General features: G+C 35.1%; 4 protein-coding genes across 4 annotated transcripts; 2 read left to right on the plus strand and 2 right to left on the minus strand.

Moving 5' to 3' along the window:
- The first annotated feature begins 21440 nt into the window (after nt 1-21440).
- On the plus strand, nt 21441-29737 carry LOC123917662 (ABC transporter G family member 15-like). Its single transcript, XM_045969439.1, has 9 exons — nt 21441-21760; nt 25076-25155; nt 25506-25967; nt 27208-27327; nt 27684-27815; nt 27947-28231; nt 28372-28644; nt 28735-28842; nt 29282-29737. Exons 1-9 carry the CDS (start codon nt 21523-21525, stop codon nt 29636-29638), a joined length of 2055 nt encoding a protein of 684 aa, XP_045825395.1. The 5' UTR covers nt 21441-21522; the 3' UTR covers nt 29639-29737.
- Nucleotides 29738-30300: 563 nt separating this feature from the next.
- LOC123917663 (protein TRAUCO) lies at nt 30301-34793 on the minus strand. Its single transcript, XM_045969440.1, has 2 exons — nt 33569-34793; nt 30301-31148 (listed from the first exon to the last, which is right to left on the minus strand). The coding sequence occupies exons 1-2, from the start codon at nt 34650-34652 to the stop codon at nt 30586-30588; spliced, it is 1647 nt and encodes a 548-aa protein (XP_045825396.1). The 5' UTR covers nt 34653-34793; the 3' UTR covers nt 30301-30585.
- Nucleotides 34794-35485: 692 nt separating this feature from the next.
- LOC123917664 (NAD(H) kinase 1) lies at nt 35486-42805 on the plus strand. The gene is made up of 11 exons (XM_045969441.1): nt 35486-35904; nt 36435-36585; nt 36709-36828; nt 37488-37675; nt 38141-38254; nt 38421-38515; nt 39062-39168; nt 40297-40370; nt 40979-41057; nt 41150-41457; nt 42155-42805. The coding sequence occupies exons 1-11, from the start codon at nt 35872-35874 to the stop codon at nt 42467-42469; spliced, it is 1584 nt and encodes a 527-aa protein (XP_045825397.1). The 5' UTR covers nt 35486-35871; the 3' UTR covers nt 42470-42805.
- An 11225-nt stretch (nt 42806-54030) lies between these two features.
- Nucleotides 54031-58232, minus strand: LOC123917665 (protein RETICULATA-RELATED 4, chloroplastic-like). Its single transcript, XM_045969442.1, has 8 exons — nt 57502-58232; nt 56686-56754; nt 55890-56021; nt 55730-55783; nt 55590-55634; nt 54942-55081; nt 54518-54643; nt 54031-54431 (listed from the first exon to the last, which is right to left on the minus strand). The coding sequence occupies exons 1-8, from the start codon at nt 58075-58077 to the stop codon at nt 54395-54397; spliced, it is 1179 nt and encodes a 392-aa protein (XP_045825398.1). The 5' UTR covers nt 58078-58232; the 3' UTR covers nt 54031-54394.
- Between the last annotated feature and the right edge of the window lie 13857 nt (nt 58233-72089).

Below are 72089 nucleotides of genomic sequence, written 5' to 3' on the forward strand. Positions count from 1 at the left end.
GAATCATCAACAACTAAAAAGACATACATCTTTCGACCAAGGTTTTCTGTAACACCCTAACCCATACTACCCTTAAAAACGTAATTTTAAAAACTTTTCAACAAGTGTAAAGGCAGAGTGCCACGCGGTAATTATAACACAAGCATACACACAGAGCGTCATGAAATTTAACATGAAAAGCAACAGCGGATTCAATCACACCAAGCATGCATATATATACATATATATATACATAAGCCATATTCATCCATAAGGATGTCACTTATACAAGAACTAGCATATCAAAAAGGTAACACCGATATACGATGAAATCCAAGCGTAATCCCCGACTCGATGTTACATTACCAGAGAATTTACTATTTACAAACTCTAACCAAAAGCTAGTACTAAGAGGAGTAATCTATGCTAAGTCTCCTCACCAAAAGGTACTTCAACACCACGCTAAAACAGCAGTCTAATCGTCGGCATAATCCTCAGCCTGAATATCTGAACCCCCAAAGGTCCAGCAAATAACACAAAGCAGAGAGTTAGAAAACATAACCGCATATCATACGAGTATAAGAAAGGTCTTACACTTTCGAACTACATCATACATATTCTAACTCACGTCAAAACATCGCACTAAACAATTATCAATTAATAAAGTTCAACACAATTCAACCAAATAAATGTCACATACCATTTATCAAATATATGCGCATTTACCCTAAGGTATCTAATGCCAATTAATTCACTGTCATGTCATCCCTAGACATAACTAAATGCATGTGGTACCAAGGTGTCTCACCAACGGTGGACCAAGAACAGTTTTATATCTTGCTGGATATGTCGGAACTTACCGAACCATCTTATCTCCCTTGGATAAGCCAACACAGTTTTATATCCTGTTGGATAGCAACTCCGGACTCATGGATTCATCTAATCCGATCCTCGGCTTCATTATGGACACATAATCCATTTTCGTTATTGGAACCCAAGTTTCCAATGTTCACATACAATCATGAATGCATGTATGTATACACATATCAACCATATGATATTCTCTAGCTCGAAGCTACTCTTTTATGAATGCGGGAACACAAATCCTAACACATTCACTTAACATTGCAAATTAATGCCAAAACATCACATTGCTCATTTTAAGCTACAGCTTATTGCATACACGTTTATCAATCATATAACGATTAACAATAAGCATTAACAGTATCAACATGTATCAACAATCATGTAAGGATACCCTTAAACCATGTTACAAGTGCCTAATCACACTTACAAACATCAACAAAAATTGCTGTCACAGAGGCCTTCGCTAAGCGAAGCCTTAGCGAGACATAGCGAACCTCACCAGGAAGTCACCTGCTCATGGCGAGCATTGGCGAGCTTCAGCGAACATGTTCGCTACAGCGAACTCCTGGTCGCTTAGCGAACTATACCAGAAAAATATCTGTTCTTGAGTTTCAATAAGGCGGTTTAACCTTGAATCAACTCAAAAATTCATTCAAACATGTTATAAATTCTTATAAACAGCTATTTCAAGCATATATGGTATCAAGGAACATTAATCATCCCTTCCAAACATCTAAATACCTCAAACAATCAAAATCATGCCAATTTCTTGGGTTTTAAGCAACTTTCATAAACTTTTTCAACATGATCCAAACACATGCATATTTTCATGAAATCAAGCTAGTGATTAACACATGCAAAGTGATGATGAAGAACATCACACTCACATACAAAAGCTTAACCAAAAGTCTAAAAGAAATTGAGTGGGAGAGTTCGGGAATGGAGACATAGACAATCTCCCCTCTCCTTGCCACTCAAGAATCATGAATTCTAATCTCTTACCTTAAGCAAAGATGATGATCCAAGCCTTTCCTCTCCTCTCTTGCTCGTGATTGTAACACCCAAACCCATTATTTATATTTTTCTACCTTTAGTAAAATCTTTTTCAAAATACGCAACGGAAAATCACATTTAATTTATTGAATATCGGTTCGAGTATTACACTCCTCTATCAAAATAATACTAATGTAATTAATTAGTAAAAACAATGTTTATACAAAATAATCATTTATCAAAATGTATAGTTTTACAATTAAATATCGAAAGTCATAAAGACCCTATAGTCTAAATACAACCCTTTCCCGTGTCACAATCAGAGCAGAGCTTCACCGACGACTCGACATCGAATACTACAAAACCTGTAAATCTGGACCCCCAACGGTCCAGCACATAACACATAAAAGAGAGTTAGACAACATACTCAAAATATAAGTGTAAGTAAATGGTACTTAAACACTTCTTCATAAAAACATGCATAATCATACATTATACATATACATCACCATCATTCATGCATATTCATATATCATGCATATACTTCATTTATCACATAATCAATCATTCACAAAATACACCAAACATATAGTTTCACGTCGTCTCGGACAATACCAAAACATCCACAAATATCACATAACTCAGTTACAAATAGGAATATACATAAAGTTCCTAATGTAATCTAACACCACAAATACATTGTTCAGATTATGGTCATGACGGACCCTGCGTTGTTCATTTTATAGTCATGACGGACTCTGCTCCTCACATACGGATTAACAATCAACAATTACCAAGTATGTGTCAAACATCATTTATCATAAAATGCACACATAATCCCTAATGCAATCTAATGCTTCACATTAATGCTATGTCCTCTAGACACCTCTAATGCATGTGGTACCATCGTCTTTATTAGAGTATCTCACCTCTAATATTCGTCTTTATCGAACAAATATAGTTCGATATCCGTCTTTATTGGACAAGCCAATATACAACAACAATTCATGAATGCATGTATATGTTTTTCATGAATTCACTCACAATCATTTTAATTAGCATTAAGCTCGTCATTTATAAATGTGGAATACTATCCAACATTCCGTCTTTAATATACGTCTTTATCGAATAACATAATTCGATATCCTTCTTTATTAAGTTGATTAACACCTTAATATACTTCTTTTGACATTTAAACAAACATCATCAACACAATCATATTCCACAACAATTCATCAACAAGCAATCAATCATGGTTACAAACACTTAATTGCATGCTAGGATACTTCAAATCCATGTTACAAGTGCCTAATTGCACTTAAAACAACTATCAAAAAGTTGCTGTCACAGTGCTGTTCGCTAAGCGAAGCTGTAGCGAAGGCTTAGCGAAGCTGTTCGCTAAGCGAAGGCTTAGCGAAGCTCACCAGAGGATCACCTGCTCGTGGCGAAGCTGTAGCGAAGCTGTGGCGAGCTGTTCGCCACACATTCGCTAAGCGAAGGCCTAGCGAACGCCTCCTGTCAGGACAGTTCAAAACCTGCGTTTTCCACACCAATTCACCCAAAAATCCCATTTTTCATGTTATAAACCCCAAATAAGTTCATATTCAAGTATAACAAGCATATCTAAACACTAAAGGACAGTTCATTTCTCAGATCTACATCATAAACATCGAAAAAGTAAAGATTAAACACTTTTTCATCAAAACACTCAAGAACACTAAGTTCTTGAGTTTAATCTTTCATACAACTCGTTTTTACCATTAGATTCGTTCATACATCATGATAAGAGCATGTTAAACATGTTATGAACCTTAGAATCGATTTCCATTAAGAAAATCCATCCAAACTAAAACGAAAATGGGGTGGAGGAAGTTCGGGTGAGGAGAAATCGACATTCTCCCCTTCCTCGAGTCACCCACGAATATGAAATCTACTCTCTTACCTGGATTCGAAGAAAACACGACGAAGATCTCGAATCCCTAGCTCTCCCTTTGCCCTAGCTCCCAAGCTCTCCTCTTCCTCTCTCAAGAGCACAAGAACAAAAGAGAAAAATGAATTTCTCTCTTCCTCCCATGGCCATATGGCGCCTCCCACACACACACAAGGCCCATTGGGCCTCAAGCCCAATTGGCTTGGCCCAATAACGCGTTAACTCGCTCTACTCGCCTAATAACTAAAGTACTCGATAAATAACTCTAGTTATTAACTTAATTAAAATGCCACGTTAAATAAAATATTTTAACACATAAAAATAATAATACGAAAATTGGGTCGTTACAGTGATTCTCCTAGCCAAAACCCTAGCTTAGCTTTGCTCTTGCTCTTACTCACTCAAAGCTCAAAGAAAATGAATTGTGATACTATTCATGTGTTTGACTTGCTACTTATACTACTTCTATTGTCATGAACCAAGCCCAATTGGCTTAGGCCCATTGCCTCTCACGCCCATAAGCCCAAAACAAGTGTTCTCGCGTCTAATAACTTACGTTCGGCTAAATAATTATTCGTCGCTCACTAAAATAATAAAAGCCAATTAATAAATAAAATAACATTTAATAAAATATACGAATACGAAAAATGGGTCGTTACAATCCTACCCCCCTTAAAAGAATTTCGCCCTCGAAATTACCTAGAAACAGATCGGGATAAGAATCTCTCATCTTGCTTTCCAGCTCCCACGTTGCATTCTCACCAGCCGGTCCTCCCCACACGACTTTCACGGATGCAATCTCTTTGTTTCTCAACCTCTTCACTTCTCTTCCTTCGATTCTCAAAGGCACAGTCTCGATGGTCAAGTCATCCCTCACTTGAACATCGTCCGATTCAATCACGTGTGTCGGATCAGACACATACTTGCGCAACTGTGATACATGAAAAACATCGTGCAAATTCGCCAATGATGGCGGTAATGCAATCCTATACGCAACTTTCCCAACTCGCTTCAAAATCTCAAACGGTCCAATAAACCTCGACGTCAACTTCCTTGACTTCAACGCACGTCCTACTCCAGTAGTCGATTTAACTCGTAGGAATACATGATCCCCTTCTTGGAATTCAATGTCCTTCCTCCTCTTATCTTGATAACTCTTCTGTCGACTCTGAGACGCTTTCATCTTCTCACGAATCATCCGAATCTTCTCTGTTGTCTCTTGTACAATCTCTGGTCCAAGAATTGCACCTTCTCCAGTTTCATACCAACACAGAGGTGTCCTACACCTTCTCCCATACAAAGCCTCAAACGGTGCCATCCCGATACTAGAATGGTAACTGTTGTTGTATGTAAACTCTACCAACGGCAAACAAGAATCCCAATTCACGTTTTGCTCCAAAACACAAGCCCTCAACAAATCCTCTAAGGATTGTATCGTCCTCTCCGACTGACCATCTGTCTGAGGATGATAAGCTGAACTTAACCTCAACTTCGTTCCTAAAGCTTTTTGCAAGCTTTCCCAAAATCTGGAAGTAAATCTCGGATCTCTATCCGAAATAATACTTGTTGGAATACCATGTAGCTTCACAATCTGCTCCACATAAATCTCGGCCAACTTAGGCACCAAAGTACCTTTCCTGATAGCAATGAAGTGAGCACACTTCGTCAGACGATCTACCACTACCCAAATCACCTCGTTACCTTTCTTGGTCTTCGGTAAACCTCCCACAAAATCCATTGCAATGCTATCCCATTTCCATTCGGGTATAAACATTGGTTGCAACAAACCAAACGGCTTCTGATGCTCAATCTTCGATTTCTGACAAGTTAAGCATGAATAAACGAATTCAGAAATTTGCCTCTTCATTCCCGGCCACCAAAATAACTTCCTCAAATCCTGATACATCTTGGTTACTCCAGGATGAATACTCAAACCACTTCTGTGACCTTCTTCCATGATCATTCTTTAATATCTTCGAGAAAAGGATTCGTCAATCTTAACATTCCAAGCTTCACACTTGAAGAAGTAACCTCACACACAAGACTCAAGTCTCGGAATTCTTCAATCAACTCTAACTCTCTCACCATCAATGATGACATATGCAAAGTTTTCCTACTTAATGCATCGGCCACTACATTGGCTTTTCCGGGGTGATAACTCAATTCAAAATCGTAGTCCTTTAAGAATTCGAGCCATCTTCGTTGCCTCATATTCAACTCCTTCTGGTCGAATAAGTACTTCAGACTCTTGTGATCACTGAAAACTTCAAACCTCGATCCATACAAGTAGTGTCTCCACACTTTCAAAGCAAACACCACTGCGGCTAATTCCAAATCATGCGTTGGATAGTTCCTCTCGTGAACCTTCAGTTGCCTTGAAGCATATGCTACCACATTACCCCCTTGCATAAGCACTCCGCCAAGTCCTAACTTCGAAGCATCGCAATACACGACGAACGACTCTTTGGCATCGGGTAAAATCAACACGGGTGCAGTAGTCAATCTTCTCTTGAGCTCTTGGAAGCTCTTCTCACAAATACCATCCCAAACAAACGCTTGATCTTTCCTTGTCAACTTGGTTAACGGTAACGCCAACTTCGAAAAACCTTCGATGAATCTTCTATAATAACCGGCTTAACCAAGGAAACTTCTAATCTCTGAAACAGATTCCGGCGTTCCCCACTGTGACACAACGTCAACCTTCGCAGGATCTACCGCGATTCCTCCACTTGAAATTATATGCCCTAGGAAACTCACCTCTTTCATCCAAAATTCACACTTCGACAACTTGGCATACAACTTCTTCTCCTTCAAGACTTGCAAAACAATCCTCAAGTGCTCTTCGTGCTCTTCCTCGGATTTTGAGTAAATCAAAATGTCGTCGATGAACACCACCACGAATCTATCCAAAAATGAATGGAAAATTCGGTTCATATACTCCATGAAAACTCCGGGTGCATTGGTCACACCAAACGGCATAACTGAATACTCGTAGTGCCCATACCTCGTCCTGAATGCAGTCTTAGGTATGTCTTCCGTCTTCACTCTAATCTGATGGTATCCAGATCTCAAATCTATCTTACTAAACACGCAAGCTCCAACTAGTTGATCCATCAAATCATCTATCCTCGGAAGTGGATATTTATTCTTGATCGTCACTTTGTTCAACTGACGATAGTCTATACATAATCTCATGCTTCCATCTTTCTTCTTTACAAGCAATACTGGCGCTCCCCATGGCGAAACACTCGGTCGAACAAACCTCTTCTCAAGCAGCTCTTCAAGTTGCTTCTTCAACTCATTCAACTCTGACGCTGACATTCGATACGGCGCCATCGATATCGGGCTAGTTCCAGGTACTAGGTCGATAGAAAACTCTACCTCTCGCTTTGGAGGCACGTCAGATATATCATCCGGAAACACATCTGGGAATTCACAAACGATCGGTAACTCCTCTATCTTAACTCCTCCTTCGAGTTTCAATGATGCAAACATCATGAACATCTCGGCATGTTCTTTCAACGCTTCCGATACTTCCTTCCCGCTCATCAAATGCAAGTTCTCCTCCGGCTTCGGAAAAACAACGGCCTTCTCTCGACAGTTGATATGAATTCGGTTGAAGATTAACCAATTCATACCAAAAATTACATCCATACCACTAAGTGGAATACACACTAAATCCATACCAAAGTGCTTATCAAAAATGGTTACGGGGCAGTTACGACATACTCGTCGAGTAATCACTGAACCATTAGCAGGAGTTTCTATTTCCATCCTACCCGTCATATCCGTTAAAGGAATACTAAGACGCTTCACACAATCCAAAGAAATAAAAGAATGCGTCGCTCCCGTATCTATAATCGCAATTAAAGGAGTGTCATAGATGAAACACGTACCTCTAATGAGATTGTCCTCAAGGCTAGCATCCTCTCCACTCAAAGCAAACACCTTGCCCATCACCTTCTTGGGCTTCTTACAAGTCAGACTCTTGTGGCCTTCATCTCCACAGTTGAAACACACCACTTTTCCTCTACAAACCTCGGTCTTGTGGCCCAGCTTTCCACAATTCTTACACCTATCTCCCTTCTTCGGGCAATCATAAGACATATGACCCCGTTCTCCACAGTTGTAACAATTCCCATTCACCGGCTTCTTACCACCACTTGTATTCCCCTTACCGCGGTTGTCATAAGGTTTTCCGCGCTCTTGTCCTTTCCCTTTTCGGTCGTTCGCAGCTTTGTAGTAGTTCACCTTTGCCCTACCATCTTCATCACAGATCCTACTCTTGTTCACAAGGGTCGCAAAATCCCTTATCTGTGAAAATCCAATCATATGCTTAATGTCTGGACGTAGACCACTTTCAAACTTCACGCACTTGTCGTTCTCTGCTTCCAAAGTGTTGTAATGCGGACTAAACGCACACAAAGTCTCGAACTTGACGGCATAGTCAGCTACCGTCATATTTCCCTGTTTCAACTCCATGAATTCCACCACTTTCTTGTTCTTCACATCAACAGGAAAATACTTAACCAAAAATTCTCTTTTAAACATTGCCCATGGTATAGCCATACCACCGGGTCCTAGCCTCAACTTGGCGTTCTTCCACCACACGTTCGCTTCCTCGCGCAACACATATGTTCCAAGGGTTGTCTTCCCTTCCTCGGAACAATCCATTGCTTCGAAAATTATCTCAAGTTCCTCCAGCCACTTGTGAGCTCCATCCGGGTTGTAACCTCCGGTAAATGTTGGCGGTTTCTGCTTCATGAACCTTTCCAACCTCATCTCTACCTCTCTTCCAGGTTGATGATCTCTAACCACTATGTTGGTGAGTGCGGCCAAAGCCTCCGCAATCTGGGCATTCGTTCTCGCAGCAGCCATGATTCCTGAACGAATCACAACTAGACGTTAGAAAGTACTAACAGTGTTCCCTACACATGCTCATACGGGGAAAAGAAAAGTCCTAATTGGTTCACACGAACCGACCTGCTCTGATACCACTATTGTAACACCCTAACCCATACTACCCTTAAAAACGTAATTTTAAAAACTTTTCAACAAGTGTAAAGGCAGAGTGCCACGCGGTAATTATAACACAAGCATACACACAGAGCGTCATGAAATTTAACATGAAAAGCAACAGCGGATTCAATCACACCAAGCATGCATATATATACATATATATATATATACATAAGCCATATTCATCCCTAAGGATGTCACTTATACAAGAACTAGCATATCAAAAAGGTAACACCGATATACGATGAAATCCAAGCGTAATCCCCGACTCGATGTTACATTACCAGAGCATTTACTATTTACAAACTCTAACCAAAAGCTAGTACTAAGAGGAGTAATCTATGCTAAGTCTCCTCACCAAAAGGTACTTCAACACCACGCTAAAACAGCAGTCTAATCGTCGGCACAATCCTCAGCCTGAATATCTGAACCCCCAAAGGTCCAGCAAATAACACAAAGCAGAGAGTTAGAAAACATAACCGCATATCATACGAGTATAAGAAAGGTCTTACACTTTCGAACTACATCATACATATTCTAACTCACGTCAAAACATCGCACTAAACAATTATCAATTAATAAAGTTCAACACAATTCAACCAAATAAATGTCACATACCATTTATCAAATATATGCGCATTTACCCTAAGGTATCTAATGCCAATTAATTCACTGTCATGTCATCCCTAGACATAACTAAATGCATGTGGTACCAAGGTGTCTCACCAACGGTGGACCAAGAACAGTTTTATATCTTGCTGGATATGTCGGAACTTACCGAACCATCTTATCTCCCTTGGATAAGCCAACACAGTTTTATATCCTGTTGGATAGCAACTCCGGACTCATGGATTCATCTAATCCGATCCTCGGCTTCATTATGGACACATAATCCATTTTCGTTATTGGAACCCAAGTTTTCAATGTTCACATACAATCATGAATGCATGTATGTATACACATATCAACCATATGATATTCTCTAGCTCGAAGCTACTCTTTTATGAATGCGGGAACACAAATCCTAACACATTCACTTAACATTGCAAATTAATGCCAAAACATCACATTGCTCATTTTAAGCTACAACTTATTGCATACACGTTTATCAATCATATAACGATTAACAATAAGCATTAACAGTATCAACATGTATCAACAATCATGTAAGGATACCCTTAAACCATGTTACAAGTGCCTAATCACACTTACAAACATCAACAAAAATTGCTGTCACAGAGGCCTTCGCTAAGCGAAGCCTTAGCGAGACATAGCGAACCTCACCAGGAAGTCACCTGCTCATGGCGAGCATTGGCGAGCTTCAGCGAACATGTTCGCTACAGCGAACTCCTGGTCGCTTAGCGAACTATACCAGAAAAATATCTGTTCTTGAGTTTCAATAAGGCGGTTTAACCTTGAATCAACTCAAAAATTCATTCAAACATGTTATAAATTCTTATAAACAGCTATTTCAAGCATATATGGTATCAAGGAACATTAATCATCCCTTCCAAACATCTAAATACCTCAAACAATCAAAATCATGCCAATTTCTTGGGTTTTAAGCAACTTTCATAAACTTTTTCAACATGATCCAAACACATGCATATTTTCATGAAATCAAGCTAGTGATTAACACATGCAAAGTGATGATGAAGAACATCACACTCACATACAAAAGCTTAACCAAAAGTCTAAAAGAAATTGAGTGGGAGAGTTCGGGAATGGAGACATAGACAATCTCCCCTCTCCTTGCCACTCAAGAATCATGAATTCTAATCTCTTACCTTAAGCAAAGATGATGATCCAAGCCTTTCCTCTCCTCTCTTGCTCGTGATTCTCCTAGCCAAAACCCTAGCTTAGCTTTGCTCTTGCTCTTACTCACTCAAAGCTCAAAGAAAATGAATTGTGATACTATTCATGTGTTTGACTTGCTACTTATACTACTTCTATTGTCATGAACCAAGCCCAATTGGCTTAGGCCCATTGCCTCTCACGCCCATAAGCCCAAAACAAGTGTTCTCGCGTCTAATAACTTACGTTCGGCTAAATAATTATTCGTCGCTCACTAAAATAATAAAAGCCAATTAATAAATAAAATAACATTTAATAAAATATACGAATACGAAAAATGGGTCGTTACATTTTCAACTTGCATAGGTCTCATCAAATCAGCAATCATCTCTTTTCTGGTCATGAACCCAGAAGTTTTCGTGCCAGATGTTGCAACATTATGTGAGACATTTGTCCCTTCAACTAGTCTATAGTGCAATGTGAGAGGAGATTCCCTCTTACATATAACATCAGAGCTGATCAAAATACTTTGATGCTGATCAAGAATAATACTACAAAGAATAGTGGGAAATGTTGTTGGCATCTTCACAGCCAAAGACTTAGCATGCTTAGCAGTTTGATAAAAAATATAAGAGTCAAAATCCCATTTGGTCTTGGTACCAATAATGTAGATAAAGTTACTCAAACCTTTACCATTGTCAGATAACTCTACCTTTGCTTCAGGTTCTTCACTCCTGCCCAAAGACTTATTAATCACAGCAGGTGAAAATTTAACACATCAACCCATGTCAAAAACCTTCATGAATTATTTGCTCAAAGGATCATCACAATCTTCATTTTCCTGCCTTCAAGAGCTCTACTAGACTCAGTAAAGTCAATTATCATTTGCTGCCTAGTGAGAGCACCAGCCTTTTGCTGGACAGATGTACCTACACTTGGTACAACATTTGTCTCAGGGATAGTTTCCTTGAGAGTTTTACCAACACAATCACTTGTGGCCTTAGTGGAAGCACCAAAGTCACAATTAACAACAACAGGGGGACACAAGAGGATCAACCACCAGTAGTTGATCAACCTTCAATACCAGATCATCCACACATGTTTGAACAACACTCTAACCCTTTTACTTAACAAGGACACATCTTGATCACTGTCCTGGCAGAACCACACTCTATATCATGACCTTTTTAATAAGCAAGATGTCATGCTTAATAGGTGTGAGGTCACTCATAAACTCCAAAACTTATTAGTTTGCTTAAAAGCTTGACTAAGATTCTGATTATCAGCCCTTTTCTGGAGTGACGTGCAGTAGATAACCAAAGATAATTATCAGACCTCAGTATCTGACAATATTTTGCTGCCCTTTCATCCACTACTAGTAGAATAAATAGTCATGTATTGCCAGAGCATACTATTAAAACAAGATCAGAACCTTCACATTCTGATTCACATAGTCAGAAACGCCACTTCTGACCATACAACTTGAGCACTCCCATGCACAATCCCAAGCACCTTTCATGCCCAACTATCATCCAACACGATTCTGCATAATCTGCAGGTCAGATGTACCAACATCTGGGAGCACATCAGTAATAAGATATCCTTTATCAAAGCCACTAGAGGTTGGCTTGTAGGATTGAAAGCAAAAATAAATTGCTCACAACTTCCTTCAGATCTCTCTTCAACAAACTCATATATGAGTGCCTTTATGAGTGGACTTGAGATCACCCTCAAGTATCGTTGGCATCTCCAACAAGTTAGTTGAACCTCTCTAGAGGAGAACAAAGTATTGCACACTCAAAACCACCAAGAGTTTTCCCATCATATATGTATGCAGCGGAATTCAAACCAGAAAACTCCTCAACAAACTTCAAGCACATCATAATGACCTTTGCACAAACTCCACACTCCAGGTGCAATAGGTTAACATAGGTTTGAAAATAAATCAAACCATATAGCAGCTCAACACCAAAGCTACACACCATGCCATGAATAGTCCATCCTCCACTTCTAGGGACCATTCAAACAAATATGAACATCTCCGAGTCCAAACAACTTTTCTATATTCCTTACTTGTTCATAACCAGAAAGTATCTTCCCTAGGATCTCACCCAGATATAGAACAAGATGCCTGCTCTGATACCAATTGAAATTCTGGTACACAGTAGACAAGTGTTGTCCATGATGTGCAGACACTTGTCGTAACACTTGTCTTAGCAGTAAGAACAATAAAACAGAGCATTAAAAACATATACTGAAAAGCATAAACGACACACATAATTGTTAACCCAGTTCAGCCTAATAGCCTAATCTGGGGGATACCAATCTAGGAGGAAATTCACTATCAGCAGTATTAATTCAGAGCTAAACTCCCTCGTTTACAACTCCTCACTTAATCCCTACCCAATGACACTTCTACCTAGGAACTCCTAGATATGAGACCCCGTCTCACTCCCCTCAACCTTACAACCAGTAAGGATTTCAATAACAACAGAATGGAGACACTCTCCTTGACAAAGATGAAGACACACTTCAATGACATTAACACCTAGCTAATGACTAAGTTCACAATTTGGAGTTGCTTAAAAGCTTCCTCCAAGTACAATTCTCAACTCATTACCTACAGGTTTCTGAATGAGGAAATAGTGACCATCTCACAACCCGAGTGGTTCACTTTACACCAACTCTCCTAGAGAGTGGCTTAAAGACACGAAACCCTTAAAAGACTACATCTTTGATATTCTATTTTAGCTTCAAGTTTCGGTGTATAAAATAGGGTTAGCAGCACCCTTTAAATAGCAGAGCCTCGTGGGCTTTTCATAATGCTTCAGCTCCAATAAATCTTCTAGATGCAAAATATATATTTTTACCAAATCTTTCTTTGCATCAAATATTCCTCCCATAAATATATTTGTTGTAAATATATTTTAAAATTAAATCTTCTAATCTTCTTGAAGCACAAAGATTTATTTGAAATAAATCTTTTATATTTTCTGCAGCAATCTTCACCAGATATATTTTTTAAACAAATATTATATTTTCTAAAAGTTATTTTATTCCTTTAGAAAATAGAATTAGGGTTCGGCTGCCTTCTGAAACACATTGATCACGTGCGCCTTGTTGTATAAGTCACCACGAAATAATTCTTCAATCAAATCTTCGAAAGATTGAATAGAAAATAAAAACGCTAGCTGGCGCGAACAATCAGACATACAAGTGTTGTTACATCTGTCTCAACACTTGGTGTACGCACATATGTCTCAACACTTGGCTAAAAGATGTTTTTGCAAAATGTAGCCAACATACAAAAACCCAACAAAATCCATAACCAAAACTATGATGGAGTCTGTTAATATGGTGATAGATGACACAGGAGGTGACAAGACAACATATGTGGCAGATGATGCTATAACATCTGACTTGCAGAATGACCTGCAAGATGATGAACCTGTTACTGTGAAGGAACCATAAACTAATACTGAAGTTCCTTTTTTTTGGACCAACCAAAAAATCCAAAGAAAGGTCCATCCATCAGAATTCAAAAGAATCATCCTATGGATCTAATTATTGGTAATCTTGATCAAGGAATAGCTACTAGAAGAGCTAATGATGTTATCTATAATTCTTGTTTTGTCTCAAAGGTTGAACCCAAGAATGTGAAAGAAGCTCTTACTGATGAGTACTAGATTAATGCAGTTCAAGAGGAATGATGTATGGAATTTAGTCCCTGTACCACAAAATGCTAATGTAATTGGTACCAAATGAGTTTACAAGAACAAGTCTGATGAAAAAGGCACTATTACCAAAAACAAAGTCAGACTTGCTGCACAAGGGTACACTTGAAGGAGTAGATTTTGATGAGACTTTTGCTCCTATTGCTCGTATTGAATCCATAAGATTGCTACTGGGGTTGCATGTATTCTGAAATTCAAGCTGTTTCAAATGGAAGTGAAGAATGCTTTCCTCAATGGGTACTTAAATGAGGAAGTTTATGTTGAGCATCCTAAAGGTTTTGTGGATCCTAGTGTTCCTAATCACGTCTACAAATTGAAGAAAGCTCTATATGGATTAAAGGCTGACTGAGTTTCTTATTAGTCAAGGATACAGGAATGGAGGTAATGACGGAAGAATGTCAAGCAAGATGGTACAATATTGTGTGCAGAAAATACAGTTAGAATTTGAGATGAGTATTGTTGGTGAATTGACTTACTCTCTTGGACTCCAAGTAAGACAGGTGTAGGATACTATTTTTTTCTCAAAGCAAATATGCAAGGAACATTGTGAAGAAATTTGATATGGAATGTGCAACTTACAAAAGAACATCAGCAACAACACATTTGAAGCTTACAAAAAATGAAAAGGGGATTGATATTGATCAAAGTCCATATAGAAGTATGATTGGTAGCTTATTATATCTCACTGCAAGCAGACCTAACATTGCTTTTGCAGTTGGTGTTTGTACTAGATATCAAGCTGCTCCAAAGATGAGTCATCTGACTCAAGTAAAGAGGATTCTCAAATATATAAGTGGAACTTGTGATTATGGTATAATGTACTCTCATGGTGAAGACTCTATGCTAGTGGGCTATTGTGATGCTGATTGGGCAGGTAGTGCTGATGATAGAAAAAAGCACTTCTGGAGGTTGTTTCTTCCTTGGAAATAAATTGATTTCATAGTTTAGCAAGAAACAAAATAGTGTATCTCTACTGCTGAAGCAGAGTATATTGCAGCTAGAAGTGGTTGTTCTCAATTACTATGGATGAAACTAATGTTGAAGGAGTATAATGATGAGCAAGTAGTTATGACATTATACTGTGACAACCTTAGCACAATGATGAAACAGAGTCTGTGTACTGTGTCTGTGGTATGGTTGTATTTGCTGAAAAAGAAGTTGTGGATGTGGAGGATCTTGACTCTCTATATCACGAATTGGAAAGAAGCTTGGATAAAAATTCATGAAGTTCTGTGATAATGTCTTAAATAAGAAGTTCAGGAAGGTATTTGTAAGGAGTAGGTGTGAAACTTTCTGCAGCCGAGATCAACAAGTGTTTGGATGAGAGTAATTATCTGAATGGTGTGCATACAAGAACTTCAAAAGCATTTAAACTTGCAGCATATGACATGATCATAATCATACAGTCATAGAAATATGAATGATTCATCGTGCTTAGTCATAGTCATAGAAATATAGATGACTTTTATGCTTAGGATCACAGTAATAGAAATATGGGTGATTTGGGTCACAGTCATAGCAATATGGGTGACTTAGTTAGTTACAATCATAGAAATATGGGTAACTTGTACATGCTTAATTATGAATGAACCATTAAGCCTTGACCTCTCTGATTGGATGTTTCCGTGATCAAAAGGCTATGGATTGCTGGAACCAATATATGGATTGTAAGACTGTCTCAAACATTGAATCCATCTATCAAGTCAAAATTAAAGAACACTTGAAAATTTGAAGACTGAAGAAATTGAAGACACGAGAGTCTGAAGGAAAGGAACACAGTGAGTCAAGCTTCTCTGAAGAAGTCTGATCAAAGACTTGTAGGTGATACATATGTTGCTTGTTTGTTGGTACCTCTGATACTCCAGGTTTTCTATGCTACTGACTTTATTTGTCAGAATTTTGGGCTAAAAAGGGGGAGTAATATGACTTCTCTGATCCGTGTGCATGATGTGAAGACAGATGCTGTAGCATCTGGCTTATGTAGTAGTAGTAGTAGTAGTGGCTTATGTAGTAGTAGTAGTAGTAGTAGTGTGTGTGAGTACTACTATGAATTAAGGGGGGAGTGAAGTATGAACTAAGGGGGAGTGTGAATGCATGAAGTAAGGGGGAGTAGAATTTATTTTTCTGCTACTCTTAGCATATGCATATTCTATGTGTGGAATCTACTTTTCCAAGATATGAAGATTGCTCTAAATGAAGGAGTTTATTTCTCCTTATATCTGAATCCACTATGTGAGAGTTTATTTCTCTCAAGTTGTACTACATGAGGCAAGTTGTGTTTCCATCCGCTGTTGCATGCCTCTGATATTACCTGCTCGTTAGTTCTCTTAGAAATAACGTTGCAAAGGTTTTGCTTTTCTTCTTAGCTGTGTGTTCAAGTTGACTTGAAGGAAAGTATTCTCTGTATCTCTCCGTAAAAGTTGGTCTAAGATTGTTTTAGCCAAAATTTGCCAAAGGGGGAGATTGTTGGGGTTTTTGAATGTTGGTTACAATTTTGCAAAAACATCATAAGCCAACTGCTGTACCCAGATGCCGTAGAATGCCTGTACAGCATGTGTCTCCAGAAACAGAACGCATATACTCTGTTTTCATATCTTTTGAAGATTTGATTTACAAATATGATTGTGCTTATCCAGCAAGCTAAAACGCGCTTTCTACTGAAAGATATTAAAAAGACGGTTTGTTTTATTTGTTACAAAAATATATTTCAATATTTTTGTTTCAAATCTTTTAAGATTAAAGAATTATTTTTTTGGAGTGAATCTTTATGGAAGAAATAGTTGAAGAATATCTTGTGAGCTGGTCATCGCTTTTTCCAGCTGTCAAACAAAAGATTTCCTAGTTTGATTTGTTCCTCAAGTTTCTCAAGTTTGTTATAAAAGATTAAGGAATCAAAAAAATATTTGATTTGTGTGCTTCAAGGAGGTTGTTGCAAAAATATAATTATGGACAACAAAAATATTTGAGGAAAATATTTTTGTAAGATTTGATTTTAATATATATCCACTGAAGGTTTCTTGGAAACAAAAATATTTGAGGAAAATATTTTTGTGGAAGATTTGTTTTTAATAAAGGTTTCTTGGAGAAGAAGAATATTGATTAAAGCCCACAAAGCACTCCCTATATAAGGATGATTCAAGACCTTGTTTTATCACTCGAAACTGGAATCAAAATAGAATATCAAAGATGTAGTCTTTTAGGGTTTCGTGTCTTTGTAAAGCCTTGTGCTTTACTTTGTATACCTCTCTGGGTGCTGCCCCTGATTATCAACGTACAGAGATGGTTTGTTGTATATTGACTGAAGCCGTGATTGTCAAAGTGTCAATTAGGGTTTAGTCTATTCATTATTATTTGTGAGCCTTTCTTGTGTCTCATCGATGCAAGCTTAGGACTGGGTTTATTGACTTGTAATTGTGAACTTCTCCTAAGCTTTGAAGTACGGAGTTAGTTTGTTTTTTATTTGTGATTTACTCAAGAGCTTTTAAGCGAGAGTAGAATCTAGTTTTATTGGAGTGTGACTCCTTGCAGATTGTTGTTGATTGAAAACACAGGTTGTGTGATTGAGAGGAAGTGAGAGGGGTCTCATATCTAGGAGTTCCTAGGTAGAAGTTAGCACGGGTAGTGGTTAAGTGAGAAGTTGTAAACGGGAGAGTTTAGCTCTGAATTAACACTATTATAGTGGATTTTCTTCCTGGATTGGTATCCCCCAGATTAGGTGACGTTGCACCGAACTGGGTTAACAAATAACCGGTGTTATTTACGTTCTGCACTTTATTTAACTTGTCTATTGTTTTCTGTACTGGTACAAGATGCTGTAGCATCTGTCACAACATCTGTCCGCCAGCCTGCCGGAATTTCACACAGTCTATATTAGTATTCTTTAGGCTTAATTAGTAAAATGGTCCCTTAAAGACATTTTTGGTTTCATATTGGTCCCTTAAAGAAAAAAAGGTCCAAATAGGTCCCTTAAAGAAAAAAAAGTCTGAATAGGTCCCTTAAAGACATATCCGTTAATCAGTTTGGTCCTATTTAGACCTCTTTTTAGGGACCAAACTGATTAACGGAGATGTCTTTAAGGGACCTATTCGGACTTTTTTTTCTTTAAGGGACCTATTTGGACCTTTTTCTTTTTAAGGGACCAATCTGAAACCAAAAATGTCTTTAAGGGACCATTTTATTAATTAAGCCTATTCTTTATGTTTGTTTAAGTTAGTACTCTTTTATATATATATATATATATATATATATATATATATATATATATATATATATATATATATATATATATATATTAAAAGTAATGGAAAATACATGGAAAATTGTTAAGTACATATATAATTTTTTTTTTGACAAAGCATATACAATGTAGGAGTATAAATAATGTTATGTGTAACTTGTACCAAAAAAAGATAATGTTATGTACTATAACTTGGGTTATGCGATAAGATTCTTTCTTGGGGGATGGAAACTAGTAGGGAGGTGCATTTATACAATCTTAAAAACCAAATGCAACATATACTACCAATAGCATTTAAACAAACTTGTAGAAACATGACACGACGAAGCCAAACTTATTTTGAGAAACACAATCATCTCACATGAACATGGCAATGGGTTTTGATCAACCATTGCCCAATGAATGAGATTAACTATAGTACTAAGTTAAGGTCCCCACATTGAAGAGGAAATCTTGTACTACTATTGTTTGTTATATGACAAGACAGTTGGAGTTAGTAATGATGAGTAAATACAATTTCCATGTTAAGTAACATATCCTAGAGGCCAATGAATTCAATATCTCTAACGTGAGTGACAAAAAAACGTACAAATATGGAAAGGACATTGAAAGACGTGAGAGACTATTTATGTACGTACATGTGGAAGCTTAAGACTAAACGGTGTGAAAATTGGAACATGGAAATTGGAATAACTCAAGAAGGGAAACGTTAGGGTGACACCTTAACACAAGTAGATTTATTGGTTAGGTGAGAAGAGTTACTCATCAAACTCTTTTCATTTTCTTTATCGAGTAGTTTAATGACTAGTAATTTCACCTTAAAGTCGAATGAATGAAGTGTCCAAGGTTCGAATCCCGACTTTTACATATATAATGCAATGTTTCTACCAATTGAGTTAAGCTCACGGAACCACTATAATCATCTTCATTCCACTGAACGGAAAGCACATCTACTTGCCAAATAGAACCAATGAATTAATAATCTACGAATTAATTTTGAGTTTGGTCGGATACCCTAAAAAATTTCCTCCAATAATATAGTATTAGGTTTTCTTGTAGTGTGAAGCCTCGAAGGATTTTTACTCTCGCAACGCATTATGTGGTTTTGGACTAATAAAGTACATTAATTATTTGCTTTATGTTGTGATGTTTACTGATTGTATGTCTTCAAAACATACTATAATTTGTTTTATATTACAAGAGATTGAGTACCCCTTTGTGCTCCTTTTATAATATATTGTTTGCTTATAAAAAAAAAAAAAACTGATTTACGCTTTGAATTTTTCACCTCAAATATATATAAAATATTGATCTTATATCTACAAATGTTTGTGTCTGCAAATATATGCATGAAATTAGAAGGAAGAGAACTCGACTGGCAGCCAAAATGTCAATTTGATTCATAATATCAAGTGTTTGATGCATAATTTTGGATCGTTATTTGTATCGGTTCGGTTTGTGGTTGATGTTCTCGATCTTTGTTTATCTAATATTTTCAAATTTATTGAAATTGACAGGTTTTAAGGATTGTGATTTGTTGTGGGTGTTGTTATTATCCGTATCAGTCACATGATTGATTTCAGACTGTTTGGCTCGAAAGAGTCATTATTACTTGTCGTTTGTTATAGGGAGTTATTAACGGTACATGGACGTTAATTTCTGTGTCAGTGGTCGTTTCATTTGCCCGCTTTTCAACATTTTTAGGGATAATTTTAGATTACCTAATTTTGGATTTTCTTAAGTTTTTTTTTTTCCTTCTCTTTGTTTTCTTTTATTTTTTCTTATCCCCTAACTTATTTTTCCTTTATATATACATATATGAGCACTTGACAAAGGATTAAATTTTACTCCATCTGATCCTAATTATAAGAGAAGATTCACATTTTAGATACATTGAAAATTTAATGTATCTAGTCAATATAATAGTCTAGATACATCAAACTTTAAATGTGTCTAAAAAGTGATTTCTTTCTTATAATTAGGACTAGAGGGAGTACAAGAGATGCATTTATTATGTTTTTTATTCTCTCCATTCGGAAAATATCTTTATGGTGATTTATAAATTCAATCAAGTTATGGTAAAAAAAAAACTTTTAAATCTGAGAGAAGGCTCCAACTCAACCAGAAAGAAAGGAGAAAGAGCTGAACCAACCGAAGCAGAGCTGGACAGGGAAAACTATCCACCTCTTCTATCTAGTCCAGCATAGGGAGGGTTCCACCCTCTACTCATATAAAGAGCAAAGAGATGACCCGGGGTCTTACTAGAGAATCAGATCCACAATGAGTTTTTGGCCTTATCCACAACTCCTCAATCAAGAAGGGCTTTTCAGAGAAAATTACATCATTGAGAGAAAACTCAAATAAAATCTATACACACACAATTTCACCAACAAATTCATTTTATCATTTTTTTTTCTTATTTATAAAAATTATATTTTATAAATCCAATTAATTTTGAATTGAATTTTTTACAATTTATTCAACTTGGGTTACGTCTTTCACCAATTCGAGCTCATATCACTGAACAACGGTATTAATATTTTTCTATAGTTGGTTACTATTGGAGGACCATAACAATAACTACAACTATCATACCTTAACAATTAAGATGAACACTCTGAAAAATATCTTATTTGAATATGAATTGATATTCTGTTAAGATGAATAATTCTAATATATAGTTACCAAAATTAATGATTATTAATTTCTGAATTTATCAGAATTATTCATTCCAACAGATACTAATACATATCTAAGTAAGATGTATATCGAAGAATTCAGGAGTAATTATTACATAGGACCAAACTAAGTGGTGACCCATTTTACATAGTGTGCTTCATGTACATGTGTTGTGTGTATATAAGCTAGCTAGGTACCTATTTTGGCTACACCAAGCAAAATGTTTTCTCTTTGATTCCAACCAATTAATTAAAAACCTTAAATTTTTTTGTGTTTGTTAGAGGAAATTAATGGAGATAGAGCAAAACATAGATAATGATGTTGGGAAGAATGAAATGATGAAAGGTGTTTCAAAAAGAGGGATGCATCTAGTGTGGGAAGATTTGAGTGTTGTAATTCCAAATTTTGGGAATGGACACACAAAGAGATTGCTTAACGGTTTGAATGGATATGCTGAACCAAACAGAATCATGGCTGTTATGGGTCCATCTGGCTCTGGAAAATCTACTCTTCTTGATGCTTTGGCAGGTTTCTTTCTTTTACTTCACTTCACTTCATCATCCTCATATCTCTATATTACAAATACTTTTACTTTACATAATACTTAAATTTGTTGAGTTTCTGAGTCATACAAAATATTTATGCCTAAGGGTGACTCACACTATGAGTTTTTTTTTTCCAACCTATCAATTTTCTTGCGTGCCTTACAAAATTATCAAAATACCTCATGTCCACTACTTAAGTAGTAGATTTATCCGCTACTTAAGTAGTGAATGTTATAAAAAAATGAGAATTTAAAAAAAAAATCTATTTTACACATCCACTACTTAAGCAGCGGAGAAATAAAATAGAAAATTAGTAGAGCCCGTGAGAAAGTAATAGGGTTGAAAAAAATGTCTCTCACACTATTATATCCTTATTGCTTTGAGGGATTATGGGCTTCAAAATCAAACTATTTCGCTGAGTAAATGTATTTTTGTTTTCCTCTTTGGCTGAACAAAGGTACGCAAATTCATGGGATAGAGTTTAAATTTCATGGGAAACATCACTGGTACCAATTATTAATAATAATTTTTTTAAAACAAAAAACAATGAAAAGCAACACGAAGGTGGAAATACTGCATGTTTGACTCTATGGTAAGGTTGTCAGAACCGGTGAGCTTACTGGATCAAGGTTCAATTGGTTGGACCAGAGTTTATATGTATGATGCTTGTCTAATATGGAGATATTACATTTGCAATACACTATTAGTCTCACATTGTTAGTTTCACAAAAATTTGAGAGGTAACTTTATTATAAATAAATTGTGTAAGGTGTTGTTGAAATGTACAGCAAAGCAAAATATTTACAAATGCTTGTGGGATCAAGTGTTCTCTCATTTAATAATGAGATGAATGCTTCCCAATGCAAGTGTTCATCGGTTTGACCCGGTTCTTCGCCGGTTCGACCGGTTTTTTACCGGTTCGTTGCTGCCCATTTTTAGGCCAAATCGAACTGCACACATGGCCGGTTCATGGTCCGATCGGCCGGTCCGGTCCACTTCTGACAACCTTGCTCTATGGTGAAAAAAATTAATTTTAAATGGATTGATTTTGTAAAACTATTTTAATTAAAAATGAGTTAGATGTAAAACAGTTTATCTTTGATTACATTTATGGGAAATTTAATGGAATAATAAAATTTATGTGTAAAACTCATGTTTGGACTCAAAGGTTGTGTTTAATTTGCAAAACAATAAATATTAAACAGAACAATATGCATGATAGAATAAGATAGTATATGACAGGACAAAATTATATTGAAGAGAGATAAAAAAAATATTTTATATTTAAAATTAAAATGAATATTTTCGTATTTTTTATAATTATACTGTGGATAAAAAATATTAAATGCACCCAAAAATGTGGAAATTCTAACTTAAAGTTAGAATCATTTATAGAAACAAATTAATTCTACTCGAGAGCAATTAAACATATAAAAATCAATTTTTAAAGCTCCAAACTGGAACTAAAACATAGATCAAATATATATACTACATGATCTTTGCATTTTTTTTTTTGCGACACCTAATAAATCACATTAAAATTTTGATTAGTTCAATTGAATTAATAGTAAATTTAAATCACGTTCAAAATTATATAATAGTGATTAATTAGTTAAGTTCTTACCAAAATCAAAGATTAATTAGTTAAGTTAACTACAACCACATTCTTATTGTCAAAAAAAAAAAAAAAAACTACAATGTAATTATCCTAATTTTGTAGGTGTAAAAAAAGTTGTTTAATAACGTTTGAGAACTTTCCAAAAAGATTAAGAGAGAACTGAGGACATACTTTCCAAAAAAAGTTGGTTCTTGATCTGTAAATGTGGAACTGAGGACATACTTATCTAAAAAGATTAAGAGAGATAGTCACAAATTTAGAAGAAGAAAGAAGGAGTGAATAAAGGGAAGGAGAAGATGTATCTTCCAAACAGAGCCTATGGATTTCACATGGTAAAAAATGAATTAGAAGAAAACTCATAACTTATAAGATTGAAATATATAAAGTACGTGCTAAATTTGTCCGTATAACTATAAGGTTGAAATGTTTAATGTTGTAGACTTATGGATTGTCGTCATTTTCAAAGGTTAAAATGGTGAGCACATGAAACCATTAAATTGCAACTACATTATTCTTCAATTATTTTATTTTTTTCTTCAAAGAGTGGAGCAAAATCTCGGTACTTTTTAAGATAAATTTAAAATAGCCAAAATTAGCCGAGTATTATCTCTAATATAGAGAGCGACATATATCTCTGTTTATTTATTTCAAGCTAGGAATAAATGAAAAGAATTTGTGCCTTCATAAACATTTATACCAAACTATTATAAAATAAAAAAACATTTATACCAAACCCAACAAACAAGACCCACTCACTCTACTGTGGGTGTCGTGTTGGGTCTCGATGGGTTAGGAAGATTGGAAGTCCTCTTGTTGTTTTGTCCTACATGTGGTTGATTCTTGTCTTTCTCTTCCTGAGTGCCTTTGAGGGGTTCTAGTTTGTTTGATTATTGTAAAATATACTTCTTGTACTTCTCTTTGTTTTTTGAACATTCTCTTTATACTTTTTTTTTGTTTTTTATATTAATACATAATATATTTACCATTAAAAAAAAAAAACTCTCCTCGGCCATTAATGTTAGAAAAATACTAACATGCATCATTGCCCTAAACAAATTGTGCATTCAAACTTTTATATTAACTACCTTAGTAACTACCTTAACATGTGCCAAATAGCGCATATTAGTGTATCCTTATTTTCATCTATAAATTAGTGGAGTGTTCAAGATTTTGTCTTAATTTTACTGTTCATAAAAAAAAAATGAGTTCGAAATTTGTTTGATAGGTAAATAAAGTCTAACTAAAGATTATTACAATTAAGATTTATATTCTTTTAAATGATTCATCTTTAATAAAAGTTCATCAACCAACTTAAATTCAATATTCGACTAACTTCTTTGTCATATATGGACTTAAGTTACAAAAAATAAATAAATCATTGTGCTTAGGATTAGGACAATATATGAAAAATCATTTTAGTGTTGTCCAAAAGGAGCAAAGTGCTTGTAATTAAATATGTTTGAATGTGTGATATAAAAGAAATTGGTAGGTAGAGATTGCTCAATAATATGAAATCTTGGATCATAAAACCTTGCTATAAACATTTGGGTAGTCAACAAATTGAATTTGTTAACTAAATTAGTTGATAATATATTATTGAGATTTCATATGAACAAATTACCAATATTATGGATTTTAATTTCAACATTAGATATATAATTTGGATTTCTTGCATTGCAGGTAGACTCTCTGGAAATGTTATCATGTCTGGAAAAGTGCTTTTAAATGGAAAGAAAAGACGATTAGACTATGGGGGTGTAGTAAGTAATTAACTAACATCATATATACATTTATCCACTTTTACCGATCTATTTTTTAATTACTCTTTATTACTCTATTTCAAAATAAGTGTCACTTTTTTTTTCTTCTAATTTCACACCTCTAAATTAATATCGACTGCACCACTTTCAAATTATTATATTCTACTATGCTCCCTCTATAACATTTTCTAAGTTGTATAATTAATGTATCTGAATTTCAGATATATTAATTATACAATGAATCTAAAAATGTGAAATTTACTTATAAAATATCACGGAAAGTGTAAGTTTATAATGTAACAATGTCCTATAATAATTTTTATTTATTTATATCATGAAACACTATATAGGCTTATGTAACACAAGAAGACATATTGTTGGGAACACTGACAGTTAAAGAGACAATATCATATTCAGCAAATTTAAGGCTTCCATCTAGCATGACAAAAGAAGAGGTAAATGACATTGTAGAGGGAACAATTATGGAAATGGGTCTTCAAGATTGTGCGAATAGACTTATAGGAAATTGGCACTTAAGAGGTATAAGTGGTGGAGAAAAGAAAAGATTAAGCATAGCACTTGAAATCTTAACAAGACCTTCTCTTTTGTTCCTTGATGAACCTACAAGTGGTTTGGATAGTGCCTCAGCATATTTTGTTGCTCAAACTTTGAGAAACATAGCTCATGATGGAAAAACTGTTATTTCTTCTATTCACCAACCAAGTAGTGAGGTTTTTGCATTATTTGACGATCTCTTTCTACTTTCTGGAGGACAAATAATTTACTTTGGACCAGCTGATAAAGCAGTTGAGGTACATTTAAATATATATATATTAGTACTATTAATTCATTATTCATTATACACTTCCAACTATTTTACTAATAAATAAAGATAACATGTACAGAAAAAATATTAAATGTCCTGTTGATATTCTAAAGTGACAAATAATATTTGACTATTAACATTTTAAACGTGACACGATATATGAAATATTCATTTATTTATTTATGTGTTAATGTTATACATTCAGGGATGATGCATTCCATACTCTAGATTTGGGATTTGAATAATATGATCATGTGGGAATTTCACATGGGGGGGGTGTGTGTCAAGTGCCTAGATCATTTCTCTTCCGACCCCCTCATTTCTTTTCTACTTCCTGCCTTTTCATTTTTATTATTGGGGGTACTGCGGTTTATACAAACCGAAGGAATTTGACATGCTGATAAATTTCGGTAACCACTTACCAAAATCTGGGACATTTTGGTTCGCAGTACCGAAATAATTATTTCGGTAAACTTCTACCGAAAATGACCTAATTCCAACAACCCAATGAAATTTTCGATAACAACGTACCAAAATCTAGGATATTTCGGTTCGCAGGTACCGAACAAGCTGACATTCGGTTTCTGTGTACCGAAAATGCTAATGTTCGGTTCGCAGTTACCGAAATGGTCTAATATTTGACTTCGGTGAATATAAACCGAAGTTTTTTGGCAAAAAGTTTTCAAACCGCAAGGGGCAAAATGAAATTTTTAGAGGTATAAAAGAAATATGGGGTCGGGAGAGAAATGATCTTAAAATTAATTAATTTGTGAACCCCATTTTTTTGACAAAAATTTGTGAGCCCCATTTAAAACACATGCTAGTGGGTTTTAATAGATAGACATATACCCCTCATGTGAAATTCTATACATGCAGATACATAAAATACGTATAATGATGATGTTGATGAATGACTTGATCACTTCATACAACCAGTAAACACTAGTATCTAGATTGCATGAAATTAAATTTTAACAAAAGTTAATTGAAGATTAAATTTTCAAAAATTGCTCTAGTTTTTTTCCACATGTAGACGTAGTGACAAACACCACCTAAAATTTAGACACACAATCGTAAGGTTTCAAATTCAATCATGAGTAAAGAAGATATTAAGTCTAACAATATCGTCATTGTGAGTTGAGTTAGATCACCGCTATAGTTTTATATATACAAATTGTTGTTTTTCTTCTATAATAACAAAACATTGTATTTGGCATGTTATGCAGTTCTTTGGCAAAGCAGGATTTCCATGTCCAAGTAGAAGAAACCCTTCTGATCATTTCCTCCGTTGTATTAATTCAGACTTCGACACTGTCACAACTACTATGGCCTCCCGGAGTACACATGTACGTAACAGTTTCTTTTATTTACTCACTAATGTTAGGAATCAAAATGAGTTTGACAAAATCACGGTGACACTATAATTTTGTTGAAACTCTAAAGTGTAACTTTTGTCAAAATTACGATAGCTGACAACAATACTGTCAAACTCACGATGATTCCAAACAAGCACTTCATCATTGTCATTATCACCTATAATGATATTTGAATTTCAAAACTCAGTTACGTTTAAGATCATTCAAATTTCAAAATAAAATCAGAACATACCTATAATACTTGTCCCTTAACAACATCATTTCCTTTCAAATCTGTTTGTCTTTCACTACCTCTGACTCTATTAATTTAATTCCTTTTAATGCAGGAACCAAAAACACTAGCACCATCAATAATGAACTTACCAACAGCAGCAATCAAAGCAATACTCATCGAGAAATACCGTTGGTCAGAATATGCAATTTGTGCAAGAGCAAGAATCAAAGAAATCTCAAACTTTGTAAGTATCCCTTAACTTACTCAGAGGATGTTGTAATGTAGTTTACTCTTAGAGCTAGCCATTTAGGCATTCTCGAAAAGAATGAACATTTTATATGAAAATATAAAGCGATGAAATCATTTTAATTACAGGAAGGACATGATTATGAAAGTAAAATCAAGAGCCAAGCAAAATGGTGGAAGCAATTATCAACTTTGACACATAGATCTTTTGTGAACATGTCTAGAGATATAGGGTACTATTGGATAAGGTTAACAATCTATGTCACCTTATCTTTGTCTGTCGGAACAATCTTTTTTGACGTTGGATCAAGTTATAGATCAATTTTCGCAAGAGGAGCTTGTGGCGCCTTTATATCAGGTTTCATGACATTCATGTCCATAGGAGGCTTCCCATCATTCATAGAAGAAATGAAGGTATCAAATCAAATGTTGTGCTGAGCACTGATGTAGTTGTTTCTAACACTTAATGACGAAATTAAAGACATTTTTTTCTGTTTCTAATTTTCTTCTGTAATTTTTCTGATAGTATTCGGATTTTCATTACACTTATGCAGGTCTTCTACAAAGAAAGGCTCAATGGATATTATGGAATTGCAGTCTACATTCTGTCAAATTTTCTCTCTTCATTTCCTTTTGTAGCAGTAATGTCATTTGCTACCGGGACTATAACATATTATATGGTTAAATTTCGCCCCGGGTTTTCACATCTTCTGTATATCTGTTTGGATCTTTTGGGCTGTATCGCGGTTGTGGAGACCTCAATGATGATTATAGCTGCATTGGTTCCCAACTTTCTTATGGGATTGATAATTGGAGCAGGATATATTGTGAGTATACCATAAACCTAGATATTTTTCATTAGCTATTCAAGATCATTAGTTAATTATGGCTGCTAATTGAAAGATATATGCATGCAGGGTCTTATGATGATGACTGCTGGCTATTTTCGGCAGATCTACGATCTTCCTAAATTCTTCTGGCGTTACCCTATTTCATACATCAATTACGGCGCATGGGGATTGCAGGTAAATTCAGGAGTATCAACATTCTCAAACATGTACAATATAAGAAAAGAAAATCTAAAGCACATGATCAAAACGACATCAAATGATAACCAGTGTTGTCAATCGTGGATTACAAAAAATAGCAGTTTGTTCAAATTTCGCTACGTTACAGTGCTATTTGTTCTAAACAGCTTATAGTGGAACAATAGCTAGCAATTTATTAAAACTCACCTATGCTATAAGCCTATAACTACTATTAGACAACACTTATGAGTCGATGACAACCAAAGGTATCACATTGCGAACACTTCAATTAAGAACTTATTTAACAAGTATTTATGATATACAGTAACATATAAGTGTTTATGCAAAAATAGTATCTAATATTTCTATAAACTCTTCTAAACACTAAACACTTACATAGTTGCATGTTAATTTCAATTGCGTGTTTTTGATACAGGGAGCATTCAAGAATGACTTGATAGGAATGGAGTTTGATCCTATGATACCTGGTGGTCCAAAACTTAAAGGAGAAATAATCCTCACAACAATGCTTGGAATGAAAGTTGATTATTCAAAATGGTGGGATCTAGCTATGGTCATCTTCATCCTCATGTTGCTTAGAGTTATTTTCTTTTTCATTCTAAAATTTAAGGAGAGAGCTGTACCTTTTCTTCACAGTATTTACACAAAGCAAACACTGGAACGTATCAAGAAGCGGCCTTCGTTCAGGAAAACACCATCATTCGCTTCAAAGAGACACCAACCACTGCATCCATTGTCTTCTCAAGAGGGTCTCAACTCTCCAAGTTATTAGAATTCCATTGTTTCCTGATACAAATACACAAGATTCACACACCATATATACCTCAATACCATATTATTATTATTATTATTATTATTATTATTATTATTATTATTATTATTATTATTATTATTATTATTATTATTATTATTATTATTATTATTATTATTATTATTATTATTACTACTTTTATTATATATTTGGAAATACTGTTTTTGTTTTATTATATATATTATTATAGTTTGTATGAATAAATTATAAGAAACAGGATAATTAATGCTGTTTTTACTTACAGTTCATAAGAATAAGGGTGTGATTTTCCTAAATCTTAACAACACTATATATGTCATCCACTCCATCCATGCTAAGAAGGGAAAACACTAATGAAAATTTTAAGAACATATTTATTGTTTTTAACTTTTTACTATTTTTCATATACATTTTTCTTTAAATCTAATTATTAATAAAAAGTAATACACTTTTTCAAACTATTCATGTCATTAATTTTTTTGCATATTTTTCCAATAGCAACCACAGTGTTCCTGTTATTATGCATCTAACAGTCACCACCTTGCAATTTTTATATCAAGGCAACTGTTGCATTCCCCTGATCCTACTAATTATACCATATGAACTAGCTTGATAATTTTTTTGTGAAGTTGTCAAACAAATGATTCATGCATTTGTAACTTTCATACAATGGATGGCAAAAATATCCAGAAGATCAATGCCAAAGAAACTACAAAATATCTGACTAGACCCTTGAAAATTATAAGAGTTATCCATGGATTTTAAGAGTATTAAGAATTCACTCCTTCATAAGTTTACACAACTAACCTAGTCATCTGTGAATCAATTTAATATTTAATATATCAACTAAAATTGCAGCAAAATGTGAATGAACCCATCCATCTGTGCAGCAAATATATTAGGCAAAAAAACTGTAGCCCATATTACTTCTACGATTTCATCTCTTCCGACTCTTCATTTGATTGCTTCTCTTCCAAATCTTCATTTGGTTTCTTCTCATTCGGCTCTTCATTTGGTTTCTTCTCATTCAGCTCTTCATTTGGTTTCTTTTCAATTGGCTCTTCATTTGGTTTCTTCTCATTCAGCTCTTCATTTGGTTTTTTCTCATTCGGCTCTTCATTTGGTTTATTCTCATTCGACTCTCCATTTGATTTCTTCTCATTTGATTCAACATTTGATTTCTTCTCATTCAACTCTCCATTTGATTTTTTCTCATTCAATTCTCCATTTGATTTATTCGCATTCAACTCCCCATTTTCAACTCGATTGTCAAAACCATGATGAGGAACTTCAATCATTGGCTTGGGAATTGGCCGTTCATTGAAATCCTGAGGAAAACAATCAAAGTCTGGACCAAAGTTGAACTTTACTGTGCAGTTTGGTGCATTAGGAAGAGTATACATTGAAGCAGCAGGATAGTAACGACCACCAAAGAGGTCCTTGAAAGCCACACCTTGGCATACACCGTTTTTAAAGAAAGACATTTCACTTCCTGCACAAAGAGTTGAATATTTGAAACCAAGTGAATTTTCATTTCAGTCAAAATACAACCTACATCAAAGGAAATTCAACAGTTGTCCTATAAGCAAGGGATATAGCTGTTCAATGGCCGTAATTGTATGTCTATAAGCAAGTGAGTAGCATTTCAATTGAAAAGGTTTGGAGTTTTCAGAGGGATTATGAAAATAGTTAATTTTATGTCTCTATAAATTGTTTTCAGCTTATTCTCACAAGCTTTTCAAAACAAGTTAAGTCACTTAAGGAAGCAGTTCATATACAGTTCATGCAGAATTTTCTCTTGTTTATTTTTCAATTATAGAAACATGTACATACATAAGCAATTGAATGACTAAGCTAAGCGCTTAATTAAGTTGTGTACCTAAAAGCACCCTATATATATATATGACTAATAATGGGCTCTGACAATTTCCCATGCTATTGAGGCTCCCATCCCAAGTAATTAATGACAATCACCCCCTAATTTCCAATTAGTGAATATTCGGATATTCAGATTAAGGAATTCAAATTGCTATGTACCCTAAGACTAAGACAGAAATGTGTCAGCAGCATTGTATTTAGTGGGTTTATTGTCTGACAACTCTAACCACCAGGCAAAAATTATTTGGAGGCTTAGATATCTCACTTATCAAAAAATGTCATACACGCAACTAGGCCGATCAATATACTTAGAGCATTGATCAATGAAATAACACAGCATTCAGTAACTTCAAAATATTATCATTTTTGTGTCAAAAAAAAAAAATAGTATCATTTTAAAAACTATTGAAAAACGAAAAAAGAGTTCTCAAATGACATCCTCAGCAGAACCATGGATCTGGCGTCTACTTGAACGGATGTGCGGGATACATATGAGAATTTCTTCATCTTCCAATTGTGCCCTCACCCCCAATACGATTGACCAGTTTTAGATGGTGTTTTCATAATTCTACCCAGTTTTGCTAAATAGCTTTTGAACAAAAAAAGAAAACCTTGTGGCCACACTATCTCATCTCTTGCAAGTTTCTAGGATGCAGGGGGTTGAATCTTTTTGACACAGTCTCTCATCTTTTGTCTCAAGTCTTGTTTATGTCTTTCTGTTCTCTCTATCTCTCCTGTTTTCTCTCTGGATAATGTAATCTCTGTTTTATCAAATTTCAGACATTGTTTCTGGGTGCAAAAACAAGTTTTTATTATGTTTATTGTTCTTCATATAAGTTGTAAACATCTTTTTATTTGTGTTCTGCATTCATTGTGGATTTTTCGTCTGATAGAACTTCAGAATATTCAGTCTCTACAAGGCCAAGATACATAATATGATGTAGGCACGAGATATGATGGTATAGGGGAAACCTTGAAAAAACAAGAGACGGCACATCCTAGATTCATTAAATATTAGGAAAGCAACTCAGCAGATTCTCTGTCAAGAAAGGAACTTGGGACAGCGAAATAAGAACACAGTAACTCAGATAAAAAACATAAACCAGCAAATGTGCAAGACAATAGAGCATGAAAGGAACTTAGGACTTGTTGCAATGAGAACACACGGAAATTCGGCAAGAAGTATGTACAAACCAGAGAAAAAATGGCCCAGCAGATGCATGCAATTGTTGGTGAAGAGTAGGTCTACTTTGTTATGTGATTTGTGGGTGGGAGGGGAATATATGAGGGATAAAATTACCTAAGGTACTACAGACACTATTCAATCGGCCCTCTCATAAAAAACGGTCACTTTTCATCAGCAGTCAATATATACAATAAAGCAGTTACAAAATACACCTTTTTGTATATTTTCAGTGTAGAACAGGACAAGCTGAATTCAAGGAACAGAACATAAGTTTTGTCCATACATGAATTGTGTCTGGGTCATAGCCATATCCTTAATTGGTGAGTCTATCGGGAAATATTTTCAGTAAAAAACATTAAAAAGTAACTGGTATTATTTCGAGATGAGTACAGAATGTTTGCTCGAACAAGTGTTGGTGGTGTTGGTTTAGATACGTGTCAGTGACACATCGACATGTTCCCCATTATTTTTTAAGTATATGGAGTTCAACTTCAAAGGGTTTCACCAACCTTAGAGTTTAGATGTATGTACACAAGGTATTCCATAACCAAGTTCACTATCAAGGAGCTAAAAACTGTCAGTTTCTCAATCCAAGCCTTCACCCTCCCCACCCCTAAAATAACGAACAATCAATTTGGCCCTCAGATAATAAACTAGCAAAAACAAAATATCAGTATCTAACATCTAGCCTTCTACACTCTACTCTAAAGTTAAATAATACTAATCACAAGGTAACAAATCAATCAATCAAACATAACCTATATCCATAGTATTAAAAATTCTAACAATCAAGATATAAAGCAGCAAAGCAAAAGCATAGAAACAAATTATTAGAGTTGAAAACTAACCAGGCACAACTTTGGGTGGATCTTCCTTAGCATCTTGCGAATAAACATACCGTTGTCCTTTATACCAAACCAAATTCTGATTTTTTGGTGCATACTTATCCCCATCAGGCAAATTAATATAAAACCCAATAACATCACCTACTCGATAACCTTCAACACCATATTTTTCCCTCAAAGCCTTATGAATCTTACTACCATCAATATCCCTATACCCAAAACTATTCCCATCATACCCAACAGGTGCCTGCAAATCACCCTTCTCCATCGTCCAACCCAACCGCGTATGTCCACTCTCCCCTAACCTCACAACCTTTACCTCAAAGTACCAAGCTCCTTCAACCACCCCTCTTGTTGCCCTAACCATTCTATAACCCTTTGTGCTACCTGCACTCAACCTATCCTCACTCAACTCCACTTTCTCAGCTTTGTATACCTTCGATAAACATATCTTCATATCCGGTGTATCGTCACTTTTATCCGGAAACCTCTGCACAGGAGTTATCAGAACACTATCTTCACCACCATTTGTATGGCTAGTGCTATTGTTATTATTATTGTTATTGTTGTTTTTGCTTTTCTTTTTCCCTTTCTTCGATTTAGTTGCCCACACATTATTATTCTTTTTCTTAGTTTTCTTAGCTGTTCCGTTGGTCGGCGTCATTGTTGTTGAAATTCTCGCAGCAGCATTGTCTATCCCGTTGTTGTCCTCCGGCAATATCATCGGTTCATCCTTAACAGCAGTCAGAGATGACAACTGCTTCTGCTTCTTCGGAATCGGTTCTTCTTCGTCTTCATCACCTTCTTCTCTGCTACGCTTCGGTGAATTCTTCTGTTCCGCAGAGCCGTTTGATGCGGCTTCGTCAGAGGAGGGACCGTCGGAGGGATCAGCCTCCGATTTGCCGTCGTTTTGGTGTTCAGTAGGAGTATCGGAAGGTGTGCTGGTAGTAACCGGAGGCACGTCTGTTGATTCCATTTCGGTAACGGCGGAGACAGCGAGTTGATCGGCGGCGGTTGTGATGGCGGATTGAAGGTTTTCTTCTTCGTCTTCTTCTTCGTCTTTGTATGTTGCTTGAAGTGTATCCATTGAAATTAGGGTTTTGAGTGCAAAGGTATTATCGGAGAGAGATTTTCAATCTGAAAAAAGGTTCCGATGAGAGAAGAAGAAAGAGTGAATAGAACAAAAATGAGAGAGGATTTGAGAGGGGGTGAAAAATTGGATTGGATTGGGTATTTATTTTTAAGGCCCAAATAGCTAATAATAAGCCCAATATATGTATTTTGTGAGAACAATAACAAGACACTCCTATTAGCACCTCACTTTGTGTCAATATTAATACACATTCCTATAGAGTGTTTTAATACTTTTTTCAAAATAATCTTATTTAAATTTATTTTTTGTAAAGTAATGAATTCATTTTTTTAATACAAAAAAAAATGTTTATTTTTGAAATTTGAACAGATTTCATTTGAGAAAGCGCTTACAAATTTAGAATTTGATTTGTTTATTTTTTAATTTATTAGAGTGGGATACAATAGTCCACAAATTCTAGCTCAACCGTCACAAATGTTGAAATTGCTACTATCGGACGTCATGGTCGGGGTTAGATCACCGGTCCTCTATTTTGTGTGTGTGAGTTTCCAATAACTTATGATTTCGTCTATGTACCAAAAAAAATTAAAATATTATAACAAAATGATGGTTTTCACATAGATTAAAATTTTATTTTGTAATTTTTATTTTATTTCGTTGTCACATCTTTGTGCGGTGTTTATATTCTCGTCTTATTACGGTGTTCGTTTGATTGAATTGACAGATCAAACTCGGTCGACTAGTTGATCAGCTACTGTTTTGTTTTGTTGCGGTGTTCTGCATATGTTGATATATGAAAATTTAGTTATATGATTTGTTCTCGATCTAATATTCCAAAATTATCGAGGTACTAGTTTTATTCAAGAGTATTTTTGAGGAACTGGGAAAAAAAAAAAAGTCAGTGGAGAAGAGAAAAAGTGAAAATCCCCCGGTGTATGTATGTGGCTTGTTCCTTCCATGATTCCAGCCATATTTTGTACTACTAGTTACAATAATAATGCTGAAAGCAACGTGTTCTTTGACTTGTCTCTGTGAGAACAGAATAATTAATTAATTAATTAATTAATGATAAAAAGAAACATTGAAATATAGTATATTTCAAGGTCAATAACTCCCTCCCTCCCCCCCAAACAAGAATTGGTTTGGTGGTAGGTAGTAGTAGTAGTATAAGACCATAAATTCCACTTCGATCCAATTCTCAATCCTCTCTTCCATGGCTCCTCACAAGCTCAATTCCAATCCCTCGGTAATTCTCTTTGCTTCATTTCTTCTCTGTTTATTCTTTTACTATTTCCTGCTACGCTTTTTCCCTTTCTTATTATTAGGTTTTCTTAATTCATCACCTGTTATAGCATAATTCAATTTCTGTTTCAAATTTTACTTTCATTCTCTTACTGCTTATAGGATCAGTTTCAGTTAGAATTAGAATTAGAATTAGAATGGACTCCTAAGACTCACTGTGTTACTTAATAGTTTTTTTAACTGTTACATATTAATTAATTTACTGTTTTCACAGGTTTGATGAATTCACAATACTCTATCCGTTTTGTATTATTAGCAAAATTTACTTTGTTGGTTGAATAATTGTTGATGTATCTGGTCTAAATTGATGTATCTGGTCTGTCTATAGACCAGATACATTAATTATTCATTCAATGAAGCTAAAAAATGAATTTTGCTTACAATACGTAACCGAGGGAGTATGTTGGTATAATTAGGTTATTTGTCAGGTTAGAGGTTTGTTTCTTGGTTTTTCTGATTTTCTTCATGGAACAGGGAAATTCGAGTGTGTCATCGTGTTCGCAGTCTGAAAATGGTTTTATAAGTTCATTTTCTCTATTTCCTGAGAAAGCAGTGCAAGAGCTTCTTCAATCGCCGATCCAGGGGTCTGATGATCATCTTATAGAGTTCTCTGAAGCTTTAAGAAGTATGAAAATGATCATATTTTGTTGTAATTATTAATAATATCAACTGCAACAAAATATGTGATCTTTGATTGATACAGAGATCTTTGTATCTTTATTTTGTATTGAAACTCTCCTTCTTCTAGCCGTCGCGAAGGCCCTCAGGAAAGTTGCTGAAGGAAAAGCTTCTGCTCAAGCTGAGGCTGCTGAATGGAAACGTAAATTTGAGTTGGAGAGGACAAGGAATCTACAGTTGGAAGACAAAGGTTCTATAATAATTGAATTACTATTACTACTAGTTCATGATTGCTTCTGTATTTTGGTACTTTTTGATCATGCAACGGTTGAAATTGTGGGAAAATCGGAAAAATGTTCATCTGATTTTTACTTAACTGCAACCTGAATCTTTGTTTGCCGAACAATTTACATCTTTTGATTGCTTCTGCTTATTCATTTCAATTATTTATAATTTCCGTTACTTTTGATTTTATGTTTTTTATTTTGTACTAATCCAAAATTGCTTGTAGGTGTTTTATTATCGTCTGTAATTTCTGTTTAATTCAATGCAACTTTTGTCGACTAGTGGTTAGAATTCAAGTTCTTGTAGTTGTTGTATTTTATCGTTTTGCGATCTATTCTCTCAAAGTGATTTTCTGGCTTCATTTATTATTTTTTGATAAATATTTGAAACATTAAAGTCTTTCGTTTCTTCTAAATAAGGAGTGTTTCATTTGTCACCTTTTTTCTGATGTTTGTGCTTTTTTCCCTTGAATTTTCCGAGTATTCACATGTACATGACAACATCTTGTCATTTAGAATACATCTATCATATATGCTTTCCATCTAAACTGCTACTTTATTTTCTGTCTTTATGTCAACATTTGGAGTTTATAACTTTTGTTCCCTGCTTGTTTTTACTATACAGGGAAATCATGCCTTGAGCATCAGGCCGATCTTGATGATGTGAAGTCAAATAACCTCGCCAAACAACCCACATTATATAACGATGAAGCTAATGGGCAGTCTGAAGAATGTTGTTCAAGGAATGGCATTTGTTCCCATGAGGTTCTTAGGGATGGGAAACCCGATTCTGATACCAAGATGGTCAGAAAGGTATTTTATAAACTCCTGATTGAAGCAAAATAAATATGTTATTATGATCATTTTGTTGCAGCAGAATTTCCTATTGATTCTCTGAAATATTTATCTTCGATGTACATTTGTATCTACACATCTATAGCCATTTTATTGATGTTTCTTGCACCCAAACATCGGTAAGGCTGAATAGATCACTCTTCAGAGCAGCACAATCTGTTGGTGTTGAGCCTTATGGCATTAAATACAAACGAGCGCTATAAGAAGATAACTGAAAATGGTATTACTGGTAAAATATTATAATAATTACTATTGAATTTTATGTATCGCTTTCCAATGCAAGTACTGTCGTGTTTTGAGGAATTTGTCCTACCAAAATTTAATCGATACCCTCATGGTAATTAGCTATATTTGTTGTGATTCGTTGATAACGTTATAATTACCAATTCAACGTTACTATAACTGATTTATTTTTTGAGGCAGGCTTCTTTTAAACTTCAATGGTACTGCAAAGGTGAGAAAAGTGATCAGCACAAACATGACATTGTCTCTTTTGAAAGAGGAAATATAACCACAGCAGAGCGCAGTAGTAAGCAGGTATCTTTTTTATTATTAAGGAGGATTTTACTTTATTGCTTCAAAAATTATTTTGCAATTCATAAGCGTGCACGCCTCTTCTTAAAGCTTGTCCTCGTGATAGCGTTTTATTTTCCTTTTATTTTATGTATATGTGTTCTAATTTGACATGTCATCTTTATTTCAGATCTCTTTGAAATGGGAGTCATGCCCACAGACGGTGCTCATATTGACCAAACCAAATTCAGTTTCAGTTCAAATTCTGTGTGCTGAAATGATTAGGTGTGTATCTCAATAAATTGTTTGTTATTAATGTCATATCTTCCAAAGTCAAGTTTTCTTCGTTTTACTATAATATGATGCTGACTTGGCCTTAGACTGTTTCAAAATAATGGAAGATCTTTTTGTGTAACAGAATTTAGATAAGAGAGCTCACAGGATATTTTAATTCAACTTCCAACTGTTGCAGCTCTAATTCATCTTTCTTGCTTAGTTGTTGTTAGAAAGGCTTGGAGATCTCTTGCTTAATATACAAGCCAAGAGCAATCTGTGCTTTGAGATTGTAATTCATTCCGTATAAAGTTGGTGTAGGAGACTGAAAATTGTTTCATTTCAAGTTTTACATTTTATGCTTGTTCAAAAAAAAAATTTACATTTTATTAAACTTCTTATCATTTAATATTTACATCTATCCTCAGCCTTTGTATCCTTCCATGTAATTGTCTTTGGTATGAATCTATAACATGTTATATAACATGAAATTATTCATTTTTAGTATACCTTTTCGGTGCATGACTGACCTTAGTTAAATGGTATTATCATTACCAGATGGTTGAGACAGCATAAGAAACTTCAGATATATGTGGAACCACGTGTGAAGGTGGATCTTTTGTCGGAGTCATCATACTTTAATTTCATAGACACATGGAGTGATGGTAAGCAATCAAATATTTGGTGTCACAAAAGAATACTCACTTGATGTAGTTCACAAAAATGCACAGCTTTTGCATCAATTTTATTGTTGGAAGTATACTAGAGTTTTTTTTTTCTCTAGTACTATGTTTGTGGATCCATTGCATATGATAACCTTGTGTAGGTATATACTCTATGAATAGAAATCTTATGAAAATAAGCAAACAGTAAATGGCCAAAGATAGTGTAGTGTCACTTCTTCTATTGACTCCTTGTTTAAGATTATATCATTTGTGAAAAATCATGCATTAAAGCACTAGCTCTTGGGGGTTCCCAATATATATCAATACCAAAGTAATAGTCAACATTTGACGCGAGCCTTGTCTGGCTGTTGTTTCTCCAACATTTGTATCCTTTATAATTTGATGTGAAGTGTTTCCCTCTCTAGAGCCTCCATGAGACAAAGCTTCTATTGTCACCCTATGGTAGTTTTTTTGTAAATCATTTAGATCATGTGCAAGTATTGTATGTCCTTATATATATCTTCCTACCTCTATGATTGAGCATCCTGATGTAAATCTTGGTTGTTCTCTGATATACAGAACTCTTGTCTTAGTCTTAATAATTCATTAGTTGACTATTCGTTTGTTGCTTTTCAAAGAAAATCTTTTCAGTTTCTTACTTCCATTAGCTAAATCTTGTTTCTGATTTATTAAAAAACCCCGTGAAATATATAGTAAGAATTTTCCTGAAGGTTATTACGAGCCTAATGAAACCTAGAGTGCCATACCTTCTATAGGTTTCAAATTCATGGCAGGCTATTTTGGCAAGCCATCATCCAAATATAAATACTCGAAAATGATGTTTCTTTATTGTCACTATAGTTTGGCAGTTTTTCTATAATGTTGTGTGCTTGTGTACACCAAGAGTTTAGCTGATTATTGAGTGGCCCAAATCAATAATATTCTTGAGGAAAATAATATGTTGTATTACATGCTTCTTGTCTGTTAAGATAATGAACTTCACTGTGTGCATAATGCAATATCTTGTATTATCTTTTTGGTTAACTATCTGATTATAGTAGTTGTGTTGTGTACTTATATTATTCTCAAAATTGTAATTGTCTATGAGCATCAATTTTTTGCTTGTAGATAAGGAAATTTTGAAGCTGCACACTAAAGTTGACCTTGTGATAACTCTTGGTGGAGATGGGACTGTCCTATGGGTATGTGAAATTGTTTTCAAATAAAGTTTCCTATTGAAGGTCGATAGTCTAACTTCGTGAAACTTGTTAACGTTGTCACAAGGAAATTGCATACTAGTGCACAACAAGTAACTCTTTCAGATTTCCGTTATTTATCCATACCACTTATGATGGTTATGCATTTTTGAACTTCTGATTTGTTTTACTGTTTACAGCATATACTGCTAAATACTTTATTTAGCGTCAATGATTCTATGTATTGAGATATATATGTGGTAGGTGAGATACCATGTCAAAGAAAGTTCGAATTATGCATATACTTAATGTATCAAACAGAATTTTTAACTATTTATTCAAACTAATAGTTTGTTAATAAGTAAAAACTGCTTTCTTTCATTTTAGAGTTTAAAATTTAATTAACATTTTTGATTTTGGGTTTTCATCCTTTTTAATTTCTGGAACTTAAATTTCCATGATGTTGGACCAAAGGATGAGCCCACCATCCTGTTAAAGAATTTGGTTACTAAGTCTACTATAATAATATTTGTACATTACTTATCCTAATCTGTGTTGAATATTACATTGTTTTGTGATATTGAATATTAATTTATCGCATTCCAAATGTGCAGGCAGCATCTATGTTCAAAGGGCCGGTGCCTCCTATTGTCCCCTTTTCTCTAGGGTCTCTTGGATTTATGACTCCTTTCTGTATCCTTCAACTTTGCGATAATGTATATTATCTATTTTTATTAATATCTGTTTTCACTTCTAATTGGAATATGAACTTAACCTTCCTTCAGATAGTGAAAATTACAAAGAATGCCTTGAATCTGTTTTAAAGGGCCCCATTAGTATTACATTACGACATCGTTTGCTATGTCATGTTGTACGAGATGCAGCTAAAAATGAATTTGAAACTGAAGAACCTATACTTGTTCTAAATGAGGTTACTATTGATCGTGGTATATCATCTTACCTCACTAATTTGGAATGTTACTGTGACAACTCCTTTGTCACATGTGTGCAAGGGGATGGATTAATCTTATCTACAACATCGGGCAGTACTGCATATTCTTTGGCAGCTGGAGGATCAATGGTCCATCCTCAGGTACTTTCTTGCAGAGCTTCTTATTCTTATGCATATATTACAGAATTTAATTGATTTTTTTCTTTCTTCTAATTGACAATGAATGTCTCACTCAGTAAGTTTTAATATCTACAATGTTGTTGGATTACTTTTGTAATTCAGGTTTTTTCGGGAAGCATTTGTTTTGTTGTTTACATGCTATGTTTCTCATTCTTTTTACCTCTTGCTACTGGATGATACCTGTGATCATATACTTCTTTACGCACATAAGATTTTACAAGGGAAATTTTCGACACACTTTCTAGTGAAGTTACTTTTTTATCCAAAAATAGATAATGAATGTAGCATTCAGCTTTATCCAAATATTCCAAAATGCATAACAATTGTTGTATGGAGTATGGAGTATAAATTTCAGGTATTTGAAAGAAAATTTTGGATTATGAAGTTTATTGACTGGGATCGCCATGAAAGTTGCAATCTCAGCTTATTTTCCATAATTTGCAATCTGATTAATAGATATTATTTGCCACTTCATTAGACAAGAATCTTCACTCAGTCTCTTATTGATGGCTGTATGTTTGTTCAAGCGTCATAGAAATATATTTTATGATGTTACATTCACTTTAATCTGACAGTGTCAATGTCAAAATTCAGTTTATTCCATGTTCTATCAATATGCTATGCACCTCCATTTGAAACTCGGTCTTGAAATCTGCAGGTTCCAGGCATTTTGTTTACACCAATTTGCCCACATTCCCTATCTTTTAGGCCATTGATATTACCGGAGCATGTGACTTTAAGGGTACAAGTACCATTCAATAGCAGAAGCCCTGCATGGGCATCATTTGATGGCAAAGACAGGAAGCAGTTAGCACCAGGAGATGCATTGGTCTGCAGCATGGCACCCTGGCCTGTTCCTACAGCTTGTCTGGTTGATTCTACTAACGACTTCTTGCGTAGTATTCACGAGGGTCTTCATTGGAATTTGAGAAAGACACAGTCATCTGATGGTCCTCGAGAATCTTTCCCGTGACAATCTCATTGTCTTTCTTTTTTATTGGCAAAACTATACTTGGAAATTGACGTGTCATTTGTCAAGATATACAAATCGGGGTGTTGTAGAAACTATAGAAGCAACTATAAACTGGGTGTACTTGTCTTCATTGTATGATTAGCTACTTCACTTGTAGTAGTAATAATAACTTGTTAGTTATTACATAGCTAATTTCCTTCGATGATGACGAAGTTGTAGAGATTGAGTCGTGATATATCATGTTACTGTTGTTGACAAGAGAATTGTAACTTAAAACTGTTGAATCCATTGATTCACATTTAAAATAAACTTAAATGAGTATTTTCTTTATCTCTACTAGTTCTTTGTCCCAAGTTTACTTTTAAAAGAAAATTAATTGCAGTCCATATTGTAGATCTATGATCTTTTTTTTTTGACAGATCTATGATCTTTTATTTATTTAAAAATGTTAAAAGATTAAATTGTTAAATTGAAGATTAAATAGTTAAATAATAAAACAAATGATATTTTAATGTATTAATTATTATTATTTTAATAAGCCAACTAAATTATGTTCAAAAAATTAAGTACAAGGTGTGCCTAGTTTAACAAATTTTTTGAAGAAGCCAATAAATATTACTCCTGATCAATATTGATCAAGGAGTAATAACTAAAAAGCATCCTGATTAAGTACAAGATGTACCTACTCTAGGATAAAACAAAAAGTTGCTAGAGGGCTAAAAGACTCGTCCCCCAAAATAATTACATCCAAAAAGACAAATAAAAAATAAAAAATCAAGTGATTCCAATTCCTAAACAAGATAATAGGTATAACCACCAAGAATTCAAATCATAGCTAAAGTATTCACTTTATCAAGAAGCAATTCCATCGACATTTCCTTTTGAGAGAAAAACCTTTTATTTTGTTCTTTCCAAATAATCAAACAACAAGCCGCCCAAATTGCCATAAAACATTTCCGAGTCTCTTTTTTTAAATAGATAGCTACTACCAAATTATAAAGCATGATATCGCACATCAATTGAAAAAGCATTACTAATTCTCAACCAATTTGCAATAGCCCTCCAAAGAGAAGAAAAAAATATAAGTGACTAGTTGTTTCATTAAAGCCGCAACCACTAGAGCAAAGTAAAGAATCCAAATTTGTCATTCCCCTCCTCGCCAGGTTGTCCTTTGTTGGTAGTTTCTCTTGGACTAGTATCTATGCAAATAATGACACCTTCAAAGGAAGAAAAAAAAAACTATTCCAAATCACCTCGTGTTGCTCCAGCTCACCTACTTGACCCTCGTTAGATAACAAATGATAAGCTTCTTTGAGCGAATGACCTTCACAAGGATTATGTTGTCATTTCCAAGAGTCAGTCGTGTTTACCTGCAAAAAAGTATTCTCCAGAGCAGCACACCAAGCCACAACAAGGTCCTCCTCCCAAGCAAACAACCATCTTCGCCACCTCCACCCTGACAAATTAAAAAGTCTACCAAAACTATCACACAAAGGAGCCTCCCCCAACCATCTATCCTTCCAAAATAACTTATTTTCCCCCATTTCCCACTACCCTCCTAACATTCTCCTCAAACCACCTTCCTACACACAAACCAACTCCGTTTGCAACATCTGAAAAATCTCTCCGCCAAATAAACGCTCTTCCCACCCTCCTAACATTCTCCTCAGACCACCTTCCTACACTCAAACCAACTCCATTTCTAACATCCGATAAATCTCTCCACCAAATAGACGCTCCCCGCCCCCCCCCCCCCCCCCCCCCCCCCCCCCCCCCCCCCCCCCCCCCCCTCTTTAATTTTTCCATCTTCCAACCCATATTTCGCAACTAGCACCATATACCACAAACTCTCTTGATTCACATGCATCTTCCAACACCATTTACTCAACAATGAATAATTAAACTCCCCAATCTTACGCACCCCTAAACCTCCTTGTTGTAAACAAATTTTATCCCAACTAATTCAATTACTTTTTCGAGATTCTTCACTTTCCCCCTATAATTTTTTTTTTTAAAAAAAAAGAGAGATTCAAAGAAAGAAATTATACTTGTTGGGGCCTTGAAGAAAGAAAATAAATAAATCGAAATCGAAGACAAGACAAATTTTAGCATAACAAGACGACCACCCGTGGACAAAAATATGCTCTTCCAACTAGAAAGCTTTTTACAAATACGATCAACCAATGGAGACCAAAAATCTAATCGACGAGGATTACCTCCTATTGGAAGACCGGGTAAATAGAGGAAACCCGTCCAATCTTACAATTTAAGGTAAAGGCTGCATCTACCAGGCAAGTATCTGAAATATTGACCCCAGTCAAAAGACTTTATGAAAGTTACATACAGAAAACGTTACAAATACCTCAATCAACAAAATACCTATTGTTAATTCCTAAACAAGTCAAAGGATTAGTCAACCACGAATGCAACATATAATTAAATTCCTTCTTCCGCGACTTCATAATGGTATGTTTTTTAAGAAAGTCATTTAAAACATGATACGCGAACTTTTTGAAGAAAAAAAATAGGGACCAAAATTTTGTAACTAGCTATCCTAATAATATATATATTTAACCACCACATGAGTTTATATGCCAAAAGAAAAAAAAAAGTTAAAAGACATCCTCTTGTTTGATAGGTGTTTTTTTGTCTTATTTTGACACTTCTAATCTCTCAAACAACTACTAAGCGAACTTTATTAACAATAAAAATTGCCAAAACAATATTTCTGTTATGAATAATATAGATGTGGATGTCCATTAGTCTAGGCCCATATTCTTGGCCCATGTAATCTCCTATATATATGACTATCTCACAATGTAAAAGATACACCTTGAATAGAACAATACAATAGTCTATTCTCTCTTCTCTTTCTCTCATTCATCTCTTCATCTTTATTCTTGTTATTCTCTAGGAATAGTTCATAACACGTTATCAGCACGATAGTCTCTCCCCTTTCAAGAAAGGTATAGCAACAATGAGAAGTGACAATTTTATTTTATCTATGATTTTTTATTCTATTTTTTCAGATTTTTTTTCTCGTTTTTGTATATTGATTCACAAACCTACGATCCAGAAGTATCGTGGTGAAATTTTTTGAAATATGAATCCTGAAGATTCATAGTATGATGAAATTTTAAAATATGAATCCTGAAGATTCATAAGCATACGCTTCTAAAAGTACCGTAAAATATCTTTTAAAATATGAATCCTGAAGATTCATAGATATAAGTAAAATGAACATCAATCCCTGAAGGATTGGATAAATAACTGATTTGATCTGTTATACAGTTCTTGAACAATTTAAAAATCAATTTGTATTTCCCACGAATTCCTGAAGAATTCATTATGGATACATCTTTGAAGGATCGTACAATTAGATCTATTATATATATTCTTGAAGAACTTAAAAATTCAAATTTTGTTCTCCATGAAATCTTGATGAATTCAATTGTGACACATCCCTGAAGGATGTAGAAAATATTTGATAAGATCTATTATAGAGTTCTTGAAAAACTCATGAAGAATTCAATGTTATATAAGGATTGCATAAATAATTAATTTTACATTATAACGATGCTATATAGTTCTTGAAGAAATTCCTCTAAATTATTTTTTATGAATTCCAGAAGAATTCAATATACATGTTATCCCTGAAGGATAGGTTTATCATTTTTAGTACCAATTTTATATTTCTATAATTCATGTGTATTGCTCATGATCTATACATGAGATGTTGTTGATAAATAATTTGAATTTAGTGCTTATCATATTGAAAGGTATAAACAATCAAACATATAATCGCATGACTATTTATTTTTCATGTACGTTACCTATCAAATGACTATGTTGTTATGGTTTAGCATCATCATAAGCTATTATGGTTTTAACTTTCAAATTTCATGTACGTTACCTATAATTATTTTTCTTCAAGACCAATAATTTAATTCCTTTAAGAAATAATATAATAATATATTAATAGTTATATGTTGTAGCAATTCCTTTAAACTCCTTATTAGTTTTGTCACCATCTAATGTATAAACATACTATAAGAAATTCTATTTAACTATGTTAAGTATGCTTATCTAATTTGTTTGATTTTATTATTTGATGATATTATCAATAAAAAAAATGAATGAAAAATTATTTCCATAAATGAATGAACTCCAACCCACTGATGTTACTCCATTCCCAGAAGTGAATGTAGCAACACATAATTACCATGGACAAAATTGTGGTCATGGTCGTGGTAATAGTCATGGCTGTGTTAATTTTAAAAGTTCGGCTTCTCACTAGAAGTGAAAAAAAAATGACAAGAATAAAAAAAGGCCGAAAAAGTGGGCAAATTAGCAAAACTAATGAAAATATATGTGATAGTTCCCGAAGAACTAAGAAGAAAAAGGGAAAACCTTAATATTGAAGTCTCTTTGAATGATTGCTCAAAGAATAAAATTTTCTTGAAGAAATTATGAAGATTATTGTGATCATTATATGAAGATCACTTGTGATATAGTTCTTGAAAAGCTAAAGCTTTAATATTAGCGCATATTTGATGGATTGCTCAAAAAATATGGATTTTCTTAACCAATATTATGAAAGATTGTAAAATTGTGTTTTTCTCTAGCCATTCTGAATAGAGATTTGTTGTTGAGTTCCTGAAGAACTAATTTTTTTTACAATATGATTAAAGTCCATATGATCTATTTGATCTTAGTATAAATTGGACCAAAATTAAAAGAACAATTATGTATGTCTCTTGAATATGCTCCTGGAGTAGCAAACTTATGAAAATAATTTCAAAAATATTTGATTAATCATATTTTAGATTGGTACAATTTCAATAATTATCAATTGAAATGTGAAAGTTTTTACATGATAATTTGACTTTATTTCTCGATGTACAACTTAGTAAGATCTCTATCTATCTATTTTATATTTTACTATGAGGTAGACCATTATTATTCCCTATGAAATATATGCCTAAGAAAAAAGTTACATTTAGCTTTTTATACATTAAACTTTGAATTTATTTTATGGTGATTATGTTTTCTTAAGCTTTGAATACAGTTATTTTCTTAATTACTTATAGTTATAATTCGGTTACAGTTTGTAAATATAAACTGATTTTAATTATTCCGGTTACATATTTAAATCAATTGATTGATTTTAATTTTAAAATCTTTTAATTGTTACTATATTTTAATTTCTAATTCTACTGAAATCCACATAAAATTTTTTTGTTATACTTTATTTTTACTCTTTTAATTCTCGTACAAATAAATTATTACTTTTTTTTATTGTGTTCCACCGAAAAGATTTTTTTGTAGAAACATATTTGTTTAGCTTGAAAATATTCATCGATACTACTATTCATGAAAAATTAAATTTTATATTTGGTAGTACGAAAATTATTGAAGACTCCAGAAGAGTCAATGCATTGTTATATCGAGAAACAAAGTTGCACTTTGCTAATATATTTTATATTTTAAGTCTTAAAGAAATTTGTTACCGAAGGATATTCACATAAATGAATATCATATTGAAACAAGAAACGACAGAGATATTTTATCTCTATATTTTTTTTTTGAAGAAGTTAAAATGGAATATATATTAACAAAAAATAGTCCCCTCAGCACAAGGTGTGCCTAGATGAACTACCAGAGTTTACAAGGAGACGGAAAAGAAAAGAAAAATATAAATAACACCATCATACAAGGCCCAAACATGATAAAGGACTAGACCACCAACTATGGTAGTTTAAAGTCAAAGTAACATTCTTCGACTTCAACCACCTGTAAGAAAATAGCTTGATCTTGTCCAATAACTGGAGAGAAGTGCTAGTTGAGCCTCTGAACAATCTGTGATTTCTTTTCGTCCATATGATCCATACACTAACAAGCCAAATTAGCTGCATAAAAGACCGGCGTGTCCGAGATCCACCTAAAGATGAAGTGAAATGAACGAAGTGATCCCGAACAGTACTGGAGTCCGTCAAAGAAATGCCAATCCACGTACTCACCAATGCCCAAAGAGAACCAAAGAAGCTGCAAGAGATGAATAAGTGATGAGTCGACTCTGCCTCTCCACATCCAGCTACACACACCTGTGCTGTAGTAGATAATATGCCTCGAGTGACTAGGTTTGACTTCGTAGGTAACCTGTCACGAAGTAGACGCCACGCAAAAATGGAAACCTTCAAAGGAACCTGAGGATGCCAAATAAGATGTCCTGCATCGTCCATGGTAACCGTATCCCGAGTAGTCAAAAGCTGGTACACTCCTCGAACAGAATAACCTGTGTCAGGATCTGGCTGCCACCGCCACCTATCTGAGTACTGTGCCTATAAAGAAATGTTAGAAAGTAAAAGCTGACACTCCCTCAACATGTCCTCCTCCCACACCCTCAGCTGCCTCCGCCAAACCCAAGCCGCCCCATCCATCCCCCACCCTAACGAGAACATCTCAGCCACCGTACGCAATTTGGTCTCTAATAAAGTAAACAGACGGCCAAATCGCTCACATAAAGGAGTCTCATCCACCCAGGGGTCAGTCCAGAAAAGTGTATCTGAACCATTCCCCACCACCCTAACAACATGCTCCCCGAACCACCCTCTCCCTGACTCTCCAGCACCATCCCTAATACTCACTATCTCTCGCCACCACAAAGACCCTCGCCGCCCTCCATCTCGCAATCTCCCTCGCTCCACCCCATACCGAGCTGCCAACACTCGAAACCACAACCCCTCTCGATCCACTAACATCCTCCAACACCATTTACCTAACAGTGCCAAATTAAACTCTCGCAACTGCCTTACCCCCAAACCTCCATACTCTTTCCGTAAACAAATAGTTTTCCAATTAACCCAAGCTATTTTCCTAAAATCCTCACACCCCCCCCAAAAAAATTTAATTAAAAGAGATTCAATAGAGGAAATGATACCTGAAGGAGCTTTGAAGAAGGATAGAGCATAGACAGGTAGAGATGTCAAGACAGACTTAATCAAAACCAGACGACCACCAAAAGAAAGAAAGCGACTCTTCCACCCAGTTAATCTATTCTTTAAACGATCCAACACCAGTTTCCAAAAGCCCAAACGCCTCGAATCACCCCCAATAGGAAGGCCCAAGTAAAGAAAAGGAATTTTCCCCACTTTACAACATAGAGCAGACGCAGCTTCGCCTAACCAGGATTCAGGAATATTCACCCCAACAAGCAAACTTTTGTTAAAATTGACCTTTAAACCTGACATAGTCTCAAACAACACCAATAACGCTCGCAGAGCCCGTACATTAGCCCAACTCTTCACCCCCATTAACAGAGTGTCATCAGCAAACTGTAAATGCGTCACCGCAATAGGGTCCGACTCCCCTAAACTATATCCCACAAATACATTACGTGAGACCATTGCCTCCATCAACACATTTAACCCCTCCGCGGCCAACAGGAAAAGAAAAGGAGATAACGGATCTCCTTGTCTAAGGCCTCTCTCGAGAGGGAACTCATCAGTTGGGCTACCATTGACCAGAATAGATGCCGTAGCTGTACCCACACACTCCCTAATCCACTTCCTCCACAAAATAGGAAATGACATCCTCTCCATAACCTTGTCCAAATAACTCCAATCCACTGAATCATAGGCTTTCTCAAAATCCACCTTAAAAAGCATAAGTTCCTTCTTTGACTTTCTAGCCTCATCCACAATCTCATTAGCTATAAGAATTCCATCCAGAATCTGCCTATCTTGAACGAACGCCGACTGAGACTCTGAGATCACACTTCCAATAACAAGACGTAACCGATTCGCGAGGACCTTCGCCAAAATTTTGTAAATACTACCTACTAACGTTATCTCTATATTACGAGACATATTATCAACTTTTATCTCTAGTTTGTGGTGTACTTATGATATTAGTGCAACTTAAGCACATGTTCAAGTAAACCAGAAGTTTACAAATAAATCATATTAATTTTGTCATTGGCAAGATCAGTTGGGTCATTTCTGGTCTATTATGATGCGAAAAATTTCTATGGATATGTATTGAATGGCCAGTAGTTCATTCAATCTAATAATTTTTATGTGTTACTAGTTCCCAAAGGAAGTTGATAAATTAAGTAAATGAGCATCTTTTATTTTTTTAGAATATATATAAGGTGATATTTGTAAATCAATACACCGATCATGTGGACCGATTAGATTTCTAAAATTTGAATTGATGCATCAACCAAATGGTCACATGTATGTTTGTTATAAATTCACAACCAGAAGTTTGTGAGATTATTTTTAAGAGATCATTTTATATATATTATTCTAGAAAGTATTTGATAAATATCATATGTTAATTGAAATTTATACCAAACATCTTGTGAAATATGTTCATACAAACAAAAAATAATGGACCTGAAGATTCATTCTAAGTTATAGTTGGGAACACTCAAACATGTATGTTGAGATATTGAATAGCATCATGCCAACAAATTATTATATACATAAGCTCTCCCCTAATTTATTTGAATTTTAGTTTATAAACCTATTTTCCCATATAAACATTTTTGGATGTGTTGGGTACGTCTCAATTGCTCCAATATAATGCATTTAAATGGGTAGTAAAAGAATATTGGGAAAATAATTTTTATATGAATCTCCAAAGTGAGCCAATAATTAGAGATTTTTTTACAGCTTTATGGGCTGATTATCAATTGGTGAATTAGTTTTCCCAATATTAGGGGGAGATAATAATCAGCTAAAAATATGAACTAGAAGTTCAATTGAAATGTTTTGAAATAAATTAATAATTGTTATTTTGATCCTCTTAGAAATCAATATGAACCAGAAGTTCAAAAGATAACTCATTTGCAAAGTTTATGAAATCAATCAACAGCTGCTAATGCTCCAATAAAAATGAATGTCTCTGTTGGAAAATCTAATATTGCAAATGATTCTTAACCACGCTTGAAGCATGGTAAGCAAATCGGTTTCAAGGATAAATTCCTCAAATAAGATAAGGAGCTATAAAAAGAAAGATGACCCAAGTGAGGATATCAAAATCTCAAAAGAGCATTTGACATAATTGATTTTTCAGTTCCAGAAGAACTTATTAGGTACCTAAAATTTATGAAAATAAAGAGATCTCAATAAATTATGTCATGAATGGAATACGATGAAACCGAGATGAAGTCAACGTTGACAATATTTTTGCACATAATAAATAATAAAGCGCTATATATGTGATAAATGACAATGAGGATCATAAATCAAAGTCTATTAAGGATTATAGACAATGAAATGATTGACTAAATAGATAGACGCAATTGATACAAAATTAAACTAGCTTTGCAAAGCGAAATGTTTTTGGACCAGTAGTCCATTTCATCTGCAGATGGAGATAAATCGATATGAATAAGTTTTCAAGAGAAAAATAATAAAAACAAAATGTTTAGAGTTTGAATTGTTATTCAAGTATATTGATAAATGTCAATCATTGATTTTCAAGAATCATATTCACCTGAAGTGAATTCAAAAATTAATTAAGTTGAGTAGCATCTGAAATACTCAATTCATGTGAAATATGTGTTTTAACCTATTTGACTGGCTCACTTGATAATGATGATCCCTGGAGGATTTAGTTATATTTGACAATGAATTATTTATATCTGAGGCTTATATTAATGATAAAATATCATCTAGACTCCCGAAGAGCTTATGAGATATTCTCATTTAATTTAATAAGATTATATAGCAAAAGTGTTAAAACAGTTTGACATTGACAAATCTAATTTGTTGTATACTAAAAATGGTTGCAATGTCATTTGATGTGTCATGCCTCAAGAAAATGATGAACAATTTGAATTGGTCATGAAGTACCATATCTTAATTCAATTAAGCTCACTAATATATTTGCTATAATTTCGTAGTATTTTATTTTTGCCTATTCATCCAACCCAAATATTGAAGTAAAGCAAAACATACAAGAAAGTTGAGAAGATGTTTTTGTTGAGGATTGTAATTCAACACATACAAGAAATTCATTGTTTTATTACAAAATGATGGTTCCTGCAACAACTCAACATGAAGATAATATCAGACGCAGTGCTAATTTAGAGAAGAGTATAATAAAGAAGGTATGTCAGATTTTTCTACAGAGTCAACTTTTAGTAAAACTTTGGAGCAGCTAGTACAGAAGATTATTTGATTTTTCATTTCATGTATAATAATTGTCTTTATGAGGGGGAGATATAAATATGTTCTGCACTCTTTTTCCCTTCACCGTGGTTTTGTCCCACTGGGTTTTCCTGGTAAGGTTTTTAACGAGGCAGTTCACACACAAAGGATGTTGTACTCTTTTTCCTTCACTATGATTTTTCCCACTGGGTTTTTAATAGTAAGGTTTTAATGAGGCATATCATCGATGGACATCCAATGGGGAGTGTTATGAATAATATAGATGTGGATGTCCATTAGTCTATGCCCATATTCTTGGCCCATGTAATCTCCTATATATATGACTATCTCACAATGTAAAAGATACACCTTGAATAGAACAATACAATAGTTTATTCTCTCTTCTCTTTCTCTCATTCATCTCTTCATCTTTATTCTTGTTATTCTCTAGGAATAGTTCATAACAATTTCAAAATATATTTTATTTTGTTTCATTATTTTTGGCCCCCACCTAGAAAATTGGCAAGCTTCGTCAGTGTATGAATATGAACTGGTCGTATCTACGGGATATCAACGATATAAAAAAAAAATAGACACTCATAACTCCTTTGATACATATCGAATGCAATTCAAAAATCATTTTGGCGTATCGGTGCTTCAGAGGCCGAAACTCAAATTTTGAAAACACCTAAAACTCTTTCTCTTACATACGAGTTTATAAACGTTGAAAAACTCTTGCTATCATCCTTCATCGATGACGAAGAACTCTCATCCTTCACCGATGGCATTTTCTTTTGCTTCTATTTTTATGGTCACATTCATTGTAGTTAAAATCACAATCCGAATCACGAAGTCAGACAATTTTGCGATTGTACTTGCCCTATGAGTACATGCAAAATCGGACTTCGGTCAGATCGGGTCAAACATTACTAATTAATGATGGAATCCTATGATCTCTGACCCAATTTAAATATCTTCATAGCCATTTAAACTCTAGATCCTAACGAACATAGGCCGACTGACCCTATAAATCCAATACCATTATTTTCTCTTGTAATACAGATACAAGATTAAATCATGCTACTTGCAAATCATACCATACCATTTACACATGATCATTCACGTTTTATTCTTCAACATGACAGTGTTATGTAATTGAAAACAAATCAAATGTAAAATTAATCCAACACAATCAAATCAAGAAAAAATTTGCTCAACAAAGAGAGAAGAAATGCATCTAGACTTGAATGTAACTCAACCAGGCATTACTCTCTAAGTAAAGCTCTGAAAATAAAAGATATCATAATTCTACAAAATCAAACAGGAATTTCTCAGCATAAACCAAGTTTGCGGAATAATTCACAACCCCCATAGCTCATGCTAGAGCAAGGAATGGGTCTAGAGTAGAAAACCAGAGGATTTTTTTTGCCATCAAGAAAAAACATGAAACTTGTTTCTTTAATCCCTTTCAATTTGCTGCAACATTCTCATCTAGTTTCAAACTATGTCCTTGTACCCCAAAGATAAAAAAAATATATATGCTGTCAACCTCATAGCAACAATTGAATGAGGATATTTATGAGAAAAATAAGAATCAGGAGAATGCTCAGCAATGAGCATATAAAAATAAATAGAGATAAAAAAAAAACTATTCGGCTACTCAATTAATCTGTTGTATGATGTCAAGTAATGAAGGAAATGCACTTCTTGATATAAATGCAGTCAATCAAGAAGAACCATGTCATTCATTGTCTTTGTCTTGGGCCTACTGAACCCCTATCCAACGAGCATAATCCACCCATCTGTAAAGGCAAAATTATATAACATGAGTCACTGGCAACAAGAAAGCTTCTTTTACAAGTAATCAGAAAGATGTTAAATTTCTTACAATAATGAACCCAAATATGTATTTCCGGTCCGAGCAGCAAAGCAAAGAGCACCGAGTACAAGCTTGTGCTGGTGCAACAAAGGTTCCAAAAGCCTTTGCTCAATAATTCCAGCAAGAACTTGGTACCTGTCACGCAAATCATATTCTTGATTTTTTAGTAGAAGCTTTAGAGAGCAATCTATATATTCAGTTACTACTGCAAACATGAACAGCTCGAACATTTTTAATATGATGGAAAGTGATCACTGTAACATACATGATGTGGCAAAAGATAAAGTTTTAATTTATATACCGTGAAGGTTCTTCATGAAGTCATACAAACATTAAAAAAAAAATAATGAACATTTTCCATGCAAGCTTATTCATAGATTTTAGAATAGCTTCGAAAAATTCATCACTAATGGTAATCACGTAATCCTTTTACCTGAGATTGCTAGAAACTGCCATATAGACACCATAAGCAGCACTGGTAGACAGTATAGGAACATTTTCAATTTCCTCCGCAGAAGCCTTATTAACAGCCTTCTTTGCGTTAATTGCGGCATTTGTCACAGCTGTCCCAATCTGGATGAAAACGAAATGTAAGTGTTAGTGTTTGAACCCAGTTGATTCCAGTTACACTTAAAACAACAAATGCAAATAACATGGGAAGATTTTTTATTGAAATAAAAGGCCGTAATAAATGATATAGATACTTGACAAACATTTTTGGCCCTTCACTATCTCATTCTTCAGAAGCAGTAGATTATAAATGATTTCAAATTCATATTTGATGACCAGATGCAAAAGTAGTTTATTATATTAGAAGATATATATTATACTAATCAGTTCACCCTAAAAATCCGTGGGGTGAAAAATAAGTTCAATATAAATAGTGCAAGTGAAGGACCAAGATTTAGACTTGCACTGCAAAATCATGAGTCTGCTTAACTTTTGTTAATGCTAATTGAATATACATCCAGATGTGCTCATAAAATTAATGTGAAGAGAAACTAAAATGATGTAAAAACTTATAAAAAAAATTATAAAACCAGAAAGCAAAAGCAATATCCCAAGAATGATGAGAACTAACCAGTGATGAAGCAGTTCCAACTGCAAAAAGCTTGGACCCATTACGCTGTGCAAGGTAACCACATTTTTTATAACAATTAGCCACAGCCCAAAGGAAACTAAAAAAAAGGATAAAACAGAAGTCACCCAAACTGTACATACCACAATTGCACCAATTCTCTGCAAGAAGGAATATGATGTTCCAGATAGAGCAACCTGTGGAAGGAAATTAAAAATGTGATAAGTAAATACTAAAACTTAGTTGTGAAAATTGTTTAGTAATGAAAAGCATGTCAAAGTAATCCATGGGATATATAAAGACCTGGAATGCATTATCTGGGCAGTTGTGGAAAAACTTGGTAATAGCCCCTGCACTAACTCCAAGTGGTGGTCTAAGAGAAACAGTAGGTGCAGGTAGATACACTAGCATGAAATCTGCGAGTATAGCCATGATCTGAGAACAAAATAAGTAATACGGGTGTTACGGCCTTACGGGAAATGACTGCAATTCATGTTTCACAGGAAGCAATATTTTCTCTCAACTATAGCATGTACAAAGTGCAAGATAACAGAGAAATGTATAGAGTAAAACAACAAAGATTAGGACCTAACAGCGAAAAGACATTCTTTGATCCAAATAAAAGAAAGTGTTTATCAGTAAAAGCACTTAAAGTAGCATCAATAGTATTAGGACGTAACAGCTAATACCAAAGAAACTATTGTTGTTGGTTTCTCCAATTTGTCTACAGTCTATATCATTCTTCATTATATTTTTGACAATTTGAACCATCGGTCTCATGATGATTTTATATACCAGAACAAGTGATGACAAATGCAACATACAACAAGAGGAAAATAGAAAACTATTTTGTCAACAGATATCTCAAATTCTATTTCTAGTTAATCAAAAACTTTGAAACACAATGCATATCAGAAACATGTTGAAAATAATCTGTTGCAAAGATGAAAATGCTAACAAACATACACAAAATAACATTATGGGCAAAGAATAGCATTATATCATGGTCATATCCATCACAAGGTGTCATAAAACAACAACTGCAATTAAGCTAGGAAATTCACAGGAAAAAATTCTGAGAAATCGAGAATATGCATACCACATCACAGAACACAATTTCCAGCTCATTGAAAAAGTTCTCTCTCCGGCGATCATACTCAGCAGCAGTCTAAGAGAGACAAGAAATACAATTAAGAGAAGATTGTCAATTAGCATATAAACATACAAAGTACACAATTAGATCAAACATAATTAAAAAAAAATAAATAATTAAAAAAATAAAGTAAACAGTTTAATTGCTTTTTTAGCTCAACAAATTTCTTTTAATAACAAATTATATCGATTACAGAGAATAGTAGTACAAGTAGGACTACACCCAAATGATGGGAAGAAGTACAAGAGGTACTACAGCCTCAAAAATGAAGACTTTAGCTCAACAATTAATTGTTAACTAACCCAATCTTCTTGTTCAAAATAACAGTACAACTCATTACTAATCTATGAAGCATAGACACTCCTTTGATTATGCATGTCCCGGTAATCTATGAAGCACAAACACTCTTTGATTTAGCATGTCCCGGTGTCCAACACCGACACATTGAATTATGTCATTTTCTCAAATTATTATCGGCGTCGATGTGCCAATATTGTCTAGTGTTTGTTTCTGTGATTCATTGTAACTATTAACTAATCACATGTCAAAACACTCAATTTAATTAAATTTTTATTCCACCAATAACCAAATTTAATCTATTCAATCAATCCCCCAAATCAAATAAAAAAACATTGTTATCAACGCCTTGTCATGGTTTAATTCCATTACAATTCAGCAAATATGAATAAAACACAAAATGAAACAAGAGAAAGAGTTAAACCTTATAAGCTAAACAATAAACGAAATTGAAAATGAAAAAACCTTGGTGAAGACGCCAACGCCGCACTCCATGCCGACCTTAGCAAGGAAAAGATCATCAGCGAGAAGACGCTCCTTAAAACCAGCAAACTGAAGCAACCACCGCATAAAAGGAGACTTCTCAAGCTCCAGAAACCTCGCAACAACAGATGCAGGAATCTTACCTTCTTTGATAGCATTAGCTAGGTCTGCCGGCAAACTCTCCAACGACCTACCTGCTTGCGCCAACAACAAAAGCACCTCATTCACTCCGCCGTGTCCATGTCCATCTCCATCATTGCTTTCTCCGCCGTCACCGTGTCCGTCATTACCTTTTCCATCACCGCCGCCGCCACCGTGACCACCAAATGAACCACCGTCGTCGTGACCGCCGAATGAACCACCGCCGGTGGAATCACTGGAATGGAGAATGAAGAGAGGATCTGTGCGGTGATTGATGCGGAGAGAAGGAGAGGGAGTTAGACGGAGACGGAGGGAAGATGGAGAGAAGGAAAAGGAAGGGATGGATTTAGGAATGGAAGGAGATTGAGAGGAAAGAGAATGGGAGGAAGGAGGAAGGAAGGAAAAAGCGATCGACATTGTTGTTCTTGTTCTTTTCTTTCTTTGCTTTCTGCTTCTGATTCTGATTATGCTTTTGGCTTTTCACTTCACTTATGAGGCTGCGCACGACGACTCACTCAGGAGGTTTTTTGAGAGTTATGACTTGTTTTCGACTAATATACTTATATGAATTTATTGTTTTTTTTTTTTTTAGTAAAATTCAATAAAATAGAATTTTCATTTTGTAGTGTGATGATGTGACTGCCACCTTTTTTTATTTTTTTTGACAATTGCCACCTTTTTTTTTATTCTTTACAATTTATTTATTTATTTGAGACTATGTTCTCGTGTAATAATCTACTCAAATCTCTCCTAATTACTAATTCAATTCTAATTAAAATGATTTGTGAGAGATACTTATATTCTTTTTTCTTTTTTATAAAAAGATACTTATATATATATATATATATATATATATCTATGTGAGCTTAACTCAGTTGGTAGTGACATCGCACCATATATGCAGAAGTATGGATTCGAATTCGGCACACTCTACTTATTCGCTTTTAAGGTAGATTTTCTAGCTACTAGGCTACTTGACAAAAAAAATTAATACTTATATACTAATATAGGGTAGAATTTATTAATTGATTATAGTGATTGATCGGTATTTTGATTTTTTATTTTTTATTTATTTTTAGTGCTAAGAGGTCAAACTTTTATTATTAAATTAAATAAATAAATGGAAGGAATATTGGCAGGAAGAGGAAGTGGTTGTTGGATTGGTTGTTTGTTTCCTTTTTCCAGCTGAAGAAGACATTAGACACAGCAGGGGGGGGCGTTACTTCCTATATACACCTGTATATTAGGCTGATTTAATGTTAGGACGAAAATTAATGTATTAGGATTTAGGAATATGATTTTTTATATGTTTCCAAGCCTACATAAATTCCGTACTAGTTCGATCCCCGCAACTGCATTCGGAAGGAGACTGAAATTACTTGATGCCAGAACTCGTCCCGAACTCTGGACTACTATGATGGCCCCCTTCATCTAGGAACCAGAGAGTGAAAACCAAAAAAAAAAAAATTACGTACTAGTATAAGATAATTTTTTTTATTATTAGTATACTACTTATTTAACATCATCAGGTGAATAAGTGGGATGACCGAGGTTCAAACTTTAACCCCTGCATATATAATGCAATGTCCTACCAAATAAGGTAAGCTTACGAGACTATTTAACATATGTTCTAGAGGTATGTTTGATTGTAGGAAGAAAGTGTGAATAGAGAAAGAGATGGAAAGAGCATGAGAAAAGAGAAATAGAGTAGATTTGTGGTATTGTTCAATCGAAGAGAAGGAAAAGGAAGGGATTAATATATTGCCTATGTTAACATTTTCCTTATGTAAAAACATAATTAGTATCCTTAAAAAGTTAATAACACAAAATCGAACAAAATAATCTCATAAAAAAAAGATGGAACAAAATAAAAAGAATAGAACGAAGTCATTGGTTTTAAGTGATTAATGCATTTTTAACCATTTGTCAAAATAAAAAATGCATTTTTAACCAAAAGATGGATTGATTGAAAAAACTTGAGTTTAACTTTTACGGTGAATTTCTTTTTAGGCAAATTTTACTTACTTCATGATCTAACTTCGAATTGTTAGAGTGGAAGAGAGTGATAGAGGGAGAGAATAGTTTCATCAATGAGCATTGATTTTATTGATCATATGCATACAATTTATAGAGATACAAATTGTATATATTACTTGGTTAACAAGTAATCATGGTTAACTACTAACTATACTAACCAAGGTTATCAAAATTGGACCAGACCGGCCGGTCGGACCGTGAACCGGGAGTAAAAGCGGTCGGGCGTGGTTCAGCGGTTCAACAGTTTTTTTTAATAACAGGGCAAAACGACGTCGTTTTACGATAAAATTCAATTCAATTTTTTTTTAATTGAAAAAGATCAAATCACGCTCCAAAATCAGAAACACAAATCAAATCAAACCTTCAAACCATAATGTTTAGAAGAAAGAAAGAAAAAACACAGGGAGGAAAAAATCATCATATGATTTAACAAGAAAATAGAGGTTGGTTGTTATTAGAAACAAGAAAAAATTTGAAGGATGGATGGGTGAATGATATTGAGTGAGTGAATCCTTTTTTGTTTTGAGAAAAGTGGGTGAATGAATGTTGATGACAAATAGCCACAACCTTTTCATTTTCTGCAATCTGCACACAGCACACACAACAGCTTACTTTTTAGTTTCACAATTGCAAATTTAGAGTTAGGTTAATGTTGATGACAAACTAATTTTTTAGTGACCCAAATAAATGTATAAGAAACTAAATAAATAACTATGTATTTGTAATTTACATGATATTATAAATAAAAATAATTATTCTATCATTTTAATTTTTTTTTTATATGATATCATTTTAATTTTTAAAAAGTATGAGAAATTAATCCCAAAAAAAAAAAGTATGAGAAATTATTGAGTGAATTTAATTTTTAATAGTACGAAATATACCTATTATATTATTTATTGTGTATTATTTCTTAATATAATTATAATAATAATATATATTTAATTTAAAACGGTTCGACCTTGTTGAACCCCGGTCCGACCAATTGAACCTTGACCTAGTAAAATCACCAGTTCGATGACCGGTACGGTTCTGATTACCTTGATACTAACTACTAACTAACACAAGTGGTTAGTATCTAACCAATCACAACAAAACAGTTATAACCACATAATGACAGTTACAACACGTGACAAACTATAACTGTCAAAACTGCAAACAATAGAAAAGTTGTCAAACACATTTTCGTTAGGCCAGAAATTGCTCGTTAAGCCAAATATTGCAAGAATTGGATTGCTTTCATCAACACTCCCCTTCAATCCAATTTCTTAACTTACACAATGCCTAACATCTTCCTTGGCTCCTTAAACCTGTCAGCCCTCAGTGGCTTGGTCAGGATATCAGCAATTTGAACCTCAATTCTACAATGAACCACCATCAACATTCAACCTCATAGGTTTCACATAACTGATCTTCAATTCTTCAAGCCAAACTGCTTGACATGCTGCTTGTGCTGCAGCTACATACTCAGCTTCACAACTAGATAGTGCTACAATGTTTTGTTTCTTTGAAGACAAGGAAATGGATGAGTTTCCAAAGCTTAACCAATAACCAGTGGTGCTTCTTCTATCATTTTTGCCTCCACACCAATCTGAATCATAGTACCCCTCCAATTACATTGAACTGTTACTGTTATTTCTTTGAAAAACCAATCCATAATCCTTAGTACCTTTCAGGTGCCTAAGGATCCTTTTTGCTGCAATGAAGTGAGATGATTTAGGCTTACTCATTAGCCTGCTCACTGAGCCCACTGCATAGTTGATATTTGGTCTTGTATTGCGGATGAATCTCAAGCTTTCAACTACTTGTTTGAACGAAGTAGCATCAATTGCTTGTTCATCTTCATTTTTGACAATTTCAAATTTGCCTCCATTGGAGTTTCAACTGCATTACAATTCTCTATTTGAAATCTCTTCAATACATCTTCAATGTATTTTCTATGATGCAATACAATACCATTTGAAGCATAGTGAAATTCTAATCCAAGGAAGAAATTGAGTTTTCTCAAATCACTCATTTCAAACTCATTCTTCAATCTCCCCTTGAATTTCTCAATGCTATCTACATTATATCCTGTAATCAGCAAATCATCCACATACAGGCACATAATTATAGCATTTGAGATGTCAATTCCCTTCATGTATACACCAAATTCAACAGTGCATTTTACAAATCCTCTATTTGCAGAAAGTCGTTAATCCTTCTATTCCAGGCTCTTGGAGCTTGTTTGAGACTATATAAAGCTTTGTCAAGCTTATATACTTTCTTCTTCTCTGATTCAATCTCAAATCCAGGTGGTTGCAACATATACACCTCTTCTTCCAATGGACCATTCAGAAAAGCATATTTTACATCCATATGGTATAGTGACCAATTGTATGAAGTGGATATTGCAATCACTAACCTTATGGGTTCCATTCTTGCCACAGGTGCATACACCTCAATGTAATCAATTCCTTCTTGATGAAGAAATTCCCTTGCAACCAGCCTTGCCTTGTGTTTCACTATGTTACCATCTAGATTCTTTTTCACTTTGAACACCCATTTCACACTAATAGCTTTCTTATGTGGAGGTAGCTCCACCAGTTTCCATGTGTGATTCTTTTCAATTGAATGAAGTTCTTCTTTCATAGCTGCATTCCATTTTGAACTTGTTACTGCTTCTTTCATAACTTGAATTATATCATCATCACTTGATGTATGCATATCTTCTTCATGATTTGTTCCTTGATTTTGATTAACTACTGGTTGATGTGTGATTGCAGCATCACTCACTCCATCTTCCAATTGCATTGTAACTTGCTTATTTGTTTCTGAGCTCCATTTCCACTATGGTTTCTCATCAACAATCACATCTCTGTTAATCACAGCCTTCTTACTGTTTGGATTATACATTTTGTAGGCTCCTGCGTCATCATAGCCAATAAGGATAAATTTTTCACTCTTGTCATCTAGCTTTCTTCTATTTTCATCTGGAATGTGTTTGTAACATAGTGAACCAAAATTTTCAAGTGTTTCTGTTTACGTGGAAATTTGGTAAACAACCGCTAGTTTAAGTATTTAAACTCGCGAGACCAACTAGTAAATCTCAGGACAATTTTGTGTTTTATTCATTTAAGAAAACTGTTCGAATGTTCGTTTTAACAAGGAAACAAACACTTAGAGATTAAAACGTTTTCAATTGATACAAGAGAAACTAATTCGAATCGCCTCGAAGTAGCAGTTTCTCGAGCAAGTATTTGGAATTAAACTAAAGAACATTACTGGAAAGTAAATTGCATTGAATGAAAAGCAATTACAAATAAAGATGGTTCACAAAACATACATTTCTCCTCTGAATTCATTTCGTTCGATCGCTGAGTACTTAGAATTTTAGAGAGAGTGTTTGTATAAAATTTTGTGACCTTTGTTCTGAATGAAAAACTACTATAAATACTACAACGAAGTGGTAACTATTTCTTGATCATCTTGACGCTCTTCGATCTGCCACGTCGACCACGTTCTCCACTTTCATCTTCCATTCCTTCAGCGCGCGCCAATGCCTCTTGGGCCGTTTGTTGTTTCTTTTTTGGGTCTGGCCCAACTATCCTTCGATTCGATTTCGCGTTTTCGACAGCCTCCTGACAAAACCAAAACTGGATGTGTCCTCCACAGCCTTCGAAACGCTCTTTTGCTTCGACATAGTTAGATCTCGACACCACCTTTGAAAGTTTTATTTTGACAATATAACCTCCAAAAATAAATGTTGGACCCACCAATTATATTTAATTGATAAATATCAAATTTATGTCCAACAAATTGCCCCCCAAAAATGCCATTTTCGACTGTGTCTATCGAAATAGGAAGTGGCGTTTTTGAAAGTATTAATGGATATCTTTCTTTTCCATTTATCTCTCCTATCGTTTAGGCTGCCATTCAAAACTTTGGATTGGCTCCAAAATTTGTTTCCCTTTTTTTTTTCTTTCCACCTGTCAAGGGATTTGGACACTTGTCAACCTAGGAAGTTGAAAAATTTGTTATTTTCCCTTTTTGGATTATTTTATTCTTCAGATCGCGTGCCTCTATAAATAGCTGGATCCTCCCCTCATTATGTTTTTTCCAATTTTTGCTCTATCAACTGTTCATCTTCTTCTTCATCTTCTGTGATTCTTTCTTGGATTCTTGCTTCCAAAAGGTTTCCTATTTCCACCACTCTGTTCATCACCAATTCATCAACTTTCCTTTCCCTCGGATTTTCCTAAACTGTCTCAAACAACTTGTGATTCCCAAATTCAACCATAATCACCGTTCTTTTACACAATCTTTTAAACCTTCATCAATGGCGTCAGGTTCAGACATTGGAAAAACCCTTCCTTACGCCGGTAAATGGACCACCGCCACGCTTTCTTCTTACGACGAGGGTGTGGTTCCAGAACCATCGTTGCGTCTGGACTTACAAAAGTTTTGGGAAAGTCAAGTAATCTTTCCTTATTCTGTTGATAATCTTGTGCATGCATTTGGAGGGCCCAAACCAAGTGATAACAGCCGGAATTCCAAGGTTCTATCTATTTTTCCTGTTTATAAACCTTGTGCTCCTAGGGTTTTCATTAGTGAACCTTATAATTTTAGCTACATCAAAGCGCCTAACAGGGTGTTTCGATCGGCTCCTTCTTTGAGTGACCAATACCTTGGCTGGTTAGACAGGATACAACGTGATAAAGCTGACATCTGGCAAGCCTGTGGTATTTATGACCTTATTCAACTTTCTCGGACAGGCCTTAAATACCAGCAAGAGATGATTATTGCTGCTTTACACTTCTTTGAGTCTTCCACCAACACCTTTCATTTCGAATGTGGCATGATGACTCCTACACTGCTAGATGTTGCTGCCATTACTGGCCTATCACCTCTTGGTGACACTTATGATCCTTGTAAAGCTTCCGACACCATCAAATTCGACTTTCGAAACAAGTCTTACTCCAAATACATTGTGGAAAATCGAAAAACTAGTGATGAAGTGAGCGACGAAGAGCATGTTGCTTTCTTAACCCTATGGCTATCGCAGTATGTCTTCTGCACTCAATCTCTCCAAGTAGCCAAGAAATTCATCCCTATGGCCATTCAACCATGAATGTAAGCAATTCAACTTTGCTCGACTTGTTATTGGATGTCTTTATGAATCCATGAGGGATGCTTGTGAACACCTTAAGAGAACAGGCGATGGATCTACCTTTTTAGGTGTTGGCCCCTTCTGGTTGCTGCAATTATGGTTAACTGCCACATTTCATACTGAACTTGACCTTTTCTTGCCTGAGCCATACTATGAGGAGTCAAGAACGCGCCAAATCGAAGGCACAAGGCTGGCACGGATGGTTCCTAGGGAAAGAGGCCTTAATTATGATGTGGCTTTCCAACAATACTTTAATGCTTTTCTCAGCCTGAAGAAATTCAAGCCTAGCTTTGCTCCTTTTGTGGATAGGCCACTTGGTCCTCCTTGGTTTACTCAAACATTTCCCTCTCCACCAGAGTTTGAGATGGTAACCAACAGTATTTGGAGTGCCTACTTAATGCCCACAGTCTTGTCTTGTCGAATTGGCTTGACTTCTGGAGATTTTGGGTTAGTTGGCTACTTCCCAAACCTAGTGTCTCGCCAATTTGGCTTAACTCAAATACTCCCTAAGAGCATATATTTGGAAGAGAGGGAGGTTTGCTTAGGCAAGCATGGCATGACAGAACCACAGTTCCATTCGTTCATGAACCATTTTAATCAGCCTTCTTATGAGCTTACCCCATTCGACTTTGCTACCTCACATGCCTGCACTAGGGAATTCTTTAACTGGTGGTCTCGACATTATGAAGGACGCCTGGTTAATAAGACTGCCTTGCTTACTGCTATCTCTGATGGGTTTGACTCATCTATTTTGAACAAGATTAAGTTGAAGCTGAACGCTAGAGGTACTCTTTTTGCTTCGATTTTTGTTTACACAATTTTTTATCTTGCGTGCTTTTCTCTCATGCATACTTCTCCAATGCAGGGAGTAAGTCGAAGGCAGGTTCTAGCAACTCTAGCAAACCTCTTCCTCCACCACCAAAGGTTGAGCTAAAGGTAAGCATTTACCTTTTTGTGGCTTCTTAAACTTTTGTAGGGTTCCCATATTAACTTTGATATGCCCTTTCCAGATTACTTCGCGCAAAAGGTCCCATTCGACTGAAACTCCTTCTGCTTCGAAGAAACAGAGACCTATTCCAGCCACTTGTTCGAGTGCTCCAGATAAGGTATCCATTTAGCCAAAGACTTCTTTTTCTTTTGTCTTGAATGTGAACTTATTGAACTGTGACCTGTAGGATATACCTGTTCTCTCGACTATCCCTGAGCAAACTAACACTGCCACCACTCAAGATCTTCCTCCTAATGCTGAACCCATTACCGATGAGAAGAAGAAAAAGAAGAAGAAGAAGAAGGAACACCAATCCAACCAAGAAGGTACTCCTGAGCAAAAGTCTTCTGAAATTGAGGCACAACCTAACACTCTTGCATCACCTGAGAACCCTCCTCTAGAGCAATCAGAGAAGAAAAAGAAGAAGAAAAAGAAACACAGAAAATCTCCTACTGCAGCTACTGTTGTCGAGGCTTCTGCTGTTGCAAAAGAAACAACTTCACAGCCTGAAGCTTCTGTTACCCATCAAGCCCAAGTAAGCTATTTTCACTTCTTATTACTTCATCAGCTCTTGACTGTGTTACTTATTCTTTCATGGCTTCATTTATTTCAGCCACAAAATTCTGCCCAAGTTATTTCTCAAGATGAGCCTTCTCCTAGCAAAGCGGCTGAAGGGGTGGTCGAAGGACCAACTGGTACGCAGCCTGAAGGTGTGCTAGAAAAATCTCCATCTCCTCAGCCTGTCGAAACGGCCATCCTTACTGAAACCTCATCACCACCCAAAGCTCCTGGCTCGCCTCACCGCGTTTTCGAAGATAACACCCTTAAGCCTAACAATGAAGAGGACCATCCTGACCAAGGCCTACCGCAACAAGATCCTTTGACAAATCCTGCCTAAGTATTAACTGATAATGATCCTCCAACCAACCTTCAAGCTGACCCTGCTGCCAACCTTTCCACTGAACAGAGGCCAACAGTTGATGGCGAGCATTCCACTACCAATCAACCGCAACCAAGTGGGTCAAACCATGAGTCCAGTTCAACCAGTGCTGACACTTTCGACTCCGATGATGGTAACTCCTACATTGGTGATTCACTTGGTGAAGAGGGAACCTCTGTGTCGAAGCCACCTCATACTGTTGTCTTGCCAGCTGAACTTGCTAGAGAGTTAAAAGATCTAACTCCAGCAGATGCACTTAACAAGCTTTTGTCAAGTCATGGCGCCTCTAGTTCTGCTGTTGAGGACGCAGAGGGTGTTGGAACAAAATTGATTTAAAAATGTTTGCCCCTAAATCTATAAAGGTTTTGATGATAACAAAGTATTAATTAACAATTGGAAGGACTAAAAATTTATTTTAAGTGCGCAGATATAAGCATCATATAAGCTCTGAGTGAAGTTCAGAGGATGTGAATTCAGAAGTTCACAAGCGCTCAGAAGATGTTGGACTTCAGCAGTTACAACATTCAGAGGATGAAGACTTCAGAACTTCTTGACTGACTACTAAGCTTCATCAAAGTCTGAAGATCTCTTTGAAAGCTGTGAAGATTCCCTTTGCTAGTCAACTCTTCTACCAATGAAGAAAAGGACCTTTCAAGTCTGATCAGTTCAGCTACCTCTGTTCTGTCTGTCCTAACTTGAGAACGTGGGTCTTCAGTTTTGTTAGCTGAATAAGGAAAGTCTTCTCTGCAGTAGTCAAAGTACCTGAAACTCTTTCTTAGTTTTGGATACAACCAAACTGCATCAAGACAGGCTGCTTGAAGACAAAAGATTATCAACTCCAACGGCTCCTTTTGCAACGACTCTTTTCTAGTGGTATATATACTAGAAGATTCAGCTACAACACATATACAATAATCAAGATTTGAACGTGCGCTGAACAAACTCTGAACTCTGTGATATACAAGCTCTGAACCTCGATTAAGTGTTTTTGCACTTTAGTCAAATACTCTGTACTATTTGTATTTGCTCTCTTTAGGTTCATCTAAGAGCATTTGTATATTTTCATATACTTTATTATTACTTGAGAAACTTAAGCTTGTGTGCTTAAGTGTGAAGTCTTAAGCTTGTGTGCTTGAGCATTGTTGAGAAGTCTCTTGCTTGTGTGCTTGAGCATTGTTGAGAAGTCTCTTGCTTGTGTGCTTGAGCAGGTGTAATCTTGTGTGATTATAGTGAAATCCCTTGGAAGTGCAAGGGGACTGGACTACTCTCGTTTTGTGAGAGGAACCAGTATAAAATTGCTTGTGTGATCTCTCTCTCTCTATCTTGTTATTATTTGTGTTATTTATCCGCTGCTAACGTAGTTGAGTTAAGAACTTGAAAAAGTTTTAACTTAGCTAAAACACAATTCAACCCCCCCCCCCTTCTTGTGTTTTCACACCTTCAATTGGCATCAGAGCACCTGGTCTGTTACTTTCACTTAACAGTGAGACAGTAAAGATCTTGTGAGAACACTATGTCTGGAGGAGACGATAGTAGCACTAGAACAACCGGTGAAGAGGCCAGTGGAGCTGGTGGTGGTCCTAGAAATGCTTTTGGTTTTGACTACTTGAGTAATGAATCACATGAACATAGTGGCAACAGAAAAGCCCCTATATTCAATGGTGATGCATCATTATTTGAGTGGTGGAAAGAGAGATTGTATAGCAATATTACTGCTATTGATCATGAGTTGTGGGATTTGGTTGAGCTGGGAGTAACTTTTGAAAACTTAAATGAACATGGAAGGTTGTCCATTGAGCATAGAAAGTTACTCACACCAGCTAACTTAAAAATCTACACTAAGCATCATAGAGTAAAGGACATTGTTGTTGGTGCTATTAGACATGAGGATTATGTCAGAATAGAGAACAAGTCTACTGCTAAATCTATATTTGATTCTATGTGTGCTACCTATGATGGTAATGAAAAGGTTCAAGAAGCTAAAGCTAGTCTTTTGATAAGGCAATATGAACTTTTCACTATGCAACAAGATGAAAACATTGAGACTATGTTTACAAGGTTTCAAATCCTTGTATCTGGTCTTAAAGCTCTTAAGAGAAGTTATTCAACCTATGACCATGTTCAGAAGATTCTGAGAAGTCTTCCTATTGCTTGGAGACCTAAGGTCACTGCAATAGAGGAAGCTCAAAATCTCAAGACTCTGAGTCTTGAAGCTCTGATAAGCAATCTCAGAAGCCATGAGATGGTTCTGGATGCTGACTCAGAAACTAAGAAGAAGTCTAAGTCAGTGGCTTTACAGTCAACTAAGACTACTTCTAAGGCTCTTAAGACTCAGCTTCTTGATATTGAAGAAGAATCTTCTGCTGATGGTCAAGAGGATGAGATGAATGAGGATGAGTTTGCTTTATTTACCAAGTTTCAGCAATGGAACAGATTTAACAAAAGAAACTTCAGAGGTAACAGCTCCAGAAATTTTGTCAGCAAAAAGGATGATCAGAAAAACTGCTTCAACTGTAAGAAGCCAGGACACTTTATTGCTGATTGTCCAGAAATGTCTGCTAAAGACAAAAGCAAAAGATACAACTCAAAGAAGCAACAATTCAAGAGCAAATTGAAAAAGAGTCTGATGGCTACTTTTGAAGAGCTATCATCTGAGGAAGAAGTTGAGGAAGAAGAAGAGGCAAATCTAGCCCTGATGGCTTCAGCTGACTCAGATGCAGACTCAGACGATGAATCAGAATCAGAATCAGATTCTGAAGTAACTGATGAGGTATTTTCTGACTGCTCTAAATCTCAACTTATAACTGCACTTAACAAGGTCATTGAGAAACATCTCAGAGTGCTAAGTAAACAAAAAGTTTTACAAGAAAAGCTTAACACTCTGACTGAACAAGCAGAACATTTTCAAGGTCTGTATCAAGAAACTCTGAATAGAGTAAATGACTTTGAAAAGGGTTGTGCTGTTTGTCACAAACCTATTGATGAGCAGGAAATAGCTCTTCAACAGTTTGTGCATCTCAACCTTGGGAAGAGCAAAGCTGCTAATAGAATTTATAATGTTTTAAGACATAGAGGAGAAGGACTTGACTATGAATATGGTAGAACATATTCAAAGCTGAAGACCTCTGCCAAAAAGGTTGGAAAATCTTGGGTTTATTATGTTGTTCCACAAAGTGAAGAGGGAAAGAATCCTGGTAGTGTTGAAAACGACAAAGATGATCTGAGTAATTTAGAAGCTGACAGCTCAGAGGAACCCAGTTCCTCAGGATCTGGAAGAAGATGTTCAGAAGATAGAAGTTGTTCAGAACCTGAGAACATCAGTTCAGAAGTTCTGAAAGCTTCAACATCTGAAACTTCAAAATCTGGATCCAAAGGAACTTCAGTACCTGAAGCAAGTCAATCTAAAGGATCAGAAGTTCTTAAAAGAAAAAATTCTAAATCTCAGATGGAGTACAGGACTCAGATTATTTATGATTCTAGAGTCAGTAGACATAATCAATCAGAACATGGGATTGATGATAGATACAAACCCTGGAATCATAAACAATCCAAATCCTGGAATAATAACAGATTTCATAAGAAAATGTTTCAAAAAGGTCATTACTCCAAACCAAGATCTTTCTCCAACACTAGACAACATAATAAGCATTTGTGGACTAACAAGCGTGGACCCAGAAGATGGGTACCAAAAGCTGAAATTATGTACTATTCAGATTTACCAACTAGGAAAGGATATGTCCTACCCAGTGTGTGGAAACAAGTCTTATGCAAAGGAAGAAGGGCTTATGTCCTAGACCAATGGCTAACAAGTTCTCAAGTTAACAATCAGAACTTGATAAATGAAGAGGAAGAATACTGGGATGACTTTATCATTAACCTTGATGAAGAGTTCTATCGCAATGATTAAAGTTGTTTCTCATACAGCCTGCCACTCAAAGAAGTATCATGAAACACTCATGGTATTTGGATAGTGGATGTTCAAGGCATATGACTGGTGACAAACAACTATTTTCCAAGCTGACTATGAAAGAAGGAGGATCTGTTGGCTTTGGAGGTAATCAAAAAGGAAAGATAATAGGTACAGGTACAGTAGGTAATTCTTCCCTATCTATTAATGATGTTTGGTTAGTAGATGGACTCAAACATAACCTATTGAGCATAAGTCAATTTTGCGACAATGGTTATGTAGTTGTCTTTAATAAGGAATCATGTACTGTGTCTAAACAATCTGATAACTCCATGATATTCAAAGGCCTGAGAAAGAACAATGTTTATAAAATTAATCTTTCTGATTTGAATGAACAAAAAGTGATGTGTCTTTTGACCTTGAGTGAAGAAAAATGGATCTGGCATAAGAGGTTAGGCCATGCTAACTGGAGGTTAATCTCTAAGCTTAGCAAGCTTGACCTTGTCAGAGGTTTACCTAAAATCAAATATCACTCAAACACACTTTGTGGTTCATGTCAAAAAGGAAAGATTACAAAATCTTCTTTCAAACCTAAGAACATTGTTTCTACCTCAAGACCATTGGAACTTCTTCATATTGATCTTTTTGGGCCAGTTCACACTGCCTCTATCAATGGAAAGAAGTATGGATTAGTGATTGTTGATGATTACAGTAGATGGACTTGGGTAAAATTCCTAAGAACAAAAGATGAAGCTTATGATGAGTTTAGCATCTTCTGCAAACAAATTCAAAATGAAAAAGGCTACACTATTTTAAAAGTTAGAAGTGATCATGGTGGAGAATTTGAAAATGAACCTTTTGAAAACTTTTGTGAAAAATATGGCATTTTGCATGAATTCTCTTCTCCTAGAACACCTCAACAAAATGGGGTTGTAGAAAGGAAGAATAGAACTCTGCAAGAAATGGCCAGAACCATGATGCATGAAACAAATGTAGCAAAGTTTTTATGGGCAGAAGCTGTAAACACAGCATGTTATGTTCAAAATAGAATCTATATTAGATCTAAGTTGAACAAAACTGCTTATGAATTGTTCAAAGGAAGAAAACCTGACATTTCTTATTTTCATCAGTTTGGATGTACGTGTTACATCTTAAATAACAAAGTCCATCTAAAGAAATTTGATGCTAGAGGTTATAAGGGTATTTTTATAGGATACTCTGAACGCTCAAAAGCATACAGACTGTATATTTCTGAAACACACACTGTGGAAGAAAGTATGCATGTCAAATTTGATGACAAAGAGCCTGACCAAGTGTCAGAGCTTGTGGAAGGTTTGTCTAGATTTCAGGTATCAGAGGATCAATATTCAGATATTCCAAACTACTCAGAACATCCATTCTCTGAAGT

This window comes from Trifolium pratense, linkage group LG3 (assembly GCF_020283565.1).
Source record: "Trifolium pratense cultivar HEN17-A07 linkage group LG3, ARS_RC_1.1, whole genome shotgun sequence".
Classification (NCBI taxonomy): domain Eukaryota; kingdom Viridiplantae; phylum Streptophyta; class Magnoliopsida; order Fabales; family Fabaceae; genus Trifolium; species Trifolium pratense.

Bases quoted from the DNA above. Each gene is read 5' to 3' on its own strand.
- LOC123917662 (XM_045969439.1), top strand. From the start codon at position 21,523: ATGGAGATAGAGCAAAACATAGATAATGATGTTGGGAAGAATGAAATG. The intron at 25,968-27,207 runs GTACATTTAAAT...CATGTTATGCAG, and splicing joins CAGCTGATAAAGCAGTTGAG to TTCTTTGGCAAAGCAGGATT. The intron at 28,645-28,734 runs GTGAGTATACCA...ATATGCATGCAG, and splicing joins TAATTGGAGCAGGATATATT to GGTCTTATGATGATGACTGC.
- LOC123917664 (XM_045969441.1), top strand. From the start codon at position 35,872: ATGGCTCCTCACAAGCTCAATTCCAATCCCTCG. The intron at 38,255-38,420 runs GTATCTTTTTTA...TCTTTATTTCAG, and splicing joins CAGAGCGCAGTAGTAAGCAG to ATCTCTTTGAAATGGGAGTC. The intron at 39,169-40,296 runs GTAAGCAATCAA...TTTTGCTTGTAG, and splicing joins CATAGACACATGGAGTGATG to ATAAGGAAATTTTGAAGCTG.
- LOC123917663 (XM_045969440.1), bottom strand. From the start codon at position 34,652: ATGGATACACTTCAAGCAACATACAAAGACGAAGAAGAAGACGAAGAA. The intron at 31,149-33,568 runs GTTAGTTTTCAA...CTCTTTGTGCAG, and splicing joins TCCACCCAAAGTTGTGCCTG to GAAGTGAAATGTCTTTCTTT.
- LOC123917665 (XM_045969442.1), bottom strand. From the start codon at position 58,077: ATGTCGATCGCTTTTTCCTTCCTTCCTCCTTCCTCCCATTCTCTTTCC. The intron at 56,755-57,501 runs GTTTTTTCATTT...TGTCTCTCTTAG, and splicing joins GCGTTGGCGTCTTCACCAAG to ACTGCTGCTGAGTATGATCG. The intron at 54,644-54,941 runs GTAAAAGGATTA...TTTGCGTGACAG, and splicing joins GCAGTTTCTAGCAATCTCAG to GTACCAAGTTCTTGCTGGAA.